Below are 72,089 nucleotides of genomic sequence, written 5' to 3'. Positions count from 1 at the left end.
TTGACCCAAGTAGTGAAACCAGAAAGCCATCTACTCATGGCAGCCACTCTGTCTGTGCATATACCAACACAAAATGACCAATTCAGTTTTCCTGATATGTAATCATTCAAAGACTTGAATAATTCTGCAGCTGTGGTATTGAGTGGCAACAAAAGTTTACATAACATATCCTCATGCACATCCTCCTGAAAAAATATATCAGCCAAAACCAAGCATTGTTGCCTTGTTGTCAACATAGGTAAATTCATCAACCTGGATTGCATACCATGTAATTTATTCATCTTCTTTAACAATTGTGCCTCAACATCCTCTGCTATTTCATCAATCCATCTAGTTATGGTGCTAGCCAAAAGAGGAACACATGCCACCTTTTGAACTGCCGCCTCTCCTAAAAGTTCACTCCAGATGTCCTTAGCAGCAGGCAGGATCAATTCCTCACCAATAGTAAAGGGCTTCTTACCCTTTAGCAATGTGGTTAGCCACTAAGAATTATGCTCGCAGTCCAGATACATTTGATGAAATGGTGGCCTTCAATAATTGCTTCCATTCTTTGGGTATTTTGTTTCCATGTGGTGAAGAAGTTTTGAAGGCTTCATGGCTTCATTGGATAGCTGGTCACCACATGTTATACAAAACATGCTTGGAGAATGTGAATCACCTGTTACAATGAACCCATAATTTAAGTAGGAGTCTTGGTGTTTTCCTTTAAATGCAGCTTTCTTTTTGTTGACAGTCTTAGAGTCTTCTGCTGTCTCATCATTGAATCTTTCCCCCTTTTCAAAAAAGCTCTCCAGTGACATTTGTTTTTTATTCATTTTGGCTAGGCTTAGCTTGTGGGCTTACCAAAACTGTGACTGAGACAAGTGTGCAGTGCAGGAAATAGGTTCCAATAGAAGTGGTAAATAAAAGAATGGGTGGGCCATGTGAAGACTAAAATAAGTGCTGGATTCTGACTTAAAGCCTGCCACCAGATGCAGCTGTGCAATTGAAGTACATCAACTCACTTGGCACTATAAAGCTTGCCACCAGATGCAGTTTGTCACTTGCCACTCACTGATAGGGTTGTGATATGAATCTTCAAGCAATTGATTTATTATGATCTTTGTTCAGTCAAACCTCTCTGCTAATGATAATCTGCATTTGCAACTGCTCCCCAGCGCTAGCATCACTGCCTCTGTTCCACTGCAGATCATCATGCATTAGGTTCTCATAAGGAGCACACAGCCTAGATCCTCACATGTGCAGTTCACAGTAGGGTTTGTGCTCCTATGAGAATCTAATGCTGCCACTAATCTGACAGGAGGTGGAGCTCAGGCAGTAATGTGAGTGATAGAGAGAAGCTGTAAATACAGATGAAGCTTTGCTTGCTCACCCACTGCTCACCTCCTGCTGTGTGAACAGTTCCTTACATGCTGCAGACTGGTACCAGTCTGTGGCCTGGAGATTGGGGTATCCCAGTACGACCTATTGCTACTAGGCTGCACACGTGTACAGTCTGTTAGTGTACTGACTACTGTAGGCAATTGTAATATAGTGGTTAGTATTTATGCATCTAAACATATCTAAACAGAGAAAAGGTACAGTAGAAATATGATATAAAAGGTAAAAAATGATACACCTGTATAGGGCACTTACCATGAATGGAGCTTATAGAAGTGGAAGTTGCTCTGGGTAAGTCAGTGAGTGAGTGATGAGTAAATGTGAAGGCTTGGGACATTACGGTTCACTACTGTAGTCTTTATAAACATAGTTCTACAAGTCTTCCCCCTCGTTCCTTTCAACAAGGTCAGAAATAGAACATCAAAGCAGTCAATGCTTCTCCATGTACAGGGATGCAGGCTGGATTAACTGGAAATATTCAGGAGAAACTGGCTGGGTAGAGTGTAGATCACCATAACAATAACTGTCAAGAGGGAGTGAAAAGTAGTGTGAGGATCAGTAGGAATAAGAAATCAGGGTGAAGTGTCTGTTTCAGTCCTTTGCCCATAAGAGAGGTGCAAATTACAACCACAGTGAGATACCACTTCACACCAGTCAGAATAGCCATCATAAACAAATTGACAGACAAGTGTTGGAGAGGTTGTGGGGAGAAGGGAACCCTAGTGCACTGTTGGTAGGAATGGAAAATGGTGCAGCCACTGTGGAAAACAGTATGGAATTTCATCAGAAAACTAAGAATGAAACTGCCTTTTGACCCAGCAATATCATTGCTGGGATTATTCCTTAAGAATCCTAAAACACCAATTCAAAAAACCTATGCACCCCAATTTCATAGCAGCACAATGTACAATAGCCAAGTGCTAGAAGCAACCTAAATGTCAATGTGTAAATAAGTGGATTTAAAAAAAATGTATGGTACATTTACACCATGGAGCACTACGCAGCAGAAAGAAGGAGCCCCTACCCTTTGAGACATCATGGATGGAACTGGAGAGCGTTATGCTAAGTGAAATAAGCCAGGCAGTGAAATACAAATACCATTTGATCTCACCTATAAGTGGAACCTAATCAACAAAAGAAACAAGCAAGCAAAATAGAACTAGATAGTAAAATTAAGAACAAACTGACAGTAACCAGAGGGGAGGTGGGAGGGGTTAATGGGGAGGGGGAAGGGTGTTCAGGAACATCTATAAAGGACACATGGACAAAACTGAAGGGGGTAAGATTAAGGGTGGGGGGTGGGGATGGGTGGGGTGGGGTGGAGTGGTAGTGGGAAATGGAGACAACTGTACTTGAACAATAAAAAAATAAATAATAAAAAACAAAAAAGTTAAATATCAAAAAAAGGGTAAATTTGGAGTTAAGGGTTTATAAATTAGTAACCAGTACAGCCTTCTTGCTAAAGTCTCTCCTTCTATTATAGCCCACCTGAAATCCATTTACCTTGTGGCAGTCAGAGTTATCTTTTTAAAATGAGAAACTGATCACCTCACTTTTCCTTGGAATAAAATTCAAACTCTTTCCCATGGCCAAAAAATCCTGCTTGCCCCAGCCCTTGCCTCTTGTTACCACTGTTTTCCTTTGCTTTTATTTTATGCAGGGCTTTTTCACAGTTCATTTCTCTGCCTAGAACTCCTTCCCTACCCTGCCCCTTCCTGCCCTTATCCTACTCCTTGGCCAATTTAAGTCCTACACATCTTCAGATTCCAGCTGAGATTACCTCTTCTTGGGAAGGCTTTGCCTGACCCCAGGCTGAATCAGGTCCCCCAAAAGCCCTACAGTTTCCCTTTTGAAATATCCATCACACTTGGAATTACTTGTTTCATGTCTGGATTTGCCACTGGACTGTTCAGTTTATGGAGAGAGAACTGTGAAATTCATGGTCATAGCCATATCCCCAGGACCAAGAACAGCATCTGAAACAAAGTAAGTGCTCAGTAATAGTGTTAAATAAAATCTAAGTGATTACATACACTTCATTGTAAATGCATTGAATCTGTTAGGGAGCACTGTATTTCATGAGCTGAGCCAAGATATCTATAAGGTGAATTTAATCAAGAAAAACTCCAAAAGTAAATTACATTTTATACCAGATAAGGAGGGAGTGGTGGACCTAGATTTCCATAAAAACATTGAATCAGTGCATGGAATAAATGCCTGAGAATACTGGCTTCACTAAAACAGAAAAATTGGACTAGAGAATAGGGAAACTGAGGGTAGAGAGGCGAGGGGTGGGGAGCAACAGCAGAAGGGACACACTTATTTAGGTGACCCAGGAGCCCACAAGGATGATTAAAGACAGATATTTCTGGAAGATGAATCCAGCCTCTGTGCATCTGAATGGACTGTAGAGTGGAGAGAGCGGGATAGGCAAGGGAGAAGTCTGGTGACTAGTGGCTAAACTTAAACTATTGGCCAACATAGGTAGGAAAGAAAAGGGTATATAGTAGTACCTACAGAGGTAGAAAAAATGGCAATCATACTTCATACCAGATTCTGTGTTGGGTTCAAGGGGTAAAAGAGTTGTGGTCTCTTTGAGGAACTTCTTAGCTGGAGAGACAAATATTAACCAAACAGTCACAGAAACGAATTATCATTGCCAGCAATGTGTTAAGAAGGAAAATTGAAAGCTGCTCTGAGAGTGAATAACAAGATGGCTTGACCTAGCCCTGGTGGACAGTGGAGGCCTCCCCAAGGTATTGATGGAAACTGAAATATGAGTTAACTATGTACCTGTGGTGATTGGGTAGTGAGGCTGGGGAGAGAGCATTCAAGGGAGAGAGAACCTCATGTCCACACACTGGTATGTGTATGTATGCACGGCTTGCACCCACTCTTCCAACTGTGGAGGCCCTAAGGGACCTGTATAAGATATAAAACAGGCCTCCAGAAACATCTTGGGACCAGCAAGGCTTCCTTACTCTGGCACATTTGTCCTCAGCCTCCACTAGACCCTTGGGTATTCTCAGAAAATCAGCACACTCGCTCACAAGAAAAAAATTGCCTTAACAATTGCACAGGTTGAAGTGATTGCGTGAAAACCACATAGAGTGAAACCATGTGGTCTACTGAAGGTGATATTTTGGAACAGATTAAAATTGGGAGTCAAGAAATCAGTCAGGTCAGCAAACAGTCAGTTGGTCTCAGGCATTAAGACACCACATTGATTGTATTGTTATTGACACAGCCAGAGTAACTTAGAGACAAACTGAGGAGTAAGGCCATAACTATACTAGTCAATAAAGCACTTTTGGTACTGAGAAAGCAAGCAATTGGAACTAGCTGTATTTCATTTTTTCACCTCCTAGCCAAAATGGCCCACTAGCTACATCTATCAAAGCAGTAAGACAGGGCTGAGTGTTGATGTTTAAGTCATTATGGAAGAGATAAGAAAAAGAAGAGCATAGTTCAATAAATTCCACATGAGTTATTTTTCAAAACTTCTAGATCTCAGAAACATGAGAAAATCAGAAGCAACCCGAAAGAGAGCCTCTGCCGTGCACCTCCCCTTCACATTGCAAAACATTTCTGTCACTAACTCAGTCTGAGCAGAAAAGAATCAAAGGACCACTACAGGTTGGGAGAGAGAAGGGTGGAGTGTCCATGTCTTCATGGGGAAGGCTTGGGGATCTCACTAACTCTTCCCAATTTCTACTCTTTCTTTGCTCCCACCTCCATGTACACAGGTCCACTAAGGATACAATACCTTTCCAGTCTAGACAAGAAGTTGCTTGAAGGAAGGAACAGGGCAAGAGTTACCTCTGTGTCATTTGTTTCTCCAGTGCCTGGCACTGAGTAGGTACTCTGTTAATATTGCTTTCATTGACTCCCTCCTTTAATTCAGAATAACAGCTGTTTTCCTAGGAATCCCACGGCCCTAATTTAGCAGCCTCTGAATTCTGCCCACATATGTAACCTGCAATACATTCTACCTTCCCTGGCATACCTCTGGGCAAAGGAGCCTCTTCCACCCTAATGTTATGCCGTCACTGCCTTTTTATTCTTTCTGACCTAGAAGAGTTATTTTATTAAGAGACTCCTGGTCAGTTAAGCCAAGTTATCCATCTGCCTTCAGGGAAAGTTCTGGGCCCAAATTTCTCCCAATCTCATAGCTCCCACAAAAGTACCTTGCAAAATCAAGTCCATTTCCATTTGGTTTCTTCAGCCTCATCTCTTAAGTCAGGTACTGAGTTTGACTTGGGTTATGGGAAGACTATATTTTTGGAAAAAGTCCCAGAACCCAGTATTATTCACCCATAAAAGTGGTTCCAAGGCTTTTGACATCTGGAAACTGAAACTAACAGTCTTGCCAGCAGCTGAAGGGCAGTGTGGTGGCCTTGAGTAATCCAGAGGTGTCAGTGGTCTCCTTCTAACCCCCAAACTGAGAAGGAGCTTCTCTGGGCTAAAGAGGCCTCTGCTAAGAGAAGGCAGCTCAGTAGTCCTATGTCCCAGCCAAGGCACCAAACAGAGAATGTCTGTCTTTCCTCAGATGGCCCAGGGGATTTACATCCCCAGCATGAGTAATTGACCTGGTGGCATCCAAGATTCCCAGTGCCCCCTGAAATAGAGCACTGAAGTACAGCCTTGAAATAGGGGATCAATTTGGAGAGAAGGCAAACAAGGGAGGGGATTTCATATTGAGAAGGGGATTCCAAGTTGAGGTAATAGCACAAGCAAAGGTTGGAAAATCAATGATTAAAAATGGTAGCAAGTTGTTTTGTTTTCTTGAGTTCTGGGACTCTGGAAAAGGAGTGTGGGAATGAAGGCTGAGGAGGTCTGCAGGAGCTGAATCCCCCAAGATCTCTGTCATAAGCTGCTGTGAAGGGCTTGGACTTTGTGCTGAAGGTGGCACCAAGCCTCTGAAATGTTTTGAGAAGGATGACACAAGCAAATTTATGTTTTAAAATATTCCATCTGGCTACTTTGTGGTGTTTGGAAAACCATGCAGGAGGCTAGGATGGTTGGACATTGAGACGATGGCCTAAATGTCCTAGGGTTGAAGAGAAGTAGACTTGATCCAGAGATCATTGAGAAAATAAAGGAACAGGACATAGTAATTGACTGAATTGGAGACATAAAAGCCAGGAAACAAATTGAGGATTTATGAATACATATTATACATTAAGATTTATAGATCCATAAAATATTTTAACTAGCTTTTACTGAACATCAATTGTATACAGAGAGAACTCTGTGTTTTGAAATAGGGGCCAGAGGTATATAATATTTGCTGCCTGCACTTAAGTAGCTCCAGATCTCATGGAAAAAAACAGGCAAGAAAGTGACAATGGAGTATTTCTAGCTGCTGACAGGCACAAAGGAGGAGTTCCACATCTAATCTCAAGAAGATTGGAAAGCTAAAGGGAAAATTGTCACAAGTTAATCACAGAGCTGTGTCTTGATGGGGACCAGATGAAAGGAAAAGGGTACAGGTACTGCAAGCAAGTGCACAGCATATGTAAAGGCAGTGAGGTGTGAAACAGCATGGTGATATGTATGAGCCAGTGATGAGGAGGATGGCAGCACCATTAATTGTGATCTAGGACACAGAAAGCAGAACAGCTTGTGGTGGTGATGGTGGTGGATAGAGGGAGGCAGACTTGGGTTCTGTCTTAGACATATTGTGTTTGAGGTGCTGGAGGAATAGTTAAGAAATCTCTGCAAAGTGTTCCCTGTGGAAACAGAGCTGGGCTTATGAGGGATGGTGATGGTGGCCTACATGAAGCACTTTGCCCTTCACCTCCATTACTGAACAGTACTTGGGGGCCTGCTGCCTGCCACTGCCCTCTAGGAAAAAAATCCAGTGGTGCTGGTTTGGTGATAAAGGAAAGGAGTCTTTATTCGAAAGTGGTTACTTAAGCCTATCAATTAAGGCTAAACTTTAACACCTAAGTTCCATCTTTTCCCTGTTAGTTTTCAGTTATCTTGATTCTATAGGGCTAGTTTACAAACTAAAACAACCTAAGATACAAAATCTATACAATTTTGAAAGAATAGCAGGCTTCTGCCTCAGACCCTGTTCCCTCTAGAACACCCAGAGAAGATTAACCCTGCCATCCTCTGCCAGGCCAGCCTGATCCTAGGCTGTGCCCAGAGATCCTTCCCATACAAAATATTGTCCATTGGGAAATGCGGAAAGCTGCAAGCACCATCACCCAAGCATCCTGGAGGAATAAGAGCCCGAAAGCCCTAGAGCCCGAGAGCCCGAGCGCCGGAGCCCACTCAGGAGCCAGAGAGCTATCCCTAAGCCAGCCAGCCAGCTCTCTTTTTATTTCCATTGGATCTGAAGGCATTCAACTTCTCAGTCAATCCCATCCTAGACTGCCCACAATTGCCTCTGCAAACTCCTCCTATTGCCCCCCTACTTCTCCCCAGTGAGCTGATTTATCTTAATCAGATCTCTTCATATCACCTTCACAGTAGCAGAAGACCAGTGGAGGTTAACAGGACTGAGAAAAGGTGAGTGGAGGCTATCCAAGGCAGTGCTCTTTGGTTGCAGAGCTCCATGTCCCTGCAGCAGACCCATGTTTGGGGTGGGGACTGTTGGGCTATCTGGGATTTCAATGGTTGAAGACCATTTGGTGCCTGGAAGCATATACTCCTCCTGCCTCCTGTGTTTGGTCTGGGAAGGAAGGTGGGTCACCAACCTCATGTACACACCAGAGGAGCAACTGGTAGCAAGGACCACCTTAGCCACCTGGGTTCTCAAATCGTTCCTTCCTGAGCCACTTTTTCTGCCTCCTGTCCAGAGCCAGGACTTAACCTATTCCCAGTTCCAAGTCCTGCTCCTCCCTTAGAAGGCTGCTGCACTTGAAGGGAGAGTTGACTTCTTGGCTATCAATGACTGGCTATGAGGCCAGAACTATGTTTGAGAAACAGATTTACCAATCCACAGAGATATCTAATTTTTCTCAGTGTTTGCTTTATTCATCAGGGTAGACATGCTTTCAAAAGGTAGTATCAAGAAGGGGAAGGGCAAAGTATGTACAAGGAATGGTGGGTCTGAAAGAGAGTCAAGGGCTGGAGGTCAGGACAGCAGAGAGAGGGGAGAGTGGCCTTCAGTGAAGAGACAGGTGAATAGAGGTCAATCACCAAGGGCCTCATACACCAGGTTAAGGAGTTTGAACTTTGTTCTAGCAACAAAGAGGAGCCATTGGAAGTTTTTTCTTTTCCCTGAATAATTACTTTATTGGTTTTTTGTAAAATTTATGTGTTCTCCTAATTATAAAATAAATCAATACAGAAAAGGTCAAAGAAGAAATTTTTTTAAAAAACATCAACCTACACATAATAATCGTTGGTAGGGCAAACCTCATTCTAACCTTGTCTTTATGTTCATATGTGGAGATGAATGGGTATAGAGATGGGGGGAGTAGCAATGAGGGAAGAGAGGTGAACAATTTCCAATGGTATCCTTGTATAAATACCTCTTTTTAATTTTTTTAAATTCTTTTTTTTAGATTTTATTTATTTATTTTTAGAGAGGGAAGGGAGGGAGAAAGAGAGAGAGAGAGAGAGAGAGAGAGAGAGAGAGAGAGAGAGAGAGAAACATCAATGTGCGGTTGCTGGGGGTCATGGCCTGCAACCCAGGCATGTACCCTGGCTGGGAATCGAACCTGCGACACTTTGGTTCGCAGCCCGTGCTCAATCCACTGAGCTACGCCAGCCAGGGCCCCTCTTTTTAAATTTAATTTTAATTTTTTAATTACTTTATTGTTGTTCAACTACAGTTGTCTGCATTTCCCCCACCACCACTCCCCACCATCCCAGCCAAACTCACCTCCCTCCCTCGCTTTTACCCTCCCCCTTGGTTTTGTCCATGTGTCCTTTATAGTACTTCCTGAAAACCCTTCTCCCCACTGCCCCCTCCCCCTTCCCCTCTGGCTATTGTTAGATTGTTCTTAATTTCAATGTCTCTGGTTATATTTTGTTTGCTTTTTTCTTTTGTTGATTATGTACCAGTTAAAGGTGAGATCAAAATATCTTAAACAAAAATATAAAATTTAATTTCCTTCCAATTTAAGAGAAGGTGTCATCTCTTTAAAAAGAAGTGGCACCTCAATAGAAAAAAAAGAATTGTATCAATGTTCTAAGAAGATCCTGCTGGCTGCTATAATGGGGGAAAGAGTGAGAGGAATAAGGTTGGATGTCAGGGAACCAGTTAAGAGCCTCCACAGTCATCCAGGTGAAAATAGTTAAAGATTGAATGAAGCAAGGTTAGTGGGCTTGGAGAGGAGGGGTGGGTGGAAGTTCCAGTGCAGGAGCATATTTCCTAGGACTTGGTTTACAATGGGGAAAAATACAAAGGAGGTTCTCCTAGATGACTCATAGGTCACAAACCTTGGTGATTAAGAAGTGTTAATGCCATGATCAGAAGTAGGCTAAGCAAGCAGAACAGGTTTAACGGAGGAGACAGTGTTGCTTCAGATGTGTGAAAATTCTGTGGCCGTTGGGGCACCTAACAGGCAATTGGAGATAGGAATCTGGGACTCAGATGGAACAGCACTGAAGATAGGGGCCTGGGAACCATTGACAAATAAGTGAGCATAAAAGCTGTGGGAGTGTGAGAGATCTCCAAGGGAGAAAGTGTCAAGCTAGAGAAATGGGCCAAGGACAGAAACTTAAGGAATATTTACGTTAGAAGATGGGATGAGGGAGAGGAGCCAAGGAGGTCAACAGTGTTGGGAAAAGGCCGGCAATCCTGTCTCAGTTTCAGAAACCTTCTGGGAGACTAAAATGGAAGATGTGTTTGGTGAGAGAAAAGGCCAAACCTACAATGTAAGAGATGGCAGCTGGGAAGTAAAGAGCTTCATCTCAGGAAAGTAGGGCTAGTAGCTCTGTACTTGAGGGCTTGAGGATGCAGCAGGTAAGATGGGACCACTGGATTTTGTAGTTAGGAGGTCTTGAGTGCCCATTGTGAGATCAGGTTCTGTGAAGTATTGGGAGACAGAATCAGATGGCTGGGAGCTGGGAAGGAAGCCAGGTGAGGATGGGATGGCCTGAAGGCAATCTCTACTCTCCACATGTTTGGGATAAACACAAAATAAAAAGGAGCAGCAGCTCCGGCTGGTATAGCTCAGTGGATTGAGCACGGGCTGTGAACCAAAGGGTTGCCAGTTCGATTTCCTGTCAGGGCACATGCCTGGGATACAGGCCAGGTCCCCAGTGGGGTCCACATGAGAGGCAACCACACATTGATGTTTCTCTCCCTCTCATTCTCCCTCCCTTTTCCCATAAATAAATAAATAAATAAATAAAATCTTTTTACAAAAAGTAGTTCAGGGGAATAGGATAGGCCTAGACATTTTCTAGACTGCAGGGATAAAGCCAATAAAGCCAACAAGGCTGGAAAGTAAGCATGGATAGTGGTGATTCACAAAGCTGTGACCTCAGGAAATTGGATGGGGAAAGCAGTGAGAGTGCCAGTAGAGAGGTGAGCCCCAGGATTAGAGGAAAGGAGAAATATTGAGGTGGAAAAATGCAACATTTTATGCTTCAGGGAAGAAATGTTGCCATCAGCAACCACCATTCCTTAAGCATATACATGGTGCCAGGCATCAGGCTGAGTACTCCTCAGACATTATTTCATGTCATGAAGTAGGTATAATTATCACTAATATTCTACAGCAGAATAAAATAAAAATCACACAGGTCAAATATCCCACTGCTGGTAAGTGAAAGAGTCAGGAGTCCAGCCCAGGTCTATGGGACAAGATCCAAGTCCTTGCTCATTCATGTTGAATGGCCATACAGAGCTCAAAGTAGGAGGTAAGTTTACTACAGGTGAGGGGGGTGAGAGTGTGATTGGGGGTGAGACAAGTATGGAAAGGCCTCAGAAGAACTGATTTAGACACAGAATGGAGTTTGGCTTAAACCAGATGGCACCAGCAAACAAAATATGACCACCAGCCTTTCCCTGAGTCAGAGTGCACCCTGTTGCTCTAGACTCTCCAGTACTTCTTCAATTCCCAGATCTATAGAAATATCATATTTCTTTTACAAATGAAAATCTGAGGCCCAAAAACAGTCAGTGATTTCCCCAGCAAAGATGGCCAATCCAGGACTGGTGCACAAAGCTTCTGACTCCTAGTGTTACAGGGTGCAGCCAAGAGGGTTGACCCCAAATGGGCATTTGAAATGGGGTCCAGAACTTAAGGTGTCCAGGAGATTTTAAGATGTCTCCATCCCCCCACCCAGGGTGTAGGTTGGGGGAAGGGACAAATGGAGCAGGGCCATTGAGAGCTGTTTTGCATAGCAACAGCCTTGCAGCTACCCTCTGGTGTGGTCATTTAACATATCTATAGCCTTTGGCTGGTCGCTTAGATATGTTAAATAGCTGTGGCCATGCCCTGAGCCAGGGGAATGGAAGTAACTTCCCCACCAAGACATGACTGGGGGGCAGATCCCCCAAGCCACAGCGCCTGCGTGGGAGCTCAGAGAAGATTGGCTCCAGGACATGGGACCACACCTGCCCAGACTCGTGATGGCAGCCCAGTAAAGCTGGAAGGATATGAATTCTGGCATGTGAAGCCGAGTGTGGGAGGAGTCGGAAATGAGGCTGCAGAGGAAGATTGGCCACGGGGATTTAAAACCAAGACTTGGCGGCCATTAGAAGAGAGAACCATGCGGCTTTAGCAGAATGGGGAGGACCTCAGCCATTGAGGGAGAACCGTGCTGCTTTAGGAAGGAGAACCATGCGCAGCCCTGAGAAGGAGAGCCAGGCGCAGCTCTGAGGAGGTGAACCATGCACATCCCTGAGAGGGAGAGAACCATGTGGCTGTGGAGGTGCAGAGAGGATCACGGCCATTGTAGAGAGAGCCACACAGCTTTAGCAGAGTGAAGACTCCCGCATCCCTGAGAGAGGGAGAACCACGCGGCCTGGACAGAGTGGGGACCCCCACAGCTTTAGAAGGGGAACCACCACCTGGTTTTAGCAGAGATCCCGGCAACTCAGAGTAGGGTGCCAGGAACCCAGGGAGGTCTCCCAGTCGAGATGGAGGACTAACTGGGAAGAACCAGAGGACTGCCTGAGCCATGGACTTCTATTTCCTTTCCTGAGATACGGTACTCTGGACTGGGAAAAGGGGGAAGGAAGGAAGGAAGGACTGTGTCTGTTTGTGGGTGTTTTAAGGGACTTTAGGATTTTTGATGAAGACATTAGGTCACTACTTGAAGTCTGTATAGCATCAAATAAACATTTCCTTTCCTTTTCACGAATCTCTGGCATTGAGAGATGTCTTTCCTAGGGCGGCGGACATGACGGACCTGGGGGCCTTTTAAATAATAGTATATCGTCCCAGGCCCCCCTTGTTTGTTCTGTAACACTAGGACACTACTGGCTCTTCTAATCTAGTGGATATACACAGGTGGCTAGGAATGCCAAAGCACCAGCCCTTCCGAGTATACAGGTATATTCATAAACTGCAGTTCCAACCAACCAGGCTCTGTGGAGCCTGCCAGATAGGGATTTAAGTACCAACTCCACCACTCCCTGGCCGTGTGTTCTTCAGTTGGTTGCCAATCTCTTATAAACATTCAAATCCTGTGAATACTAGAAATAATATCACCTGCCTCACAACATTGTGGTTGGAATAAAACATTATTACCCATGAAAGGTGTCTAGCACTGTTTCTGGCACTGAGTGAGCATAAATGTTTGCATCTATTATTCCTGTGGTTGTGGTTGCTGTTAGTGGGGAGCATATGATTTAGAGGCAGATAGTCCAGACTCTTGTCCCTGGTTGACCACTTCATTGTTCTGACCTGGACAAGTTGCTTCACACTGGAGCTAGTTTTTGTAGCTCTAAGTTGCAGATAATTCACAGGTGGCTGTGGGGATCAATTAGGTCATAGCTGGGGAAGTGCTTTAAAAACTACAAAGTGCCCCACCTAATCAACAAAACAAACAAGTGAGCAAAATAGAACCAGAGACATGGAAATAAAGAACAAACTGACAGTTACCAGAGGGGAGGGGGCAGAGGGATAACAGGAAAGAAGGGAAAGGGCCGAGTCAAGGAACATGTATAAAGGACCCATGGACAAAGACAATGGGAGGGGGGAGGATTGACTGTGGGAAGTGTGGGGTGGGCAAGGCAGGGGAGAGTAATGGGAGAAAATGGGGACAACTATAATTGAACCACAATAAAAGATAAATATAAATTTTAAATAAATAAATAACCAGCCTTCTAGAGAACTAGGTACTAATAATGAGAAAAGAGGACATAACCAAGGTAATAAACTCCATATATAAAACCTGAGAAAGTTTGGAAGAAGGGAAAAAACTTTCTACTTCTCTGAGGGGGAAGAAATGAATTTCATTCTAGCAGGCATGTGTTTGGAACCTGCTTCAAACCAGGATTTGGACAAACCCTGTTGCAGGGACAGGGCTGAGTCAGCTTCAGTCCCTGTTTGCCATCAGCTCCCCCAGGTCAAACAGGAAACTCTGCAACCAGACAGAGGAAAAGTAGAGCAGAGGGTGTAGGTATGAGGATGGGCTTCTTGAAAGAAGTAGAATTTGGACTGGGCTTTGAAGTATGAGTAGGTGAGCAATGTGTGAAGGGTGTTAGAGTTGTCAGAGGGATAAAAGAAAACACTTGAGCAAAAGCACAGTAGCAGGGAGGTGTGTGAGTTTGGGGAATGGCAAGTCAATCCATGTGACTGAAGAGAAGGGTCTGTGAGTGAGGGACAGAGGTGGCAGATGGGCCTAGAGAAGAAGATAGAGAGCCACTCACAGAGCCTCTCAAAGTAGCTGAAGAGCTTGGATTTTGCCTGCAGATAGCAGGAAGGAACTGGTGACCCAGTAACTTCCAACTCTCCTGGCCTGACCTGGCCTCACAGTGTTCTAAGCAGTGTACATATTAGAAAAAACGTTGTTGATTGATGAGACATGTGCCATGATTGGAATGTCAGTCCAGTTTGTTCCCACCAAAACAGAATTTACTGTAGCCAAAATAAATGGCTGGCCACACCCCCCAGAGCTCAAGAAAGCAACTCTCTATGCAAGTCACTCCAGAGCCCTAGGAAGACCAATCTCCACCTCAGCCAAAGAGATCTCTGCTAGAAAATGGGAGGCCATGAGCCCTCTGGAAAAAGCCTACAGATTCTTATGCTCCTTACCTTCCTTAAATGTTTTTCTCTTCACTGTCTGGCCCAGCCTGCCTCCTGGTCATTTCTGAAATCTGATACTCTATGTTAATTTTGATACCTTTATGACCTAGCTAGCCCTTGATCTTTGTCAATTTGCCAACCACTGCTGCCCTGTATGCTAGTCTTCCCCTTCACCCAAAACACAGACAAGCAGGCAAATCCCTGACAATATGTATAGATAGATTTAGTAGTATTTTTGAGCACACATTCTTCCATCTCGATAGTATAGGGGAGCTATTCTGTCTGGGTAGGTCTGCCCTTTACAAACCTCACAATGAGCAACCTGTGAAGTGGCTGCTTCACTGTCAAAAGATTCATAGCTTTGTTCAGAAAAAGGTCATGTTCATTGGTTCTTGTCAGTTAGAGAATACTTTATTGTTTCTTTTCATTGTGACCTCCAAGACAATATGTGGGTTATCAGCAAGAGACTAGTCTCCAAGGCAAATTCAGGTACACTAATAATCCTCCAAAAAGCAGAAATGAGGCAAATGAACTATTAAAGGTTCTCTGGATTAAAATTCTCAGCTGGGTTTTGTTCCCTACAGATCCTCATCACAAGAAAATTATAGTAGGCTCCAGGTTCATCAAATATACTGGGAATAGTCACTATTTTAGAAATGTGAGATTATGTGGGCAGACTTTAAGGAGGCTATATTTTCTCTCTAGAACTATCCTACAATTAGAACAGTACTAGATATTAGAATCTTGGTTATATACTTCTGGTAAAATCACCTAGACTCTTTTTGAGAATGGCTAAGTGAATAAAATTAATAAGATTTACTACTTATTTGTAACCTAACAAGGAGACCACTTCATTAATACAGCTGTACATTAAAATAAACTAGAATGACTTAATGGGATGCACAATTAGAGCAAGTTCCTAAGAACTTTAAAGCAACTTCCTTGCTAAACCTAAAATAACCAACCACTACTTTTCTTCTCTTTTCCTTGCATTAATCTCCTAGTTTCTATATCAAGTCCCTACTGAACTTCATTCAAATTTTTGACTGCCTGCCATCTCAAGCAAGGGATCTAAGGAAGAAGAATAACTTGTCCACCTCTCTTTTGAATAACACCCTCCCTCATCATGAGCTGTGATGTTGAAAGAGTAATTTTTGTGACTATTCCCAACAGCCCTCTAAGGAAATCATTAATTAGAGATGCCATTTTCTTCTCATTGTTGTGCTTCTGCCTTTATTTCAAAGGAAACTGGGAGAATTCAAAAGAGAAAGAAAGATGGCCATGTATGGGCTGTTTCCCAGCATGAAACTGTGATTTTCTTTTTCCCAATCAGGAAGGATTAAATGTTCCTTTTCCCAACATAAGTTTCTTGCCCTGTAATGTGTATGGAATTGATAATATAAGTTGGATGGTCCCTTAGCAATCACCATCCCTCAAACTGTTTTCTATTAGGATTTGGACTTGAGAAACTGAATTATGCCAGAATTAAATTATTAAGAAAATATTCCAAAAGCATGAGCAGATTTCTAAACAAGTGTATGTAAATGTTTTTTTTTTCCCAAATGTGCTATGAAATCAGACCCCACATAAGAGTTCTCCACTGTAACTCTGGTCTAGGGTCCTCATAGGAAATGTCCAATTGTGATTTTTTTTTTCTGTGAGGTGAGGATAGGAACTCAGGGACTTGGAAGTTGCTTGGTCTGCATCTCATGAGATGTAAAAAATTCATTTAAGTCTAATTGGAAAATAGGTTTCCAGTTTTTTGTTTAGGTCAAAGCCTAGAAGGAAAGTTTTAGAAGCAGGAACCTGAAAATGCAGAGAATGAAGAAATGTTGAAAAACAGAAAAAAAACATGATGAGCCTTTCCCTCCAAAATTGTAGAGAAATCCCAAGGCATAGGATTCTGGGCATTATCACAGAGATGTTGTGGAAGAGGAAAGAGATGAAGACCAGAGACAAAGGGTGATACAAGAGATCTTTGGATTCCAGAACATTTTCCAGAAGTCCCCAATACAAAAGGCCTATGACTTCTTTAGGGATAGATAAATAAAAGTGGAATTCAGGGGAATTTTGTCAAGTCATTTCCCAAATAAAGGAGAGGGACACAAAGGAGCAAGAGGAGGAGAGTGGAAACAGATAGTGGCCTTAGAGCAGCAGGAAGGAAGTGAGTGGAGGGCTAGGAACAATACCGGGTTCTTGGATACATCTTGAGGTTTCACAGCACCCAGAGATCCCTATAGCCCTTTGTAATACCCAAACCGTTGGTAGACTGATCTGAGACCCCATGAGTCCTTACAATCTCACTTGGCATTTTTACCATGACCAGCATGGGACTCTTGGCTTCAATCAGGGCCTCTACCCACTTTGGACTGGCATAGATTCTTCAACAAGGCCTATCTGTGTACCACTCTTCCCCCTAAAACAGCCTTAGTTTGGCCAGAAGTCTTTACCAAGAAATTTCCAGTTCAAACTCAGAGAAGCCTCTATTCCACATCAGTGGTCTGTCTCCTCCTAACTTTGCTGTTTATAGTTCCCCTCCTTGCTCAGTTACTCATCTGGCTTCTAGCCTCAGATGACCTGCTTCAAAATGTCTTGAAAGTGAGCCCTACTCCAGAAAAAAAATGACCAACTTTCTTTAGAGTCACTCTGGATGCCCATAAGATTAGTATCTGCCAGCATCTCTTTATTCCCTTACTGCTTTGTGTTTCTAGCTTTCTCTGCTACTCCTCCTGGCCAAGTCTATGCAAGGACTGCCTGATCTCAGAACTTCAATGTCTCATCCCTGGCCTGTGACTTAGCTTGACTTTGTTTGCTCTGTGACTCATGGCATTTACCGCTGGTTGGACACCATCACTGACTACTTGCAGCAGTTGGAGTGAGTCTCAAGTCCCTGGATAACTCCCCCAATCCAGGCCTCAGCCAAGGTTTTGGTGTGTGGACCTCACTTTCAATATTCATGTTCTTCTGACTTTCTAGTCAGCCTATGTAGCAGTGACAGGGAAAAGGCCTAGAGAGACCTGTGTTCCATTCCATGTGGGGTTATATCAAAGCAAATTATCCAAGTCCTTGACTCAGAGCACCAAGCCCTGATGAGATAAAATTAGTGAAACTAAGGAGGATGGAGAACTTTGTCTGCTATGAGTCACCAGAGAGTTCTCTGACTGAGCTGGATTGGCCCAGGCACACTCAGATAGTCGGAGATTTACAGCCATCAAGAGAGGTCAAGAGAAGCTTTCCCATAAACAGAATTAGTACATGGGGACATTGGGGCTAAAGACAACTAAGAACCTGCTGGTGCTGTATTTTTGGTGGTCAAAGTATTCATAGGAATAATAAGAATATCCACGCCCCCTTCCAAATCTCAGGCTTACCTAGAAACCAGTTTCCCAGATCAGCACTGTCCAATAGTGGCTACCATAATAAACAACGCACATGTACAGTATTATCTTTTTTCCCCAAATAGAATTTCCAGAATAAGGATGAAGAACAAATGTACAAATGGCTCGTGAACAGCTCACTAGCCAATGGGGTCAGACCAGAAGGGAGAAGTTGGTACCACACGAGGAGAGTGATAGAGATTATTATGTTTTGTTATTATAAAGCTAGCTCTCTGCTTAGTGAGGCACTTTGAACTGGTGGCCCTACCTTGCTTTGCTAATATCCTTGCCTCATTGGCCTTTTCAGTTTTCAACTATATGACAAAAATATAAAATTATACTGTCATTTGAGAGAATGATTGAACAAATGAATAAAGGAGCTTATTTCTATATGGGAAACCTCATTTTCAAAAAAAGAAAAAGTAAACTCTTCCCAAATCAATCTACAGATCTAAGCCTGGATCCTGGAAGCCTGGATCTAAATCCGAACAACAGTGACACTTTTGTGCCTAGATTATTTCATTCAGCATGATACTTTTGGGATACATCCATGTAGTTTTGTGTGCATCAGTGATTTTCTTTTATTGCAAAGCAATGTCTATTGAATAAATATATGTCACAATTTTTGTATCTAATTTGTGTATACAGGTCTGTCCTGTTTGCTTTTCATTGTCCTGTTGATGGATACCCAAGTTATTTCCAGTTTTAGGCTATTATTAACAAAGCTGCTATGAACATTCTCATATGATTATTTTTATAGACATGTGTATTCGTTACTCTTTGGTAAAAACCCAGGGGTTGAATGGTTGGGTCATAAGGTACATAGATGTTGATTTTATAAGAAACTACTAGATCTTTCCCCAAAGTGATTATACTATTACTAACAATGTATAACAGTTCTTTCTCGATACCCTCATCAATATTCAGTATTTTCAGTCTTTTTGTTTGCAACCATTCTGATGTGTGTAGTGGTGTATCAGTGTGATTTTAATTTTAATTTCCAAGATGACTGATTACATAAGCAATTTTTCATGTACTTATTGGCCATTAGTATATCTTTTGGGAAGTGTTTATTGATTATTTTGCCCATTTTTAGACAAGATCAGTCACATTGAGGGTGCTTTGACCATAGACTTGCCCATTTTTAAATATTTTATTGTTTATGCTATTCAAGTTGCCCTCATGTTTTCCCCCTTTGCCCATCTCTACCCAGTGCCACCACAGGCAATTCCAACACCATTGTTTGTGTTCCTGGGTCAGGCATATATTTTCTCTGGCTAATCCCTTCATCTTGTTTCATCCAGTCCCCCTACCTCCATCCCCTCTGACAGCTGTTCACTATATCTATGCCTCTGTTTCATTTCAGTCATTAGTTTATTTTGTTCATGAGATTCCACATATAAGTGAGATCATATGGTATTTGTTTTCAACTGACTGGCTTATTTCACTTAGCATAATAGTCTCCAGGTCCATCTATGCTGTCTCAAAAGGGACGAGATTCTTCTTTCTTCTGCTGCATAGTATTCCATTGGGTAAACCTACAACTATTTTATCCACTCATCTACTGATGGGCACTTGGGCTGTTTCCAGATCTTGTTTATTGTAAATAACTCTGCTATGAACATTGGGGTTCATATGTTCTTTTGAATTGGTGTTTTGACATTATTAGGATATAAATACCAGAAGTGGAATCACTGGATCAAAAGGCAGTTCCATTTTTAATTTTTTGAGGAAACTGCATGATGTTTTCCACTGTCTCTGTATAATTCTGTATTCCCACCAAAAGTGCACTGGGGTTCCCTTTTCTCCTCATCCTCACCAACACTTGTTTGTTGATTTATTGATGATAGCCATTCTGACAGATGTGAAGTGATATCTCACTGTGGTTTTAATTTGCACCTCTCTGATGACTAGTGATGCTGAGCATCTTTTCATGCCTCTGAGCCCTCTGTATGTCCTCCTTGGAGAAGTGTCTGTTTGGATCTTTTGCCTATTTTTAAATCAAATTGTTTATCTTTCTGGTGTTGAGTTTTATAAGTTCTTTATATGTTTTGGAAATTACACTCTTATCACATGTATCCATGGAAAATATATTCTCCCATACAGCAGGTTTCCTTTTCATTTTGATGATTGTTTCTTTAGCTGTGCAGAAACTTTTAATTTGATGTAGTCCCATATGTTTATTATTTCCTTTATATCCTTTGCCCTAGAGGATATTTTTGGTGAAAATATTGCTGTATGGGATATCTGAAACTTTATTGGCTATGTTTCCTTTAAGGATTTTTATGGTTTGACAAATAATTCAAGAGCATACAATACTCTCTTCAATAAATGGTGTTGGGAAAACTACACTGGTACATGAAAAGAAAAAAGAAAAAGAAAAAAGAAACTAGAACACCAACTTACATCATACACAAGGGTTGACTCAAAATGCATAAAAGACTTATACTGTAAGTTACAAAGCCATAAAAATCTTAGAAGAAAATATAGGGAATAAAAATTTTTGCCCATTTTTTATTGTTTTCTGTTATTGACTTGTAGATATTCTTTATATATCTTGAATGCCAGTCCCTTGTCAAATGTCTTGCTTACCTATTCATCTTGTTAACAGTATTATTTGATTATCAGAAGTTTTTAATTTTTATGAAGTCTCATTTATCATTTTTTTCTCATTGTTTCCATTAACTGTGTTGGTAAATAAATGTTTGCCTACCTCCAAATGACAAATCTATTCTTCTATAATCTCCTTTAAAAAGGTTTATGGTATTTTGCTTTATTTTCTTGATCAATGCTAAATTAAATTTTGTGTATGGTGTGAGGTTAGGTTCAGTGTTCATTTATGTATATAAATGTACTGTCATTCCAATGCCATTTATCTAAAAGAATGTCTCTTTGTGGATGGTTTTGGCACCTTGTCAAAAATAAAATGACTCTATAAATGTAGATCCATTTCTGGGACCTTCATTCTGTCCCATTGATATATTGGTCAATATTTATGACAATAAAGCACTGTCTTGATTAATATAGCTTCAGAGAAAGTCTTGAAGTCTGATAAGTTTACTCCTCCAACTTTGCTCATCTTTTTCAATATTATATTAGGTTTCCTATGTCCTTTGTGTTTCCATATAAATTTTAGAACCAGCTTGTCCATTTCTACCAAGAAAACTGCCATGATTATCACATGATTGTGTTAAATCTGTAAATCTATAATCTACAAATCAATTTTTGAAATTAACATGTCACAAATAATGTAATTGTGTCTTTTTCCATTCCTATAATGGGTTTTTAATTAGAGAAGTTTCTCTGTCAGAACTGTACTTTAGGAAGATTCATTTTTTAGCAATATGAAGTGTAGATTGGACTAGATGCATGGATGACATCTGGGATGGTATTCTCATTGTCCATAGGTAAGAAATATGTGTCTGAATCATTGCAGTGATAGAGTTGAACTTATGAAATACATTCTAAAAAATCATGACTGGATGTAAAGAGAGAAAAATGGTAGAGACTTAGATTACTTTGATATTTTTTGTCCTGGATGGCCAAGAAGATGACATTTTCATGAAACATAAACCCTCTCTTATCTATAAAGAATTTATTAGCCCTGGCTGGTGTGGCTCTGTGGATTGAACACTGGCCTGCAAACCAAAAGGTCACAGGTTCAATTCCCAGTCAGGTTACATGCCTGGGTTGCAGGCTGATGTTTCCCCACCCCTCTCTTTCTCCCTCTCTTCCTCCCTCTCTTCCACTCTCTTTAAAAATAAATGAAAAAAATATTTTAAAAAATTAAAAAAGAATTGATTAAATGAATACTATGTAAAAACACTTGGCACTGGGGACATAATAGGAAAAAAAACATACACAGTTCCCACCTTACTGGAACACTCTGTGGATGAGAAAGACATTTATTAAATAATCACACAAACATATATAAAATTGCAACCAATAAAAATACTCTATAGCAAACAAACTTACCACATAGATCTTGTTTCTAATACCTAACTCCAATAAAAGGAACCTGAGCTCATTGGAGAAATGGCTGATTCATGGCATGGGGCAGGAAATGTGTAAGATAAGCCAAGTATATTGTAGCACCAGAATAAAAAAGTTCTAAAATCAAAACAAAACCAAATCTCACTGTGGGAATTCTAGTCAAGATGGCTGAGTAGGTAAATTCTACACTTGTCTCCTCCCACAACCATATCAAAACTATAAGTAAACTACAGAACAACCATTATTTAGAATTGCCTGAAATCTAGCTGAACCAGAAGTCCTACAACTAATGATATACAGAACAAGCTACATCAAGACTGGTGGAGGGAAAGGAGACTCAGATGGGTTGGTCCCATACCCAAGTGTGGAGGTTAGAAATTGGTAGGAATATATCAGCTGTGGAGGCCCCCTATGAGGGACAAGGGGTCCTAACCCATGAACCAGTCACACAAGCCCAGGGTTCCAGTGTGGGGGAAAAAGTTCCCATAGCTTCTGGCTGTGAAAACCAGTGGAGATTGTGACTGAGTGAATCAAAGGGCTTCTGGAGTCCCAGAAGTTCCTCTTAAAGGCCCCACATGAACTTACTTGCTCTAACCTCCAACACTGGAACCACAGCTCAAAAGGTATGGGGCATATAGAGAAGAACTGAATTGTCTGACTTCGGGGCAAGGGCTGGAAAGGCAGTTTTCTCCCAGATAAAACTGCTGGGAAAAACCATTGTTCTTTTGCTAAGTCTCCACCCTGCAGGCACAGGTAGGTACCATGAGTCTCCATCAACCTATCTAACACTGTTTACCTCATACTGCTGATTTCCAATTTTTGGACCCACCCACACTGCCTCCGGTGGCTTGGCTCATGCTATGAAATTTTCTAAATTCTCTCACAGGTTCACAAACCCCAAACAAGCAACATTTGGTCTCAGTGTGTCTTGTACCTTTTGCAAAGCAACCCCAAGTCTAGTACTAGTAGCAGCCAGCCCCAGTTTGCAGCTTAACTTCTCCCAGGGATCTCCAAGCCCAGCACAAGTAACACCAATCTGCAGATTACTTAGTGTAGGTCATACCACCTGGCCCCAGACCAGGCACAGGCAGTGGCTAACCTTGGTCTGCTCTTCCCAACTAGGCCCAGAACCAACACACCCAGTGGCCAGCTTTAGACAATACCAGAGTGCCATCCAGCCACCTCCACAAATAATATACAAAAGGGAAGACTCAGAGGCACCAGAGCCCAACTAAATGGAAATCCCATTCCATGGGGTCAGCTCCTGAACAACAGCTGCTCGGTTGTAGTTGTGGAAAGTGCTCACAACTAATCAGCTTGAGGGCCAACCCTTCCATTGATGTGTCAACAACAATCAAGGGTCAACTACAACAGGAGGGCACACACAAGTCACACAAGGGACACACCTGGAGCACCTGGCTCAGGTGGCCAGGGAGAGTGTACTACTGCATCCCACAAAGCAACTACTACATAAGGTCACTCTACCAAGAGCAGACTACATACTAGCTCTACCTGATACATAGAAACAAACACAGGGAAGTAGCCAAAATGAGGAGATAAATAAACATGTCCCAAATAAAAGAACAGGACAAAACTCAAGAAAAAGAACTAAACAAAATAGAGTCATCCATCCACAAGTTACATAGTTCAAAACACTGGATATAGGGATGTTCAATGATCTTAGAATTTCAACAAAGAGATAGAAAACAAAAAAGAACCAATCAGATATGAAGAATACAGTAACTGAAATTAAAAATACATTGCAGGGAATAAACAGTAGATTAGATAAAGCAAAGGATAAAATCAGTGGTTTGGAAGATAAGGTAGCAGAAAACACCCAATCACAACAGCAAAAATAAGTAAGTAAGTAAGTAAGTAAATAAATAAATAAATAAATACAGATACTTTAAAGGGCCTCTGAAACAACATCAAGTATACCAATATTTACATCAGGCAGTGCCAGTAGAAGAAGATAAAGAGAAAGGAATTGAAAACTTATTTGAAGAAATGACAGAAAACTTTTCTAAACTGGTGAAGGACATAGACATACAAGCCTAGGAAGTGCAGAGAGTCCCAAACAAGATAAACCCAAAGAGTCCCAAACCAAGACACACCATAATTAAAATGCAAACAGTTAAAGAGAGAATCTTAAAAGTAGCCAGAGAAAAGCAGTTCATCACCTACAAGGGGGCTTTCATAAGACTGTCAGCTGATTACTCAACAGAAACTTTTCAGATCAGAAGAGATTGGAATGAAATATTCAAAGGGATGAAGAACAAAGACCTGAAATGAAGATTACTGTACGCAACAGAGCTGTCATTTAGAATTGGACAGATAAAGATCTTCCCAACAAGAAAAAGCTAAATAAGTTTATCACCACCAAACCCATGTGGTATGAAATGTCTCAAGGTCTTTTTGGAGAAGGAGAAGGAGAAGGAGGAGAAGGAGAAGATAAAGGAGGAGGAGAGGAAGAAGAAGAAGAGGGTGAAGAAAAATATTAATAATATAATGGCAATAAATACATAACTGTCAGCAATTAATTTAAATGGAAATGGATTAAATGCTTAAATCAACAGCTCTGACAAGGGGTTAATATTCAAAATATATAAAGAACCCATACAATTCAACACCAAACAAATGATCCAATTTAAAAATGGGCAGAGGACCTTAATAGACAACTCTCCCAAAAGGACATACAAACAGCCAACAAATATATGAAGATATTAAATTTCACTAGCTATTAGGGAAATACAAATCAAAACTACAATAAGATACTGACTGACACCTATTAGAATGGCTATTATCAATAAGACATGTAATAGTAAGTGATGGAGAGGTTGTTGAGAAAAAAGAATCCTCAACTCACTGCTGGTGGGAATGTAGACTGGTTCAAACACTATAGAAAACAGTATGGTGGTTCCCCAAAAAACTAGAAATAGAGTTAGTATATGATCCAGTAATCTTTCTTCCGGGTATCTACTCAAAAACATTTATTTTCAGAGATTTATTCCTACATATGTTCATTGTAGTATTATTCACAGTGGCCAAAACATGGAGGAAACCAAAGTGTCCTTTGATGGAGGATTGGATAAAGAAGACATGACACATATACTATGGAATACTACTCAGCCACAAGAAAAGATGAAATACTGCCATTTGCAACAACATGGATGAACCTTAAGAATAGATGCTAATACAATGGAGCAAAGATACGTTCTTCAATAAATGGTGTTGAGAAAAATGGACTGGTACATGCAAAAACATGAAACTAAACCACCAACATACACCATACAGAAGAACGAACTGAAAATGAATAAAACACTTGAATAAAAGTTGTGAAACCATAAAAATCCTAGAAGAAAACATAAGCAGTAAAATGTCATGTATCTCGTGTAGCAATATTTTTGCTGGTATATGTCCTAGGGCAGTGGAAATAAAGGAGAAAATAAACAAATGGGGCAACATCAAATTTAAAAGCTGCACAGCTAAAGAAACCATGAGCAAGATGTAAAGAAAACCAACTGTAAGGGAGAATATTTTTGCCAATGATACATCTGATAAGGGTTTAATCTCCAAAATGTACAAATAACTAACATAACTCAACATCACGAAGACAAACAATCCAATTACAAAATGGACTAAGGACTTGAATACACACATCTCCAATGACATACAGATGGCCCATAGACATAAAAAAAACTATTAAACATCACTAATCATCAGAGACATGAAAATTAAAACCACAATAAGACATCACCTCACATCTGTCAGAATGGCTACTATCAATAAATCAACAAAGAAGTGTTGGCGAGGATGTGGAGAAAAGGGAACACTAGTGCACTGTTGATGGGAATACAGTTTGGTACAGCCACTGTGGAAAACAGTATGGAGCATTCTCAGAACATTACAAATGGAACTTCCTTTTGACCCAGTGATTTCACTTATGAGACTATATCCTAAAAATCCTGAAACATCAATTCAAAAAAAATGTATGCACTCCTATGGTCATAGCAGCACTGTTTACAATAGCCAAGATCTGGAAACAGCTTAAATTTCCATCAGTAGATGAGTGGGTAAAATAGCTGTGGTACATTTACACAATGGAACCCTATGCAGTAGTAAAAAGAAGGAACTCTTACCTTTTGCAACAGTGTGGATGGACCAGGAGACTATTTTGGTAAGTGAAATAAGGCAGTCAGTGAAAGACAAATGCCACACGGTCTCACTTATATGTGGAATCTAATGAACACAATAAACTAAAAATCAAAATAGAAACAGAAGTATAGATATACAGAACAGACTGACAGCTGCTGGAGGGGAGGGAGGACTAGATAAAAGGTGGTGAGATGATGAAGGGATTAACCAAAGAACATATGTGTGTGACCCATGAACACAGACAATATGGTGACTGACTGAGGGAAGGGAGAAGGTGGGACTGGGTGGAGGTGGGAACAGAGAGAAAAAGCAGGAACAACTGTAATTTCATAAATGATATAAAAGAAATAAAAGTAAAGTGGTTTAAAAGAAGACCCTTATTTCATAAAACATAATAAACAAATTTTATTAGAACTCTATCTTGAAAAAAGGTTATGCTCAGCAAAATAAGTTAGAAAAAGCTAAGAGCCATATGATTTCACTCATATGTGGGATATAAAACTGAAACTCAGACAGATAACAGTAGGGTAGTTCCAGAGGGAAAAGGGGAGGTAGTAAAGAATAAAGGAGGCCAAATATATGGTGATGGAAGATCATTTGACTTTGATTGGTAGCATTCAATATACAGATCATGTATCACAGAAATGTACACTTGAAACCTATATGACCCTATTAACCAGTGTCACCCCAGTAAATTTTATAAAAACACATAGGGTGGCTGAAAGGGAAAGAAAATACAGCCCTTACATATGTTGTCTGTTAGAGGCTCACTTCAGATCAAAAGACACACACAGAATGAAAGTAAAAGGATGGGAAAAGGTATTTCATGAAAATGAAAACAAAAAAGAAAAAGCTTGGGTAGCAATACTTATATGAGACAAAATAGACTTTAAAACAAAAGCTGTAACAATAGACACAGAAGAACCCAGCAATTCCACTTCTGGATGTTTATCTGAAAAAAAAAACAACAACACTCATTTGAAAAGACTCATGGATCTATATGTTCATTGCAGCATTATTTACAATATTCAATATATGGAGTCAACCTAAGTGTCCATCAATAGATGTATGGATAAAGAAGAAGTGATGTACTTATATAATGGAACATGACTCATCCATGAAAAAGAATTCAACCTTGCCATCTGCAACAACATAGATGAACCTAGGGTACTGTACTAAGTGAAATAACAGACAGAGAAAGACAAATGCTATATTATTTCATTTATATGTGGAGTCAAAAAACAAGATAACAAATAATCAAAACTGTAACAAGCTCATAAACACAGGACATCTTGAGACTCACCATATGGGAGTGAGATTGTGGGGATGGGTAAAAAAGGTGAAGAAGTCAAGAAGTACAAATCAGTAGTTACAAAATAGTCAAGGGAACACAGAGTATAGCATAGGGAATATAGTCAATAATTTTAATATCTATGGTATCAGATAAGTAATAGATTTATCAGGTTCATCACTTTTTAAGTTATATAAATGTTTAATCGCTATCTGGTATACTTGAAATTAGTATAATATTAGATATCAACTGTAATTTTAAAAACTATTTTTAAAATATCTCACTGTAATGGGAATATGTCAAAGGGACAACTGAACGACCTCTCAATAGCCAAAACTGAAATAATTTGAACAAAAATAAATAAAGTAGTATTTAAATATAACCGAAAGTATAAATATCATGAGTCCATAGTGATATAAATAAATGTTTGAATAAGTTAATAAATGGGGAAAAGAGACACCTTCTAGTGCAGGAGAATTCCAAGTAAATTATATAAACACCCCACCCTAAAGAAAAGGAAGCATAACACTTACCCCTTAAGTGTGGACTGATATAGTGACATCTTTACAAGGAGGACAGTATGGAAAGGGAAAAGGGAGCAATTTCATGGTGGAGAAACCTGGCAAACACTACTTCAGCCAGGTAATCAAAGTCAACATCAACCATTATAAAATCATATAGGTAATATGTTGCCCTGATATGATGTGATGAAAATGTAGATTTACTTCTGGAACTTTGCTCCCCCAAAAAAGTATAACTCCAACATAATCATTAGAAAGGCATCAGACAGCTCTCCTCATTTTTTAAATTCCTTTTTCTTTTTGCTGCTCTGCCTGGGTGCTTTTTTCTACCTTGTCTTCCAAATCACTGCTATGATCCTCTGCTTCATATAACCTACTGTTTATTCCTTCCAATTTATTATTAATTTCAGATATTGCATTCTTTATTTCTGACTGATCACTTTTATGGTTTCTATGTCCCTTTTCATGTTATTAAGTATCCTTATAATCATTATTCTAAACTCTTTATCTAATAAATTGCCAGACTCATAGATGGAGAGCAGATGACAGCTAAAGGTGGAGAGGAGTAAGGGGGTGGAGGGGTTGAACAAACAGGAAAAAGGACCCATGCACATGGAAAACAGTGTAGTGATTGCTGGGGAGGTATAAGGGGACTAAACTGTAATGGAAAAAAACACACAATAAAGGTTGAATTTTTAAAAAAAGCATTACCCCTGGCTTGTGTGGCTCAGTGGACTGAGTACTGGCCTGCACACCAAAGAGTCTCTGGTTCAATTCCCAGTCTAAGGCACATGCCTGAGTTGAGGGCCAGGTTCCCAGTGTGGAGCACATGAGAGGCAACCACACATTGATGTTCCTCTCCCTCTCTTTGTTTCTCCCTTCCCCTCTCTAAAAATAAATCAGCACAATCTTTAAAAAAAAACTATCTGAAAAATTGCAATAGAGGTACACCCTGCAAAATGCCTCACCAGTCCTTCTCAAAACTGTCAAAATCATCAAAAACATTGAAAGGCTAAGAAATTGTCACAGACAGGAGACATACTTAGACATAAAATGCATCATCCTGAAACACAAAAAGGATAACAGGTAAAAACTAATGAAATCTGAATATGCTACAAACTTTAGTTAATAATTTATCAATATTGTTTATGAATATAATAAATGTTCCACCCTAATGTAAGATGTTAGCAAGAGAGGAAACTGCATACAGGGTGGAGGGGGTTATGGAAACTCTCTGTACCATCTCCTCAATGTTTCTATAAATTTAAAACTGTTCTGAAAAAATAAAGTGTATTAATTTTTTGAAAAATTACTAAAGGAGACATGTATGGTCTAAAGGGTACTTTAGAACATAAGCACCTGAAGAAGGGGTTCCTGAAGAAGTTACACTTTATCTGTGGTCTAAAGAATAAAAGCGATTAAGTAAATGTAGATATGGGAGAAACAATAGTAAGTATAAAAGTCAGGATAGGGGCCAGAAAATGCAAGGCTTTTCAGGCCATAGTAATTATTTTTGTCTTTATTTTAAGAGCAATGATGTTACATAACTAGGGGTGAAAGGTGGCATGAGGCAAAGGGAGAGATAAAGGATGACACCTCCATTTTAGTCTGGCCAGATGAGTGCCTGATGCATGATTCACTGAAACTGGGACAGTGCAAGAGTCCAGATTAGTTTTACATTGGGATTTTAGGTGCTTGTGGGATATCCCAGTGAAGGTGTGTAGTAGACATTCAAATATAGAGGTCTGAATTCAGGCATAAGATTTGTGTGTTGGAGATAAGTTTGTGAGTCTTCTGTGTATAGATGATAAATTAAGCCACAGACATGAGTGAGGAAGCCTAGCATCTCACATTGAAGTACCTAAAGATAAAGGTGGGAAATCATTGATATATAGATAGCCATGCACCCTCCAAGAGATGCTATGTGGAACGAGAAGAGAAAGGGACCTAGGGAAGAGCTCTGGAGAAAGCCAACATCTAACAGGAAGGGAAATCAGTGAAGAAAGTAGAGAGCAAAGACAGTTTAGGATGCATAGTGCAATGCCATTGACACTAGGAGTACAGAAAGCATCAAGAAGTGACCAGGTGACCAAGAATTAGAGATCACTAAAGACTAAAGAAACCTTTGGACTTGGGCACTTTAATATTTATGAAACAACTATTATTTATGGTGGTTGTGGTGGTGGTGATTACTTTATACTTGTGGCTTCATGAGATAATGAAGACAGACTACTTTTATCAAAAGTTTGGTGGTGAAGGGAAGAAGTTGGGATGGTCATTGGGAAGGAATAAAAATTCAAGAGAGGATGAAGCAGAAGATTGAATCAGCTAGCTGGAGGACAAGGTAGAAAAAAATTTCCAGACAGAGCAACAAAATGAAAAAAAAAGACTCAAAAAGAATGAAGAGGTTTTAAGGGAGATGCGGGACAACCTGAAATGTAACAATATCCATATCATAGGATACCAGAAGAAGAAGAAGAGAAGCAAGGCATAGAAAACCTATTTGACAAAGTTACGACAGAAAAGTTCCTTAACTTGATGAGAGAAAAAGTCATGCAAGTCCAGGAAACACAAAGGGTCCCAGTCAAGATGAACCCAAATAGGTCCACTTTAAGACACATCATAATTTAAATGACTAAATGTAAAGAAAAAGAATCTTAAAGGCAGCAAGGGACAAAAAGATAGTAACATACAAGGGAGCTCTGGTATGGCTATCACCTGACTTCTCAACAGAAACATTACAAGCCCAAAGGCAATTGCAAGTAACTTGGAAGTACTCCAAGTAATGAAAAGAAAAGGACTGCAAACCAAGACTACTCTACCCAGCAGGGCTCTCATTTAAAACGGAAGGCAAAATAAGGAATTTCCCAGACCAAAAAAAAAAAAGAAAAGAAAAAAAACCCTGAAAGAATACATCTCCACCAAACCAGAATTGCAAGATATGCTAAAGGGATTGCTAGATGGAGGAGGAGGAGGAAGGAGAATGAAAGAGGAGGAGGAAGGAGAAGAAGGAAGGAGGAGGAAGAAGGAGAAGGAAGAAGAAGGAGGAGGAGAAAGAGAGAAAGAACACAAATTCAAAGGGAAAAATTGCAATGAATAAGTACCTATCAATAACAACCATAAATGTAAATGGATTAAATGCTCCAATCCAAAGACAATGGATAAGAAAACACAAACTGCATATATACTGTCTTCAAGAGACCCTTCTCAGAGGAAAAGCCCTACAAGGATGAGAGTAAACAGATGGAAAAAATATTCCAAGCAAACAGACATGAAAAAAGCTTGGGTAGCAATAGTTAGAAAAAGTAGATTTCAAAACAAAGGCCATATCTGAGATTTTCCTGCTCATGTTCTGTTCTAGGACTTTTATGGTGCTTCAACTTATATTTAAGTCTTTTATCCTCCTTGAATTTATTTTTGTGTATGGTGTAAGTCAGTGATCAAGTTTCAATTTTTTGCATGTAGCTGTCCAGATCTACCAAAACCATTTGTTGAAGAGGCTATTTTTACTCCACTTTATGCTTCATTCCCCTTTGTCAAATATTAATTGGCCTTAGAGACTTCAGTTTATTTCTGGGCTCTCTATTCCATTCCACTGATCTGTGGGTCTGTTCTTATGCCTGTACCAGACTGTTTTGATTACAGTGGCCTTGTAATATAGTTTCAGAGAGATGCAAATTAAAACCACAATGAGATACCAGTTCACACCGTTCAGAATGGCCATTATAAATAAATCAACAAACAAGTGCTGGAGAAGTTGTGTAAATAAGGGAACCCTAGTGCTCTGTCAGTGGGAATACAGACTGGTGCAGTCACTGTGGAAAACAGTATGGAATTTCCTCAGAAAACTAAAAATGGAACTGCCTTTTTAAAAAGATTTTATGTATTTATTTTTTAGAGAGAGGGGAAAGGAGGGAGGTAGAGAGGGAGAGAAATGTTAATATGTGGCTGCCTCTCACATGGCCCCCAATGGGGACTTGGCCTGCAACCCAGTCATGTGCCCTGACTAGGAATCAAACCAGTGACCCTTTGGTTCACAGCCCATACTCAGTCCACTGAGCTACACCAGCCAGGGCTGGACTGCCTTTTGGCCCGGAATTTCCACTACTCTGATTATACTCTAAGAATCTTGAAACACCAATTCAAAAGAACCTATGCACCCCAATATTCACAGCAGCACAATTTACAATAGCAAACAGCTGGAAGCAACCTAAATACCCACCAGGAAAAGAGTGGATAAAATAACTATGGTACATTTACACAATGGAATACCACACAGTAGAAAGAAAGAAGGAGCTCCTACCATTCATGACAGGAAGTAACTGGAGAGCATTATGCTATGTGAAATAAGCCAGGCAGTGAAAGACAAATACCATATGATCTCACCTATAAGTGAAACCTAATCAACAAAACAATCAAGCAAGCAAAATATAATAGAGACATTGAAATAAAGAATAAACCAACAGGAACCAAAGAGGAGTGGGGAAAAGGATAATGAGGGAAAATAAGGGAAGGTCTATCAAGGAACATGTATAAAGGACACGTGGATTAAGCCAAAAGGAATAGGTTCGAGGGTGGGTAGCAGGGATAGGTTGGGCAGAGCGCCTTGATGGGGTGAAAATGGAGACAACTGTACTTGAACAACAATAAAAAACTGTACATTGCAGAAAATAAAATAAAATATCAAAAAAAGAGAAAGGCCATAAAAAGACAAAGAAGGACATTTCATAATACTTAAGGGAATAATCAATCCACAAAGAAGATATAAACCTTGTAAACATATATGCACCCAACATAGGAGCACTCAAGTATATAAGGGAAAACTTGAAGGACTTCAGGAAAGATATCAACAGCAACACACTCATGGCGGGGATTTTAATACCACATTGTCAACACTGGACAGAACTTTCAAGCAAAGAATCTAGGATATTGTGGCATTGAACAACACTCTATACCAAATGGACTCAATTTATATATGCAGAGCCTTTCACCCCAAAGAAACAAAATATACAGTCCTTTCAAATGCACATGGAACATTTTGAAAGACAGACTACATGATAGGACACAAAACAAGCCTTAACAAATTCAAGAAAATTGAAATATCAAGCATCTTCTCAGATCAAAATGGCTTGAAACTGGAAACCAACTTCAAGGAAAATAACTCAAGGGCATTTAAATTCATTGAGACTGAATAACATGCTATTAAATAATGAATGGATTAAAATGAGATAAAAGAATAAATAAAGAAGTTTCTGGGGGAAAAATGAAAATAAACACACTACAGCCCAGAACCTGTGGGACACAGTGAAGACAGTCCTGAGTCCATACACAGTCCTGAGATGGAAGTTCATAGTAATACAGGCATATCTAAGAAAGACAGAAAATTTTCAAATAAGCAACCTAATCAAACATCTAAAAGAACAAGAAAAACAACAAAATACAAAGCCCAGAGAGAGTAGAAGGAAGGAAATAATCACGACCAGAACAGAATTATATGACATAGAGATTAAAAGAACAATCCAACAGATCAATAAGTCCAGGAGCTGGTTCTGTGGAAAAAAAAAACAAAACAAAATTGACAAGCCTTTAGGCGACTCATGAAGAAAAAAGAGAGAGTACCTAAATAAATAAAATCAGAAGTGAAAGAGAAATTACAACTGATACCACAGATATACAAAGGATTGTAAGAAATTACTATGAACAACCAAATGCAAAGAAATTTGACAACTGGGTGAAATGGCCAAATTTTTAAAAACATATAATCTTCCAATACTGAATCAAGAAGCAGAAAGTATGAATAGACAAATAACAGCTTGTGGAATTGAAGCAGTAATCAAAAAACTCTCAGCACATAAAAGCCCTGGACCAGACAGCTTCACAGGGGAATTTTACCAAACAATTTAGTAAAAGCTAACTCCAATACTTTTCAAACTATTTCCACAAAACTCAAGAAGAGGGAAGACTACCAAACTCCCTTCATGAGGCCAGCATCATCCTACTTCCAAAACTAGATAAAGACACAGCAAAGAAAGAAAACTACAAGCCAGTATCACTGGTGAACTTAAATGCTAAAATCCTCATCAAAAGATTGGTGAACTGCTCTATCCGGTATAGCTCAGTGGATTGAGCACGGACTGTGAACTAAAGGGTCACCAGTTCGATTCCCAGTCAAGGCACATGCCTAGATTGTGGGCCAGGTCCCCGGTAGGGGACACATGAGAGGCAACCATACATTGATATTTCTCTTCCTTTCTCCTTCCCTTCCCCTCTCCCTAAAAAATAAAAAAAAAAACATTGGCAAACTGGATCCAGCAACACATATAAAAGATCACACATCATGATCAAGTGGGATTCATTCCAGGGATGCAAGGATGGTATAATATTCACAAATCAGTAAACATAATACAGCACATAAACAAAATTAAAGACAAAAACCACATGATCATCTCAGTAGATGCTGAAAAATCATTTGTTAAAATCTAGCACTGATTTATGATAAAACCCCTCAGCTAAGTGGGAATAGAGGGAGCACACCTCAACATAACAAAATCCATACACAGTAAATCCACAGGCCAATATCATACTTAATGGGCAAAAACTAAAAGCTTTCCCCCTAAGACCAGGAACAAGACAAATGTGTCCATTTTCACCTCTTTTATTCAACAAAGTATTGGAAATTCTAGCCACAACAATCAGGCAAGAAATATAAATAAAAGGCATCCATTTAGAAAAGAGGAAGTAAAACTGTCATTATTTTCAGATGACATGATAGTGTACATAGGCTCCACCAAAAAACTACTTGACCTAATAAGTGAATTTGTCAAAACAGTAGAATAAAAGTCAATATTCAGAAATTGAAAGCATTTTTGTACACCAACCATGAACTATCAGAAAGAGAGACTTGGGGGGATCCCATGTACTATAGCAACAAGAAAAATAAAGTACCTAGGAATATATTTCACCAAGGTGGTAAAAGACCTGTACTCAGAAAACTACAAAATGCTGAAAAAAGTAATTAAGGAAGATATAAATAATTGAAACAGTATACCATGTTCATGGATTGGAAGAATTAACATCATCAAAATGTCCATGCTACCAAAAGCAATCTATAGATTCAACACAATCCCTATTAAAATACCAATAACATACATCACAGATTTAGAACAAATATTTGAAAAATTTATATGAAACAAACAAAGACCCTGAATAGCCTCTCAGCAATCTTAAGAAAGAAGAACAAAGTAGGAGGTATCACAATACCTGACATCAAACTGTATTACAAGACCACTGTAATCAAAATAGTCTGGTACTGGCATAAGAACAGACACATAGATAAATGGAACAGAATAGAGAGCCCAGAAATAAACCCATGTCTCTATGGTCAATTAATATTTGACAAAGGGGGCAGGAACCTAAAATAATGTAAAAACAGCCTTTTCAGCAAATGGTGTTGGGAGAACTGGAATGGTACATGTAAAAAATAAAACTCAACCACCAACTTACACCATACAAAACAATAAACTCAAAATGAATAAAGACTTAAACATGAGCCATGAAACCATAAGTCCCTAAGGAAAACACAGGAAGTAAAAACTTCAGATATCCCATGCAGCAATATTTTCACCAAAATATTCTCTAAGGCAAGGGAAATAATGGAAAGAGTACACAAACAGAAGTACATCAAATTAAAAAGCTTCTGCATGACTAAAGAAACCATCATCAAAATGAAAAGAGAACCAACCATATGGGAAAACATATTTGCCAATGATACCTCATACATAGGTTTGATCTCCACAATTCAAAAAGAACTCACACAACACAGCACCACAAAGATAAGCAATCTAATTTAAAAAATGGACAAAGGACATGAACAGATACTTCTCCAAGGTGGACATACAGAGCACCCATAGGCATATGAAAAAATGCTCAATGTCACTAGCCATCAGAGAGATGTAAATTAAAACCACAATGAGATACTGCCTCGCACCAGTCAGGATGACCATCATTAAGAAATCAACAAAGAGAAGAGGAGGGAAGATGGCGGCGTGGTAGGAGGGAGCAGATTCCACTTCTCCCTACACACAGGAGAAAAACCTAGCCAAACTACAGAGGAACAGAGCAAACAGCCAACAATACCACAGCATGTATGAAAATAGGAGATCAAAAATTGCAGCAGACATTGAAAAACCAGATGGTAAGGAGAATGCTTCAGGACAATAAGAGCCCAGGGACCAGGAAGGCTGCAGCCCCCAGCACAGCACTCACCAGATATGACACAGAGCTATTGTGAGAGAGCTGGGTCAACCGCTCCCTCCATGGCCAAACAAATATTGAGCAGCACTGAAGGGGCCTGGTTGCTTGAAGGTGCAGAGAAGGGAGTGAGGACTGAGTGGCAAACACACAGGGCCTGTGAGCACCCACTCATAGCCCTGGGAAGAATGCTCGCCCAAGATCATGTGACAAAGGGCGGCCTGGCCATGTACCTGTGCTCCAAACCCAGGGACAGTGTGCTCTGTGGAAGACCCGGAGCCCACACCTGTAAACCTAAGGAAAGCACGGGCTCAGCAGGAGCCCAGGAGCTCAGGAGTTCATACCCGTGGACCCAGGAAGTGCACACACTCAGCAGGAGACCCAGAGCTCTCACCCATTAACCCAGGGAGAGAGTACTTGGAAGGGCCCAGATCCCACATGCAGGGCCCTGCCAAGAGGCAAGCGCTGGGATGGCTCTGGGGAGAGTATGCTTGAGGCTGACTGAGTGCTGAACATAAAGGGAAAAAAGCGAAACCAATCTCCCCTCAGCCTGCTGCAGCCAACAAGACCAGAAAAACCTGTTTGGCCAGTTTGAAACCAACAAAAGGGTTTTTGTTTGTTTGTTTGTTTGTTTGTTTGTTTGTTTTTTCTTTAATTTTCTTCTTTAAATTTTTTATTTCCTAATTTTTATTCTTTTTATATCTCACAATTCCTTTTGATTCTCTTTCCTTCTTTCTAGTTTTATTCCTTCTTCCTTCCCTTCCAATTTTATCTCTTCTTCCTTCCTCCTTCTGCTTTTTCTTTTCTTTTTTTCCTTTTTCTTTTTTCTTTTTAAATACCCACAAGTGACACACACACACACACACACACACACACACACACACACACACACACAAACTGTGAAAAGACCAGAGTTAGACCCAAACAGGGGGCATGCCAACAGCTGAGACAGTAGGAAAAATTTCACTTTACTATTACAGAGAACCTGCAAGTTATTGCATATTTGTATTATTATTTTTTCATTATTCTTACATCTTTTATTTTAATAGTATTTTTGTATTCCTCTTCTTTCTGTATAGCCTGCTTTGCTTAGCTGGTTATATTGTATCATGTGACAGGTTTCCCCTGTTTTCTCATTCATAGTGTCTTGCTGATTTACTGTCCTTCACTTCACTTGTATTCCCTTAGTACACTGCTAAAGGTTCTATCCTCCTTATTCTTGTTATCTAAATCTCATATATTCTCTCAAATGATTGTTGCTCTAATATTACTGTAAATAATAGCTATTCCATAAAATTGTAAATACTACACAACACCCGCCCAGACCTTACCCCACTTCATAGTTTACTGAAATCTATTCCTGTAGTGGTTAACTCTGTTCTCTCACACACTACACCTATTTACTATCCTTTACTCTCACCTTACCTCAGAATCTGACCTCCCACAACCTCACCGCTTTCTAGATCCAACTCACAATTCTTCCCTCCCCAACAAGAGTCTTATCTTCTTTCCATCCTTTCTAAAAAGTGGCTAGTTGGGTGGTAGATCACTGTTAATACTATTCATAGCCAAAGGATCTCCTATCTCTTCTCAACAGGCTGTTACTGTAAATATCATAGAATACTCTCTTGCTGTCTTAAGCAATTTTGCCGTACCACTCCAACTGATCACAAAAAAAAGTAGGTGGAAGCTGTGAACATCAGGATACCTGGAAGAGACTACACCAGTGAACCTCACAGGTATTCTACCACAGAAGTTCACACTGTAAACCAAGGGAGCCAGAACAGATCAATTTAAGAAGCAGAGGCTAACAAGAAGAGTCTCACAAACAATGGGAAGACAAAGAAATAATCCCTAAATGAAGGGAAAGGAGGAAGGCTCAGAAATAATGCTGAATGAAATAGAGGAAACTTAACTATCAGATATTGAGTTCAAAACAATGATTATCACAAAGCTCAATGAGCTCACAATGAGCTACCAGAAACTGCAATGAACTGACTGCAAACTATATCAACATGAAAAAGGAAATAGAAATTATCAACAAGGGACAAGAGGAGATGAAGAATACTTTCTGAACTGAAGAGCACAGTAGAAGGAATCAAAAGTGGGATTCATGAAGGAGAAGATTGGATCAGCGAGCTAGGGGACAAAGTAGGGGAAAAAAACACCCAGAAAGAGAAAGAAAAGGAAAAGACGCTCAGAAAGAATGAAGAGGGATTAAGAGAAATGAAAGATGATATGAAACACAATAATATCCATATAATAGGGATACCAGAAGAAGAAGAAGAGCAAGGAATAGAAAGCCTATTTGAAAAAGTAATGATGGAAAACTTCCCTAATTTGATGAGAGAAAAAAGTCACACAAATCCAGGAAACACAGAGAGTCCCAATCAATAGGAACCCAAAGAGGCCCACTTCAAGACATATCATAATTAAAATGGCAAAAGACCAAGACAAAGAGAGAATCTTAAAGGCAGCAAGGGAGAAACAGGAAGTAACATACAAGGGAGCCCCAATAAGGTTAGCAGCTGACTTCTCAATGGAAACACTCTAAGCCAGAAGAGAATGCCAAGAAATATTCCAAGTAATGAGAACCAGAGGTCTGCAACCAAGGCTACTTTACCCAGCAAGGCTCTCAATCAAGATAGAAGGCCAAATAAGGAGCTTCCCAGACAAAAGAAGTCTAAATGAATACACCTCCACCAAACCAGTTCTGCAAGAGATGCTAAAGGGACTGCTCTAAGGAAAGGAAGGAAAAGAGAGAGACAGAGAGGAAGACAAGTACGAAAGTGGCTATGAATAAGTACCTATCAATAATAACCTTAAATGTAAATGGATTAAATGCTCCAATCAAAAGACACAGAATAGCTGAATGGATAAGAAAGCATGACCCAAAAATATGCTGCCTACAAGAGACCCACCTCAGGATAAAAGACCTACACAGACTGAAAGTGAAGGGCTGGAAACAAATTTTCCAAGCAAACAAACGGGGGAAAAAAGCTGGGGTAGCAATCCTCATATCAGTGAAAATAGACATCAAAAAAAGGGCCATAAAGAGAGACCCAGAAGGTCACTACATAATACTCAAGGGAAGAATCCACCAATAAGACATAAACATTGTAAATATATATGCACCCATAATAGGAGCACCCAAATAGATAAAGAAAATCTTAGAGGACTTCAAGAAAGATATTAACAGCAGCACAATTATAGTGGGGGATTTTAACACCCCACTGTCAAAAATGGACAGACCTTACAAACAAAATATCAACAATGATATTGTGGTATTGAACAATGCCCTAGATGAAATGGACTTAACTGATATATATAGAACCCTTCATTCCAAAGAAGCTAAATACACATTCTTTTCAAATGCACATGGAACATTTTCAAAGATAGACCACATGAGAGGACACAAGACAAGCCTCAACAAATTCAAAAATATTGAAATCATACCAAGCATATTCTTGGATCATAAGGGACTGAAACTAGAAACCAACCCCAAGGAAAAAAACTCAAAACACTCAAAATCATGGAGATTAAATAGCATGCTATTAAACAATGGATGGGTCAAGAATGAAATTAGGGAAGAAATCAAAAAGTTTCAGGAAACAAATGAAAATGAACTCCCAACAAATCAAAACTTATAGGACACAGTGAAGGCAGTCCTGAGAGGGAAGTTCATACCAATACAGGCCTACCTAAAAAAGATAGAAACATTTCAAACAAACAACCTAACCCTATGCCTACAAGAACTCGAGGAACAATAACAAAGATAGCCCAGAGCAAGTAGAAGGAAGAAAATAACCAAGATCAGAGCAGAATTAAATGGCATAGAAACTAAGAGCACAATTCTAAGGATCAATAAATCCAGGAGCTGGTTCTTTGAAAAGATAAACACAATCAACAAGCCTTTAAGTAGGCTCATGGAGAGAAAGAGAGAGAGAGAAGACCCAAATAAATGCAATCAAACATGAAAGAGGAGAGATTACAACTGATACCACAGAAATGTAAAGGATTGTAAGAAATTACTACCAAGAACTGTATGCCAAGAAATTTGAAAACCTAAGTGAAATGGACAAATTTCTAGAAAAATATAATCTTCCAAAACTCAGTGAAGATGAAGCAGAAAGCCTGAACACACTAATAACAGCTGACGAAATTGAAGCAGTAATCAAAAAAACTCCCCACACACAAAAGCCCTGGACAAGATGATTTCACAGGAGACTTCTACAAAGCATTTAAGGAAGAGCTAACCCCTATCCTTCACAGACCATTTAAAAAAAAAATCCAAAGTGATGGAAGACTCCCAAACTCTTTTTATGAAGCCAGCATCATCCTAATCCCAAAACCTGATAAAGACACAACAAAGAAAAATTCAAGCCAATATCACTGATGAACATAGACGCTAAAATCCTCAACACAATATTGTCAAACGACATCCAACAATACATTAAAAAGATCATACACCATGACCAAGTGGGATTCATCTAAGGAATGCAAGGATGGTACGATATTCGCAAATCAGTAAATGTAATACCTCTCATAAGCAAAAGCAAAGACAAAAACCACATGATCATATCAATAGATGCAGAAAAAACATTTGATAAGTTGCAGCACCCATTTAATATCAAAATATTCAGCAAAGTGGGAATAGAGGCAGCATTCCTTAAAATAATAAAGGCCATACATGAGAGACCTACAGCCAACTTCATACTCAATGGGCAAAAACTAAAAGCTTTTCCACTAAGATCAGGAACAAGGCAAGGTTGTCCACTTTCCCACTTTTATTCAATATAGTATTGGAAATTTCAGCCACAGTGATCAGGCAAGAAAAGGAAATAAAAGGCATCCAAATTGGAAAAGAGGAACCAAAATTGTCACTGTTTGCAGATTACATGATAGTGTACATAGAAAATCCTATAGACTCAACCAAAAAACTGCTTGACCTAATAAATGAATTTTGCAAAACAGCGGGGTACAAAGTAAATATCCAGAAATCAAAGGCATTTTTGTACACCAACAATGAAACAGCCGAAGCAGAAATCAAGAATAAAATCCCATAATCCCATTCAATATAGCAAAAAGAAAAATAAAATACCTAGGAATATATCTATCCAAAGAGGTAAAAGACCTCTATTCAGAAAACTGAACAATATTGAAGAAAGAAATCAAAGAAGACACAAACAAATGGAAACATATACCATGTTCATGGATCTGAATTAACATCATCAAAATGTCCATACTACCCAAAGCAATTTACAGATTCAATGAAATACCTATTAAAGTACCAATGAAATATTTCACAGACATAGAACAAACACTTCAAAGATTTATTTGGAACCATAAATGACCCCGAATAGCTGCTGCAATTTTGAGAAAGAACAATAAAGTAGGAAGGATCACAATACCTGTTACTAAACTGAAATACAAGGCCACTGTAATCAAAACAGCCTGGTACTGGCATAAAAACAGGCACCTGGATCACTGGAACAGAACAGAGAGCCCAGAAATAAACCCAAGTATCTACGGTTAATTAATATTTTACAAAGGGGGCAGCAACATAAAATGGAGTAAAAATAGCCTCTTCAACAAATGGTGTTGGGAGAACTAGACAGCTACATGCAAAAAATGAAACTCAACCACCAACTTACACCATACATAAAATAAATTCCAGATGGATATAAGACTTAAATATAAGTTGTGACACCATTAAAGTGCTAGAGGAGAACATACGCAGGAAAATCTCAGATATTTCATGCAGCAACTTTTTTACTGATATGTCCCCTAGAGCAAAGGACATAAAGGAAAGAATAAACAAATGGGATCTCATCAAAATAAAAAGCTTCTGCATGGCTAAAGAAAACAGTATTAAAATAAAAAGAGAACCAATCATATGGGAAAACATATTTGCCAATGATACCTCAGACAAAGTTTTAATCTCCAAAATATATAAAGAACATATATGAGCCCACTCTAAGAAGACAAGCTACCCATTAAAAAATGGGCAAAGGACTTGAACAGACATTTCTCCAAGGAGGACACACAGAGCATCCAGAGACACATGAAAAGATGCTCAATGTCACTAGCTATCAGAGAGATGCAAATTAAAACCACAATGAAATATCACTTCACAGTGGTCAGAATGACCATCATAAACCAAGCCCCAAACAAGAAGTGTTGGAGATGTTGTGGAGAAAAAGGAACCTTATTGCACTGTTGGTGGCATTGCAGACTGGTACAATCACTATGGAAAGCAGTATGGAACTTTCTAAGAAAACTAAAATTTTGGATCTGCCTTTTGACCCAGCAATTCCACTGCTTGGATTATATCCTAAGAACCCTGAAACACCAATCCAAAAGAACCTATGCACCCCAATGTTCATAGCAGCACAATTTGCAATAGCCAAGTGCTGGAAGCAGCCTAGGTGCCCATCAGTAAATGAATGGATCAAAAAAAAATACGGTACATTTACACAATGGAATTCTATACAGCAGAAAGAAAGAAGGAGCTCCTACCCTTTGAAATATTGTGGATGGAACTGGAAAGCATTATGCTAAGTGAAATAAGCCAGGCAGTGAAAGACAAATACCATATGATCTCACCTTTAACAGGAACCTAAACAACAAAACAAAGAAACAAGCAAAATATAACCAAAGACACTGAAATAGAGAACAGGCTGACAGTGACCAGAGGGGGGAGGGGAGGGAATTTCAGGGGAAAAGGGGAAGTGTTTACAGGAACAAATATAAAGGACACATGGACAAAAACTAGGGGAGGGGTGGAAATGGGAGGGAGGCAGGAAGGGATGGGAGGGTGGGCTGGGATGGGAGTAAAGGACAGAGAACTGTACTTGAACAACGATTAAAATAAATTAAAAAAAAATCAACAAACAAGAAGTCCTGGTTAGGTTGTGGAGAAAAGGGAACCCTTGTACATTGCTGACAGGAATGCAGAATGGTGCAGCCACTGTGGAAAACAGTATGGAATTTCCTCAAAAAGGTAAAAATAGAACTTCCTTTTTGTCCACTGATTCCACTGCCAAGATTATACTCTAAGAATCCTGAAACACCAATTCAAAAGAACCTATGCACCTCTATGTTCATAGTAGCATTGTTTACAATAGTCAAGTACTGGAAACAGCCTAAATGCCCATCAATAAATGAGTGGATCAAAAAACTGCAGTCCATGTATACAATGGAATACTACACAGCAGAAAGAAAGCATGGATGGAACTAGAGAGTTTACAGTAAGTGAAGTAAGCCAGTGGTGAAGGACAAATACCATACGATCTCACCTATACCAGTAACCTGATGAATAAAACAAATGCACAAAGTAGAACCAGGGGCATGGAAACAAGGAACAGACTGACAGTGACCATAAGGGAGGTGTGAGGAATATAAGGCGGGAAAGAAGGGCAAGGGTCCAGTCAAGAAACGTGTATAAATGACCCGGGACATGGACAACAGGGCGGAGATTGACTGTGTGGGCAGGTGGGTGGGTCAGAGTAAAGCAACTGGAGGAAATGGGACAAATGTAATAGAAAAACAATTTCAAAAAAGAAAATTCAAGAGAGATTGATGACACAAGAGAGAAGACATAAGCAATAGAGTAAAGTTTTGCCAGGAAACAAATTTAAATTCATTCACTAGGCATTACCATATTTGAGGACTATCTTCTCCCCAACTTAATGGGTGTTAATGAATTACTTACTCTGCTTCATCACAGGCATGGCTGTGGACTGACCGGGGTTTGTGCTAGATGGGAAGACTGCACAAATCTGAGCACTGGTTTGGGATTTACCTGAGATCAGTATTTACTATGTACATAAGCAATATAGCTGCCCAGAGTGATGCTTTCACTGAAATAAGTGTCTTCTCCAATGCCAATCCTGCTTCCACTTCAGGCAGTACAGAAGCAACTTTTGAATCTATTATAGTCGTACTTTTTGAGTGATTGTGAGTTGGCTGGGTGGTAATTTGTAACTCAGGCTGTGGCCAAGGAGCAGGCTTTGCTTCTGGATCCCTCCTAATCAGGTTCCTTAATCCAACAGTGTCCTATACCAACCCTTATCTCAACTTGCTCTACCTCAATCTTGTCTCTTCATTTGCCTGTGCTACAGATCACCTAGCCAAGGACTCCTTTCCAGCAGCTAAGAACATAGGGGTTATGGCTTCTTCTGGTCCAGCCTCACTCCCATTAAATTGGTAGGTAATGGAATAGGTCCTCAGAACTAACTTGAGGGGAGTGTTAAGTAACTTCATATGCCACCCACCTGTGAATCTATTCTGGGAAGCATTGTGGGTCCTGCATTGTTGTTGCCTTCATATACTGTAACTACCTTGGGGCAAACTTCATTATCACAAATCATCCTGCCTGCACAGGACATGGGCCTGCCTGTCCCTTGGAGTTAGGCATAATAACCACCACTTCCTTCAACTGCACACTCATAAAGACTCAAGTGTGCCAGACTTGGGAACAGCTCTTCCTATTCTCTTTGAGTATTAGATCCAGACAGGGTAGCAAACAGCACTAGCACCCACTCTGTGCCCAGCTCTATACAGGGTACAAATGAGATGCCCAGAAAAATTAGTAACAGTTCTATCCTCAAAGATCATAAGCAATCACTCAAGTACAAACTGGGAAAATGCTTAAAGATCCAAGAAGAGCATGAACACAGAGCTACACAATTTACCAAGTACATAGTTTCACCAGATTTTCACAATGCCCTTTATAATAGATCTTAATATTATTATCCCCAAAGATGGGGATAGTGGCCTTACAGATGAGGCCACTAAGGTTCAGAGACATGATTTACTTGACTGTGGTTGTTTTGTAAATACAGAATACAGCATTAAAGTCTAGATCTGTTTTTTAACTCTAAAGCCTGTCTTCTTAAGATCTTCTTAAGAAACTCCACAAGGCTGCCTTAGAAAATACCAACTTTGTCAGTTACCTCCACCATCAGAAACTGGTGGTGACACCTTCTAAAGAATTGGGGCATCTGACTGGGGTTTCTGGGAGGGGGAGATACTTGCAGAGTTGAAAGCTAGCCTGGATTCTATTATTATGGACAGGTGCATAAATAGGCTCAACATAGCTGCTCTGTTTCCAGGCTAATCCTGTCCTGAATAAGATGGTATTTCATTGAGGGACACTTTGCCTCTGTAATGAGATTCCCTGCATCTCCAAGCAAAAATAATGGATCAGTCTCTGTTTGCTTAGTTTCCCAGTTTTGAAAAGCCATCTCAACAGAGCCAACTTTTGAATCATTTGCAGGATGAGTCCTACGGCTAAGATGTGCATTTTGACCTGCCTTGGGTATGACAGTGAACAACTCTTTCTGGACCTTAGTTTTACCACTTGTAAAATATAGATTTGTTAGGTTTCATTCCTTCATGTTCTATCAATCAAGGAGGATATATTCAATCATTCATTCAAACAACAAAAAATTATTGAAAACCTCCTGTCTGCTAGACACACTAAGATACAAAGCATATGGTGGTGAATAAGACAGAAATGATCCTGGTGTACATGATATTTATCATCTGTTGGGAGAGGTGGCCATGTAACAAGTACATTATCACACATTTCGATCACAGCATGAGGCCTAAGAAACCAGGGTATTCAACTGTGCCTGGAGGATTACATAAGGTTCCCGCCCCCCCCCCCCGCACCATTACCTTTCCCTGGAAAACTTCTACACATCATTCACTTATTCACTCATTCTTGAAACATTCCTTGAATGCCTCCTTAGTGTTGGGCACTGAAAATACAATGAAGATCAAGGGAGACAAAGTTGTGGCCCTGTGGAGCTTACATTAAGGTAGAAACGATGCACAAAAATCAAGTAAGCAAATAAACATGTAGAGATAATTCAGAGAGTGACAAGTGCCATAAGGAAGAAAGGTCAGGGTAGTATGCTTATAGCTCTGTAACTACTTTAGTTTGGAGAAGGCCTCTCAGTGAAAATGACATTTGAGTTGAGAGTGATTGACAAGAAGAAGGCAGTCACAGTCACACAATGATCCAAGAGACAGAGCTTTTCAAGCAAGTGGAAAAGGAAGAACTAGGCCCCTAAAGAGGGACTGAGTTTGGTCTGTTTAAGGAAGTGGAGTAAAGAAAGCCCATGGATTTAATATGGGGAATGAGAGGAGAGTGGCACCAGTTGAAACTGAAGTGATAGGTGAGGCCAGGTAACTTGGAGTCTTGGAGGTCAGGATAAAACAAGTGAACTTTACTCTCCATACACAGCTATGGGAGGTTTGGAGCAGGATATTGAAGTGATTTATGTTTTTAAATCTCTCTATATCAGATATGTGGGTTGCAAATATTTTCCCCCATGCTATAGGTAGCCTTTTTATTTTGTTGATTATTTGTTTTGTGGTACAGAAGTGTTATAGTTCGATATAGTCCTACTTGATTATTTTCATTTTTATTGTTTATGCTTTTGGTGTCATATCCAAGAAATCATTGCCAAGGTCAAGAAGCTTTTTACCTGTTTTCTTCAAATAGTTTCACAGTATAAGGTCTTTAACTTAATGTGAATTGATTTCTGTGTATGATATAAATAAGGGTCCAATTTCATTCTTTTGCATGTAGATATCCAGTTTTTCCCAATAGCATTTATTGAAGAGACTTCCTTTCCCTATTGTGTATTATTTTTTAACTTTATTTTTAGAGAGAGAGGAAATCAGGGAGAGAGAGGGGGAGAGAAACATGATGTGTGGTTGCCTTTCATGTGCCCCCTAGTCAAACCTGGCCCACAACCTAGGCATGTGCCCTGACTTAGAATTGAACTGGAGACCCTGTGGTTTGCAGGCCAGCACTCAATGCACTGAGCCACACCAGCCAGGGTGCCCCATTATATATTCTTGACACTCTTATCAAAATACAGTTGACCATTTTGTCAGGTTTATTTCTGGGGTTTCTATTTTATTCCATTGGTCTATACAGGGGTAGGCAAAAGCAGGTTAATAATAATAAATAATTCAATAATTAATAAATAAATAATGATGCAAGAATAAGCTCTGTGTTTCATATGCTCACAACTGTAAACTTCTTTTGCCCACCCCTGTCTGTCTTCATGCCAGTGTACACTATTTTGATTATGGTAGCTTTATAACATATTTTGATATCAGGAAGTGTGGTGCCTTCAGTTTTGCTCTTGTTCAAAATTGTTTTGGCTCTTTTAGATCTTTTATGGTTTTATATGAATTTTGGGATTTTTTAGTATTTTTATAAAAGCACCATTGAGAATTTGATAGAGATTTCATTGAATTTACAGATGGCTATGGATAGTATGGATATTTTAACAACATTAATTTTCCAATCTATAAACATGGGGTATACTTCCATATATTTTTGCTTTTTTAAATTCCTTCGCTATTGTTTTATCATTTTAGTGTACAAGTCTTTCACTTCCATGGTTAAGTTTATTCCTAATTATTTTACTCTTTTTAATGCTAATATAAATAAGATGGTTTTGATTTACTTTTTAGATATTTCACTGTTAGTGTGTAGAAACATAACTGATATTTGCAATTTGATTTTATATCCTGTAATTTTACTGATTTCATTTATTCACTGGAGTAGACATAAAAATGACCAACAGCTTCATGAGAATGTGCCTGACATCACTTCTCATCAGGGGAATGCAAATGAAAATCACAATGAGATATCACCTTAAATCTATTAGGATGTCTATTATAAAAAATAATGTGTTGTTGAAGATGTAGAAAAACAAATGTTAGTGAGGATGTACACTATTGGTAGGAATGTAAATTGGTTCAGCCACTGTGGAAAAAACATGAAAATCCCTCAAAAATAAAAACAGAACTACCATGTGATCAAGCAATCCCACTTAGAGGTGTATATCCAAATTAACTGAAATCAGTATAGTGAAAAGATATCTGCACTCCCATATTCATTGCAGCATTGTTCACAATAGCCAAGACATGGACGCAACCTCAATGTCCACTGACAGTTGGATGGATAAATGAAATGTCACACACACACACACACACACACACACACACACACACACACACTGGAATACTATTCAGCCTTTACAAAGAAGGAAATCCTGCCATCTGAAACAACATGGATAAACCTGAGGACATTCTGCTAAATAATATAAGCCATACACAGGACAAATACTACATGATACCACTTATATGAGGTACAAAACAGTCAAACTCATTAAAGCACAGATTAGAATGGGGGTTTTCAGGGGCTGGAGAGGGGAAAACAGGCAGCTTTTAAAGAGTACTAAGTTTTGGTCATACAAGATGAGTAAGTCCTGGAGATCTACTGTACAGCATAGCACCTATATCTAACAATACTATAGTGTATATTTAGTAATTTTCCCAGAGGGTAGAACTTATGTTAAGTGTTCTTAACAAAATAAATAAACAAACTAGAAACCGGGTAAGAGTAAATGTTTGGAGTGGTGGATATGTTTATGGTATAGATTGCAGTGAGGATTTTACAGTGTGTATTTAATTCCAAAATCATTAATTCATATACATTAAACATGTACATTTTTATGTAAAGTATACCTTAAAAAGTGGTTTAAAAATCACTCTTGCTGCTGATAAAAGAATAGATTGGGAAGCAAGGCAAGAGTATCTTGGTCTGCTTGAGTTGCTGTAATGAAATACCGTAGACTGAGTAGCTTAAATAACAGACATTTATTCCTCTGTTCTGGAGGGTGGAAAACCCTAGATCAGGGTGTTGGCACAGTTGAGTTCTTGGCGAAGCCCTCTTAATGGTTTGTGTATGGTCATCTTATTGCTGCATCCACATACGGGAGAGAGCAGAAGGTGAGGAAGCAAACTCTCCCTCATGTCTCTTCTTATAAGAGCACTAATCCCATCAAGATGGCTCTACCCTCATGACCAAATAACTTCCTAAAGGCCCCACCTTCAAATACTATCACATTTAGTGTTAGAGCTTCAACATATGAATTTGTGGAGGACAAAAATATGCAGTCTACAGCACAGGGAGATCAGTTACAGAGAGGAAGCTGACAATGGCTTCCACAAGGATGCTCTGTGATGGCTCAGTCAAGAGCTGCAAATCCTCTCACAGGCCTCCTGAAAAGCTTGGTGCTATATCTCTGTACATGTAGAGAGTGAATTGCTTGCTGTGGCATTCCTCCTTCTCCCCCAAGAACTAAATAGATACATCTAGAAGCAAAAAGATAAATGAAATGGGCAGCCAAGAGACAGAGATGCCTTCTCCCATTGTCACTCTAACCTTAGCTCCTGGACCCCCTGAAGATCTTTAGGATTTCTGCCATAGCAGTGCCATTTTAATGTCATTGTCCTAAAAATGCACCAACTAAGCAACCTCTTTCCAAGATCCTTTCCAGGCAGAAAAGCTTGAGGCCTCCCTTAACTTGTCTCCTAACCACAGTCTTGAAAGACCTGGCCTGGCAGATTTTCAGCCAATGTCAACACAGGCAGAACCTTTGCATGCAAGGCACAGGACTAACAGCTGCATCTGCCACCTCTTATTGCTTGCCACTCCCAGTGTGTACAGGGGCTCTGTCTGATTCTCCCCACCAGGAAGACAAGAAAGAAGCCCAGGTATGGGCTGGTCCATGTCCAGGGCCACATTCAGAGGTGAAAGCCAAGCCAGGACCTGAATCTAGCTTTCCAGACTTCTAACCCCATACTTTTTTCCACTCCACAGTGCTTCCAGACCTTTCTAAGAGCAAATGAAAAGTATGAGAATGGTTTTAGAGCAGGAAACCACAATTCTTTGCCAAGCCTATGTTCTCAGCAAAACAAACCCCTTTCATTCTCCTGCCACCTCATCAATAGAAACCTCCCTTCCATGTCCATCTTCCACTGCTTTCAGGTCCAAGTTTCACCTCTCCTCACAGCATTTCATGAAAAGACAGCCAGAAGTGGGCATAGGGAAGGAGTGAGACAAATTGGGAGAATACCATAGATGGTGTGAATGGACACATAGCGTGCAAAGGTAGTGAGGGGAGGTGGGATTTGAGAGAGAGAGACTAGAATGAATGCTCATTATCCAAGATCTTTGACACCAAAGATCTGATTACATACTAGAAGATTTAGGTCTGCTTCCAGAGTATGCTCTATACATACCAGCTCCCAGTCCCATGGGTTAGAAGCTGGGTATGAGGGGAGATTAACTGCTCCTTCCCAGCACTGTTGGGCCTCTGAGCTGACTATGAAAGCTCAAATTGTATTGGCTACCACCTTCACAGTGATCTTCTGTTTACCTTATTGAGGAACCTTGTCTGTGTTTCTTTCTATTCCTGGGCACAAATTCTCACCATCTATAAAATGAAAAGTTGGCTTAAAACACCCTTGACTGAAAACCTTCTGATAATGAAGTTTGTGAGATGAAAGGATGCTGGACTGGGTGAATAGTCAAGATATAGCAAAAGTTGGAGCTGGAAAAGAGCTAGCTTGAGACAGTGAGCTAGCATGCTATATCCTGAGGCATGGAAACAGTCTCCACTATGAAAAAGACTATACAGGAGGGTTCTTCCCTCACACACCACACCTAGGGCCAGTTAGGTCTGTGAGTAGGAGGTAGGAAGTATAGCCCATGAAGCAGGACTGGCAGAGAGGGACCTTAGATTTTCCCAGGCATGCAGTACTAATCTCTGACTGAGAACTTACTCTATGCCCAGCCTTCGGCTGGATCTTGCCTTGAGAGGCTAGAAAGGCTGAAAAGATTAGCGTTGGGGGAGACACAGGAAGAATCACGCAGCCACCACGGAAGATGGATTTTCATAAAAGAGCCATGATGTTTATAGAAGCTAATTAATAATTGTTGCTTTGTCATATATAATATCTCCTTTGCCTCTCCTTGAAGCTTTCAGTGAAATACCACATTAACTGTCAATGCATTTGCTGTTGGATTCCCCCATTTTAAATCTATTTTCTTGATTATGCTATTACAGTTGTCCTAATTTTCCCCTTTGCCCCTCTCCACCCAGTAACCCCCTTCCCTTCAGTGATCTGCCCCCTTAGTTCATGTCCATGGGTCATGCATATACGTTCTTTGGCTTCTCCATTTCCTATACTATTCTTAACATCCCCCTGTCTATTTTGTACCTGCCAATTAGGATTTGTCCTTTTTGAAATCTGAGCAATATACTGAGAATCCTCTCCACAAAGTATGGTGCCAGAGCAGGGGTGACCCAAGAAGGCCCCAGAACCTTTGACTTACATATAGAAAAGTTTTACTAGCCTGACCTGTCCATAGTAGAAAGGCCTGATGGTCCCTCAGCTACCAACTATACCTTTTTCTATAACCCCCATCCTATGACCATCAGGCCACAAATGCCCCTCTGCTCAGAAAAGGTGAGCAATGTCAAAAAAGAGTCAAAGAAGGAGCAAGGCCTCAATGTTTATTTCACAGTACAGTTCCTTGAAATGCAAGCCTTGAGTCTCAGAGATCTGAGGAATTACATACAGGGTCTAAGATGGACTTGCAAGCTCATTGCTACCATTGTTGCCTGATAAACACTGAATTGTGTCCCCCACAAAATTTATATGTGAGAGTTCTAATCCTCCAATGTGATGGCATTTGGTGATAGGGTCTTTGGGTGATCATTGGGTTCGGATTATGTCATGAGAGTGGGACCTTCATGGTGGGATTCATGCCCTTGTATAAAGAGACATGAGAGGTCTTGTTGTCTCTCTCTCGTGTGAGGACACAGTGAAAAGGTGGCTATCTACAAGCCAGGAAAAGAGTCCTCACAAGATGCCGACCACACTGGCACCTTGATCTTGAATTTCTAGCCTCCATGACTGCAAGAAAATAAACACTTATTGTTTAAGCCACCCAGTCTATGGTATAGTGTTACAGCAGCCAGACCTAAGATACCACTCTGATAAGAAACCAGAACTTTGCCCTTTACATACATGCTCATTAGTATTTCTGCGGGCTAGGCATGAAAGGAAGTGATATCCCCATTCTACAGGGGAGAGAACTGAGTCCCAGAAAGCAATATCACTTGGCCAAGGTTGCAGTAACTAAGTTTTGGAGCTGTGGTTCAAACCCAGTACTTTTGAGTCCAAGTGCAATATCTTAGTCCCAGTTTCTCAGAGACCACATATTTCAGAGTCTCTCACAAAGCTTCTTGAGCAACTAGTGAGCCCCATCCTAGGCTTATTAAACCATAGCATCAGAGGGTAAGCTCATGAATTTGCAGTTGAGCTAGCTGACCTATGATTTCTAGGCATCCTAACAATTAGAGAATATGTATGAGTTTCCTGGAGCTGCTATTACAAAGTGCCACAGGATGGTTGGATTCAACAATAGAAATTTATTGTATCCCAGTTCTGGGTGCTAGAAACCCAAGGTGAAGTTATAAGCACATTTTGTTCCTTCTGAGGATTTTGTGGGAAGGACCTGTTCAGGCCTCTCTCCTTGGCTTATAGATGACTGTCTTCTCATGTGTTCTCACCTGGTCGTCTCTCTGTGTATATGTGTTTTAACCTCCTCTTCTTATAAGGATACCAGTCATATTGCATTAGAGCCCACTCTAAAGACCCCATTTTAATTTTTATAAATTATTTTATTGTTGTTCAATTACATTTGTCTGCATTTACCCCACCACTCCCCCTGTAGAACTCCCCCAGCCATCCCCACCTCCCTCCCCTTATTCCACACCCAATCGTTTTGTCCATGTGTCTTTTATAGTTGTTTCTGAAAACCCTTTCCCCCTTTCCCCCATTATCCCCTCCCACCTTCCCTCTGGTAATTGTCAGATTGTTCTTAATTTCAGTTCCTCTGGTTATATTTTGCTTGTTTTATTGATTAGGTTCCAGTTAAAGGTAAGATCATATGGTATTTGCCCTGACTGCCTGGCTTATTTCACTTAGCATAATGCTCTCCAGTTCCATCCATGCTGTCACAAGTCATGACACCATATAAGTCCTAGAGGAAAGCATAAGCAGGAAAATCTCAGACATTCCATGCAGCACTATTTTCACCGATATGTCCCGTAGAGCAAGAGATATAAAGGAAAGAATAAACAAATGGGATCTCATCAAATTAAAAATCTTCTGCATGGCTAAAGATAACAGCATTAAAATTAAAAGAGAACCAACTATATGAGAAAACATATTTGCCAATGATACCTCAGACAAGGGTTTGGTCTCCAAAATATATGAAGAACTCACACAACTCCACTCCAGGAAGACAAACAACCCAATTAAAAAATGGGCAAAAGTCTTGAATAGACACTTCTCTAAGATTAACATACAGAGGGCCCAGAGACATATGAAAAGACGCTTAGCATCACTAGCCATCAGAGAGATGCAAATTAAAACCCATTTTAATTTAATTACCTCTGTTCTAAATACAGTCACATTGTGAGCTCCTGGACATAAGGATTTCTACACATGAATATTAAGGGGACACAGTTCAGCTCATAACAGAAGAATTGATTGAAAATATGAGTTCTCAGCCTCATCGCTAGTGAAAAACAAGTCATTTCTCTCTCTCTTCCTTCTTCCCATTTCCCACACTTCTAAATATAGCAGTATGTTGTTTTAGAGTACTGGCTGAAGAAGTCCCTGCTTCCTATTTCTGTATCTCTTATCCTAACTGAAGGCTTCAGGACCTTCAGGAAGCTGAGGCCCACCCTCCCTTCCATGAAGGTGAATGTCTGCTTAGGTGATGCATGGCAAGTGGTATGCAGCTTGTGACAAAAGGCTTGTTCCCTCAGGTGTGCAAGTTGGCTTTGTCTGAATGTGTTGGGGGTTGTAATTACCCCCAATCCAAGTGGAAGGTATACTTCCAGGGGCAGAAAATACACCCACCACTGTGGCTCAGCATCTACACAGTAATATGGTTCTTTATGCCCTGCAGCTGACAAGATCATTGTGATATGTGAAATAATCAGAGCTCATTGTAGTTCACAACACCAAGCATGCCAGCCAAAAATACTAAAGAGCAGGGAACAAAGATGATGCCTGGGAGAAATGCATAAGAACATCTCCTCTTCCTCCATATCCCAGGTCCTTTGACCACAGTTACTGGAGGAAGAGTGCCATGTGTAACACCCCAGCTTTGCCCACAAGGCCTAGCACAGGGGATGCAAATTTTGACCTAATGGAACCTAAGTTACCCTAGGCCCTTTCAGTGCTCCTACTACACTATACCTGGCATGCCAGATCCACTAGTGATCTTGTCCTCAGAGACCTTTATTCAAACAGCTTTTTCACCCTCTTTGGAAAGCCCAAGCACTTTCTAAGGCCTAGCTCCAGTCCTTGCTCCCCCAGGAAACTTAGGGCAAAATCCAGTGCCATGTCCTCTGAACTCCACAGCCCCTGGAATAGAGATTCCTGTTTTCCATACTCCCATTGATCACTCACCACAGAGTTCAATCACACTGAGAAACAGTTTGCTCTGAAAGAGAGGCCCCTGATCTGGGGCGATTCTAACTGCATGTGAAATCAGACTGCAGCCACTCTTCCTACAGTTCCACTTCCTGATTGCCTAGAGCTGCTGTCCTGGAAGTCCTACTTTCCAACACTCTTATTCAGGAAACTATGTGTGTACACCTCCCCCCCCACCCAGCCCAGAAACACGAGCAGGGAAGGGCAGTTTTGAGGATTTTCTATGCCCTGGCTTTCAGAAGCAGAATATGGGCCTTTACACACTGCTAGAAGGTGAGGAGGGAGATGACAGGGCTATAAGGGCTTCTCTGGCACCAAGAGGAGAGAGGAAGGGAGGAAATGCACAGTATGAATCTAATTTTTGTGATACTCATATGAGCAGGGAACTGGAGGTGGAATGGGCCCACTGGGAAAGAAAACCAAGAGCTAAAGCAAGGCAATGGCCCACTGTGCCAGGATCCATCATGCTGCTGAAGTCCAGCCATCTTGTTTCACTGTTTTTTTTTTTTAACATGGAGACTGTTCACAGAACCCCTGCCTGATCCAGACACAGGCCCTCTTGTCCCCACTGATGCAGATAGAATACTGGGGAGATAAGGCCTCAGTCCCAGAGTGTGGGCCTCTTTGGGAAAGGGGTTACATACGCTTATAATGGCCAACCCTAACCCCACCAAGTTTAGCAAGTGAGAGCTGAGTCAATTGTAGAAGCCATGAAAGCAGCTGCTGTGATGATATCCCATGAACACAGCTGTGTTTCAAAGGTGGGTTTGACATCATTCCCCCAGGCATCTGAGGTAGAACCAGAAAGCTCCTGCTATTCTGCCTTTGCATTATTTGTATGCACACCTGTCTCCTTCCCTGAACTGACAGCCTTGGAGCTAGCAATGGCATCTGATTCCTGTTTCTATTACACTTCCTCCACAACCCACACCCTAGAACCTGGCACTGAATAGATGATGGTTCAGTGTTTGCGAGGGAGCCCAGTAACACAAGAAACATTTGAATATGAAATGAGGAGTCATCACTGAAGATGTGGGTCAGGAGGTCAGTAACTCTGGGACATGAAGCCTCTCTCCAAGATACAGCTGGGGCTGGGGTTGATGTGAGAACTGCATGCTTCATAGACTAAAGGATAGCTGGCTTTTTTCTCTACCCATGAAGTATGTACAGGACTTGATAAGGAAACACTGGGCACCCCAAAATGCTCCTACATCCACACTGGCATTGAAAGCCATTTTCCCTCTTTTCTCTTCCTCCTCTTTCTTCTCCTCCCTCTCCTACTCCTCCATCTTTGTATATACAGGGTCCGGCAGAAGTAATGCCTGCTTGAATGTGGTTGGTAGGGTAATAATAAGGGTGTAATAATTCACAGTTTTATTTTGAACATTTCACCTAAAATATCATATGGTGAACTTGAGTGTGATGTTGTTATGTTACAGAATCACACACTTTTGACCTTGTAATAAAAAGGGGGTGTAATTTGTGCTGGCCCTTGTATATTTACTTTCTCCATTTTCCCAGAAATATATGTATGTTCATGAAAGAACATTTGAAACATTTCAAATAAAAGAAGCAGAAAACGTTATCCACATTCCACCCACTCAAGTTTATCAAAATTAATATTTTGAAGGGTTTTCTTGCAATATTTACTGTAGTTCTTCTGAACAGTGAAGGGTTATCTGTGTTTGTTTTATTTCCACTGCTTCATGACAACTGACAACCAGGTGAGGAGGATATTGCTGAATGAGGAAATGTAAATGTCAAGAGAGTGGCATTTGAGTCCCCACTGTGTTATTGATGTGCTCTGTGGTGTTGGGCATGCCCTGACCCTGCTTGGGCTTCAGTTTTCCCATCTGTATAATGAGGTATTGAATTAGATGAGTTCAGAAGTTTCTTTCTAGTCAAGGATTGTTTGAATTCATTAAGGAATAGGGAAGGATTCAGGAACAGACCTTATTTGAAAATGGAAACTCTGTTAATAGATTAGAAGAGGTTGGTCTTGGTGGAAGAAAAGGTAGTTACAAAGTCAAAATGGTTGGAAGACACAAGCTGCCCTTGGAGGACAGCCCCTGTAGGATTGAGTGTGTAGGAAGTATCAGTGGGAGAAGCAGCTGGGGCTGACATCACATACTTGGAATTCCTTCAGTTGAAGGCCCTCTGGGTCCAAGATTGGTCCCAAGTACAGGATGTCTCTGAGTCTGTAGAATAGAAACTTGTTGAGAGATGAGCAGAAGACAAAGCCAGTTGTAACCCATGCAACTATAATATCTCAGAGTGGGTCTTGCCTTGTTAGCTGTGGTGAGATAAAGGCTTATGGAATCAAAAAGGGCTGGAGACAGAAGCCTAAGGGCTCTGTCAATTGCAAACACAGCACAAATATGAGGGTAAAAGACTCAAAGAAGCTGGAATGAGAAAGGAGAAGCATAAGCCCCACTAAGAAAACAATTCAAAAAAAGGAAAAAAAACAACAGAGTAAATTCACAACCTACACACAGAGATTATCCTGCTATCTCTACCAGTCTTATTTTTGTGTGAGTCCTACACTAATGTGGACAAGCTGGCAGTTGGGAATAAAAATGTTGAGAGAAATAGTCAAACTTTCTCGGAAAGAAGATAGTTTCAGATAAGGGTGTGAGCATTCATTCACCTATTTATTTAACAAGAATCTACAAGGGTCTTCTGAGTGGCTTGCCTTGAAAGAGAAGGTGTCTTCCAAGCTCTTGACCCTCCCTGTCAAGACTTAAATTTACAAGGTAGGCATATTAGAAACAGTTGAACATTGTCCAGTACTTTTCCCAATTTAAATAAACTTTGAGAGAATCATTGTGTTTAGGGTAGTGCCTCACAGTTGAAACAGCTTGATTTCTCACAAACATCATTAACCAGATCAAAGAAAATGTAGCCTGTTTCCATTTATCCAAAGTGCATTATTATAACAAAATATAATAAGACTATTTCAGGGATGAACTGGAATTGGAAAGTTACTTAGTGCACAACAATTATTATGATTTAAATAAGTAAGTATAAATATTTTAACTCAATATTTCTAAAAAGGCACATAAGTTGCTAAATGCAAAGTGGCAACGAAAGCTAGGTCACCACACACCAACTTCCCACTATTATCCCTCAAGCAAATGATATAGCCAGGATTCAGGAGAACATTCCATGGGGTTGCTACTGGTAAGCTCCAAGACTTGCAGACGTTTTTACATCAATTTCTATTTCCAGGCAATTGGCCAACATTTGGACATACTTTTGTCATCTGGATAGATAACTTGGGGGATATCTATGTTCGGCATCTCTGAGAGGCCTTTTCAGCTAGGAGGTATTGCCATGGCTTCTTGCTCCCATGCCTTTCCTCTTATCTAATGATAGTGCAGGAGGAAAAAGAAGAAATGTTGGAGCTTATCGTAAATGTCCTGGGGTGGTCCTTTTCTAAAGCTAGTCACCACTCTCAGCCAGCTTCCTAATTTTAAAATTGTGTTCAATGTAAGGAGAATGCTGCTGTTTCAGAAGCAGCTGTGTGTCTATTTCCCACACAACTGCTGTGAAAGGCAGAACCTGATTGGCCCCAGGACTCAGCCCCTGCTCAGTTTGTTCTGACTCAACTAATCCCAAGAAAAAACAATTATATCCTCTGAATCCTTATCTTCTTTCCTCAATAGGAAATTTGGAGTGTGTGGAGAAGACCCTGCAAACCATGACATGTGTCAGTGGACATAAGGAGCCCAGAGAAGGCTCTAGTGGTGGTGGTGGACCAATGACAGTAGTAAGAATGGAGAGCTGGATGTGCCCATACTTATTGCATTCAGTATAGGAAACTCTGCTTGTCTCAGAAGGTCTTTACCCTGTCCCTTGCCTGATGCCCGGCCCAGCCCCTTTACCTGGCCATGTGCCTCCTCTTTCAATGCACACAGTATGTTGCAGAACCATAGAGCAGCATGAACATTTCATGGTGATCATAAAGTCACTTTTTTATTACTTTCCTTCACAATTTATTTGACACTGGTAAAGGCAGCCCCATCAGTGTGAAACTGAGTCTCCCCTTGCCTGTATCTACAGCTATCACTGTGCTTGAAGCTGGGGCTACAGGTTGTGTACTATCATGCTGATATATGGCTTCTACATCAGGGACAGAAATGCAAAGTCATCTTAAAGCAGCTAGTGGCAGTTAATCTAACCATGACAACCTAATGCAGGGAGCCCCGCTCCTGGAGCAATCAGTTTTGCATCTGTGACATTGTGCCCAATTTCACCTGTGGCTCATTATTACCACAGGTCAGCTCATATGGATAGATGCCAGGAAAACATTCTCAGTTCCTCTCTTGCTATACTCAGGAAAATTTGGAGCCCCCAACCAAAACAGATACAAGACTGGGCTTGCTGCCTGGTTTTGCAAGCTAGTGCATTATGGTTGCAAAGTCAGAGGTAAGAGGCTATGGCTGCCTCTACCCCAAACCAGTGGATGAAAGCATCAGGAGCCCTGTGGGGAGGGGCACTGACAACCAGGTTTCACATTTACTCATTACTACAGCATACCTAGTAACCAAAAACAACTCCAAGCCAAAGTAGATAAATTTGCCAGTTAAATTCTGAGGAGTACAGAAGCTCACACTATGGTTCAACAGCTCTGTCCCTAGGGGTGCACTATGACTCATCTGCTTCATGAAGGGTTCCAGGCTGCCTCCAAAACGGTTGCTGCTCTGAAAGGGAAAAGACAGATTCAGAACTCTGAAGCCTCTGGGACCTCATTCTTTTCCATACTAATTGGCATGTTCATCTCCAAGGCTTTTGTGTCATTGTAATCTGTCCATTCTCACCCTTGATGAGTCACACCTTGAGGGAGGATTCCCTGGTGTCTCTTCTGCCTATAGTACCACCAAATGCTACTGTGTTTCTGATAAAAAAAAGAGGGGGATGTTGTAAACACCATGTTGCCAATAATGCTAAGGTTGTGACTGAGTCCCAAGCATAGTATTGAGCATGACTCATGTGTTTCTCCATGCCCTATCCCAGGCTGGACCAGCTCTCATGCTGACACATGACCTCAGAGGGCTGACAGAAGGACAGCACTCTGTGCAAAGTTTTCTCTGCTCCCAGCACAGATCTCACTGATGGATGACTGAATGACCATCTTGCTGCCACACAAAGTCTTCTGGCCCAGAAGCTCCTTGTTGACAGGGTAAGTCTTCTTTGGTTCTTAAGAAAGGGTTATTTAATAAATGAATAATGAACAAATGAATAACCAAGAGTGGAATAAAAATACTCCTCAGTCTCTAAGGGCTACTGCTGAAATATTTAGCCTCCCACATTGGCCAGTGGACCTACTACAGGATACATGACACCTAGTCCTACAGTCACCAGTAAATCTTCCTCAGATTTACAGCTATAATGTCCTCATGAAGCCAGCCCAATCTGTTATCAGGATCAGGGATCACAGAACACACTTGTAATTTTATGTTGACAAAACATAGCCTTCCAGTAGCCAGCTACTTCCTTGATCTCATCGCTTAATAGATCTTTGGATTTCCTTCTGGGGTTCGCAAGCAGGCAAGTCTGCTCTCTCTTCCCCAGAACAGAGTTTTAGATACCCCTAGAGGGTGGCCACATTCCCCAAGGAATCTTCTCTTCTTTATTCTTAACAGTCCTTTCCCTTATGTCTTTTCTTCACCCATCCTGGTAGTTTTCTTTTTTACACATCAGGTTGTACCCAACCTTATTCAAGTGTGAGGCCCAGAACTAAGCTGAAGATGCTGGGCAAAGTCTGATTAACAGGGAGTCCCTATTTCTCCCTTCCTAGACAGAGCAGCCAACTACTATGGAAGCTCTTTCTCTAGCACATTACATTGTGGACCCCTTTTGAGTTTATAGTCAACCAAACTGGATGTTTCTCTTCTGAGTTTATTCAGAGACAGAGATCTTTAATCAGGGTAGTAAAATTTAGTTTAAAAAAAACATGATGGGTTTTTATGTAACCCTTTAAAAATCATCTTGTTCTGTTTGGCCAGGGTCCTATATCCTTTTATCCAGGTCTTGCATCATTGGTAAATTTGGCAAATCTTTCTGTCTTCAAATCTGTGGTCAATCCAGATCAAGAACAAAGTTCTAACACATGTCACATTAGTCCTCTACTCAATGTGGAACCCCAGCTCTTAATATATACCTTTTTGTTGTAGTTGCTCAGGTAGTTGTGAGTTCATCCAGGGGTATGAACATTCAACTAATATTCTGAGAAAGTCATGAGAATTTTGATTGGGTGGCTTAACTCTGAGATACCTAGAATGTCACTAATGGAAGGCCACTTTTTGATCACCTGTTCCTTTTTCTTTGTTGGACAGGTAAGACAGAAACCAAGAGAAAGTCAGATGTTTGCCCCAAAGTCACCACTGTGGTAAAACAGAATGAAGCTTTATCACAGTGCAGTTTAGACCTTGTCCTCTTTACATTGCTGCAGGGTCTCTTCACACAGGGACAATGTACAGTCACATTGTTTCCATCAAAGAATATGTGAAGCTTTCTTCTGACATTGAAAATAAAAGTAGAAACATGCTGAACCACAGTTTTTTTCTCCAGTACAGCAGTAAAAAACTATAAAGCATCATTCTTTCTTTTCATTTGATACTGAATGTCACCCAGCTGTAACATAACTAGTGCCAAGGCAAGTCTCTGGGTATTGCAGCCATGACTCTTCCCTCCTGTTGAGGTGGGGTACACAATGACCAGGGCTAAGTGGAGTATACAAGTAGCCCCAGATTACAAGACATGAGGCAGGTTGGGGACAAAACCCTCAGTGGGGTGTTCAGACAGCTATTAGTTATTACAAGCTCCTTTCTTAGAGTAAGAAGTCTGTATACCTACATTCATGTATACTTTTCACAGATTTAGCTTGAATGGAAGCAAAGCAGTAGACATAAAATTTTTGCCAGTAAACTTCTCAACCAATTGATAAGCTTATTTTTCACTTGGCTTATTGTGGTATTTTGGGCTTTTAATTTCCACTTAACTTTCAGCTCCAGAGCTCATACATCCACTTTCACTGGAAGGAAGTCATTTATCAGGAGCTGATCAAGTCAACCCACTAGTTACACACATTTGTGCTTCTAACTAGGCTTCTGGTCAATTCTTACTGATATCATCTCTCTCTCTGGCTCCTCAGCCTTCATGTTCATTTACTGTGTCTCTATAGCTCTCTGTCTCTGTCTTTTCTCATTGTCTTTGTTGTCTCTTTTTCTCTGTGGCTTGTTCTCAGATTCATACTCTTATTCTCTCTCTCTCTCTCTCTCTCTCTCTCTCTCTCTCTCTCTCTCTCTCTCTCTCTCTCTCTCTCTCTCTGTCTCTCTTTCTCTCTCTCTCTCTCTCTCTCTCTCTCCCTCATCTTGTCTCCCTTTACTCTGCCCTTAGGCCCATCTCCTAAGCCCTGAAATCTAAAACTTACAGTGACTTTAACCCCTCCAAGAAACACCAATAGTTTCCCTCCAAACTTATAGCTGTGGTCTTTACCTCTAGTTGCCTAACTTTGAGCAATGACTTAGTAAATGGAAGAGTTGATATTGAGGATTTAGTACATACTTTTCTCAAAGAAAAAAAAATAAGAACACTCTTAGGCTTTGGGAAACTTAGAGTAAGAAAGAAGGGAACCATTGGGACTCCCTGGGGCTTAGCTTGGCTTGCAAAAACTTACCCTGATCACTTGGAAGTGACTTATAATGAAAGGTGCCTGGGGCCAAATGAAGGAGGCAGAGTACTTATTTGAGGCCACTCTTCCTCTAAGCACACCCTTTCCATGGCTCCCCATTGCCCACTAGATGAAAATGAAGCTCTTTAGCCTAGAGCATAAGATCTGGTGTGTCATGCCCCTGCTATCATCTCCATCTTTACCTCCCAACATGCCTCACATATACCTTCTTCTTCAGTCATTCCAAGATTTCCACTTTTCTTTAATCTCACCCTTTATTTCCATGGCTTTGTGCCTTTGTTAATGTTGTTTTCTCACCTAAAGTCCCTTTTCCTCCTTCAACACTACCCTATCGACAGTGTCCTGTAAATTTTTTAAAAATTTTATTTATTTATTTTTAGAGAGAGGGGAAGGGTAAAAGAGAGGGAAAAATCAATCGGTTGTCTCTCCCATGTCCCAAACTGGGGACTTGGCTCACAACCCCGGCATGTGCCCTGACTGGGAATTGAACTGGCAACCTTTTGCTTTGTGAAGAAATGCCCAACCCACTGAGCCACACCAGGCAGGGCTCCTGTATTTTTTTAAAGTCCTGTTCATTTCCACACCAAATCAAAATTTGCCTCAATGATTCAGCCTTTAACAACTATTCATTGAACATCTACTATGAGCCAAACACTCTTGGTACAGAAAGCATAATTTTGAATGAGACATATAAAGTCTCTGCCCTTATGAAACTTTTACCTTTAGTAAAAGAGACAGATATTTATCATATAAGCACATCAGTAAAGATACAACATCTGGGCCAGCAGCTATGAAGAAGGGGCCCAAGATGCAATGAGAACTGTGTAATGCAGAACTAATATAGAAGGTTGGGGAAGTTTTCCTTGCAGAGGTAGTGTATTAACTGAAGCATAAATAGGAGGAATTAACTAGATTTTAGCCAAAGAGATCTATATATGCAAAGGCTACAAGCAGAATGCTTACCTGTGTTTGAGAAAGAGCCAGAGTGTCAGTGTAGCCAGAACACAATGGAGGATGGGGAGATGAGGTCAGAGAGGTGAGCATAGGCCAGATTAAGCAGGGTTTGTAGGCTAGGAGGACGAGTTTGGATTTTTATTTTAGAGAGTTTATTTATTTATTTTTAGACAGAGGTGGAGGAAGGGGGACAAAGAGGGAGAGAAACAGCAATGTGTGTTTGCCTCTCGTGCCCGCCCCCCCACCCCCACCACTGGGCACCTAGCCCACAACCTAGGGATGTGCCCTAGACTGGGAATCGAACCTGTGACCCTTTGGTGGAGATCCTTTGGTCTGCAGGCAGGCCAGTGCTCAATCCACTGAGCCACACCATCCAGGGCTAGATTTTATTCTTTATGATATGGAAAACCACTGGAAGATTCTGAACAGGATTTATTAGCTTTGTAATTATCCTCCTGGCTGCTGTGAAGAGACTAGACTTTGCAAAAGTAAGCAAGAACAGAGTCAGGAAGACCATTTAGGAGGCTATTGCAGTCATCCAGGCAAGAGATGGTGGTGGCTAGGACCAAGGTGATAGAAGTAAGGGTGAAAAAAAGAAAGTGCTAAGAATTAGAGTTGACATAATGTAAAATATATTGGAAAGTAGAAGGGGCATGAGCAGTAGAGACATTTATTGAGTGGAGAATACAGGAGAGGAGAAACTACTTGTAAAAGATCTTGAGTCTTCCTTTAGACCAGTTGGAATGGAACATGGTAATATTAGCTAATATTTCTTCAGTGTAGTAGAGGGTACTCTGTTCCAGGACCCTTTCCCTACATTTTAAGTGTATTACCTCACTCTTCCTCAAACCCTATGAGGTATATGATGATGATGATTATGATGAGGATGATTTTCATTTTTAAATGAAATAACAGAGTCTCAGAAATTAAATAATCTCTCAACTAGTCACTGAAGGAGCCAAGATTTAAGCCAGGCAGTTGGGCCCATGAGCCTGGACCACTACTTACTAGGCTCAGCTGCTGCTCATATTGAGTTTGCAGCCTTACAACACCCAACAGGTGATTGAAGCTATGGGTTTGGTGCTCACAGTGCAGTCTGGGCTGCAGCTAGAGGTTTAGCAATCACAGGCATAGAGGTCATCACTAAAGTCACCGAGGTCATCACCAAAGTCGCTGACCTCTTCCTAGGCCACTCACTGAGCTGGCCTAGGGAGAGGTCACCTTGACAGCTTGCCCTCAGCTTCCCAGCATCTGTACATCCATTAATTTAAAAATCATTCAAGAGGATCTCTAAGGGCAAATTTCTGGCAAGGCACTGGGTTTTTGGACACAAAGGCAACGGGGCCACTACCTTAATTAAGCTCACAGACTTCTGGGGAAGGCAACAAAACCCAGAGCCAGCCTGAGAATCTATATGGGTAAAAACCCTAGGGGCTTGAATGGAGTTGAGATGTGGTCCAAGAGGATGAATATTTTATTTCTGATTCCGTTTTCCTGGTAGAATCCTTTAGATAGAGATAGAGATTAGATGATGATGTTGATGATGATGATGATGATGATGATGATGATAATGATGAATAGATGATAGATGATAGAGATGAAGATAGATGTATTGCAAGGAATTGGCTTATTCAATTTATTGCAGTCAATCGATGACTCATTTGTGCAGCTGGTGAAGCAATTCTGAAATCCACAGGACAAGCCATCATGAAAAGCAGGATGGAAACTCTCAATCAGGAGCTGATAATATCACCCACAGCTAGAACTTCTTTCTCCAAACAACAGGAAAATAGAGGCTGAGTAGGTGGAAGCTGAGCCCATTTGCTTGTGGCCCAAAATGGATTTTTGGCTGATCTTCCAACAAGTGACCTGAACAATCAACGAAATCCCAGCTGATATGAATTTTTGAAGCCAAGGAGTACAGAAGATGCTTTGCCCTGTCCAGTAAAAGATTTTATAAGTTAAGGGAAAATTCCCTGTGTGAGGAAACTACAGAAGAAGGTATAACAGACAGAAAATGAAGCTTAGTGACTCCTTCCCTTCCTGAAGCAGGACCCTAGTCCCAAACAGGGAAACCACCAACCCTAACTGGGAAAGATGTGGAAGGATATACAAAGTCTGGGAGACTTAGACTACATACACACAGCTAGCTGCCTGTCCATAGCTGCAGTGCTAACCAGGAGAATTGCAGAGAGAAACTCTATCTCCTAAAACTATTGGAGTCACTAGCAGGACATGGACAGCCCTGGCCAGAGACACTTTGTGCTTTTTGGGAATACAGAGTGTGTGGAGAACTGGCCCAGGGCTTGGTGCTGCAGCCTGGGGGCCACATAGGGACTCTTATTTTTTTTAAGATTTTATTTATTTATTTTTACAGAGGGGAAGGGAGGGAGGAAGAGAAAGAGAAACATCAATGTGTGGTTGCCTCTTATGAGCCCCCTACTGGGGACCTGGCCTGCAACCCAGGCATGTGCCCTGACTGGGAATCTAACTGGCGACCCTTTGGTTTGCAGGCCCACACTCAGTCCACCCAGCCACACCAGCCAGGGCTAGAGACTCTTTTAAAAGAGGATCTGAGGTGAGACTTGGCAGGGACTCTGTGCTCACACACATCTGCACAGCAGTTCTACCAACAAAGAAACCAGAGTGAAAGCACAGTTTGATCCCACTGAGTCCAAATGCACAGGAAGAACAAAAAGTGTCACACTGAAGGGACTGTGACACCCAACCCAGCATGGTTGGTGAGCAGGGAGCTGTGCAGAGTGGAAGTTTCAGGCCTGAGTCTCCTGTAAGAGCAGCAGCTTGGGGGCTGGACAACCAGGAGCTGGATGCCTGAGATTCATTGCAGCCAGGCAGGTCCCCTCACAGGCAGGCATGCCCAACCCCTACCTGCAGGATTGCAGGCTCTGCAGATCAGTGAGGCCAGGCTCGAAAGCTCTCTGCTCTGTGCATATCCACAGGGGAAATAAGGAGAAGCTCTGAAAGGGACCTTTCTGAACTTCTGTCACAGTACAAGCCACACTGATTCCTCAGACCCTGATTAGCTGAAACCAGCAGAGCAGAGACATTAGAGACAGGTGCCACAGGGGGTATTCAGGACCCCGCCAAGCCTCTACTTTCAGATAGAGCTTCCATCAGTGCCAAACAGGAATGAGCTGCCCCTTTTACACAGACTGGCCCCTCCCAGGAAACAGACAGCTCATACACCAGAAACTATACATTATTGGAAATAATCCGGGGCAGACCAAGACTTGTGGCTGGGAGGGGGGCGGGAAAACACTCCCACCATCTTTCCTGAATACAGTATCCACTTGGGGTGACCAAAAGATTGCACCCTCTTGATCGCACCAGAGGCCCTCTCTGCAGGCAGGTGGAGGTGGTACTGGCAGTGCTCTCAAACATTAGATGAATCACTCCTGGGTCTTGTGCTGATGGAAAGCTGGAAGTGAAGAACAGTGGAGACCAGCCAAGCCTGAAGGAGACAGCCACAGACTGTGGATCACTTGTATTCTCAAGCAGGCTGCTTCAGGGTTGACTAGGACACCATCTGACATTAGCAAGGGCAGACCCAGAAAGAGAAGACAGTGGCAAACACTGGATTCTGTTAAGATGAACTCCACCACGCTCTCCTTTATTATTTGTGTTATTTTTTTCACATGCATAGATTTTAACAGTTTTCTTTTTCTACATTTGTTCCTATTATTTCACTACTTTTTATTTTAGTGTATTTCAAACCCCATGTTTTAATCCTCCTTCCTCTTATTCTGACACAGCCACTGACTTGCAGTGAGCACAGAACACTGCGGATGGCTCGTCAAAACATGAGAAAAACATACACAGAGACAACCAGGTCCTGTGGGGAAATAGGGATAGAACGGCCACTCTCTCTAGTGTGGAGTGTCATGGCCACCCTCCCTAGGGGAAAGCGCCCCTAAGGGAGAGCGCCTCATTCTCCCACCTGAGCAGGCTTTTTATTGGGTTTGTTTGCATAAGAATTCAGGTAAAGCTCATTACTCGTTGCCAGGAGTAAGGATCAAACAATAGATAACAAGGAACTCTGAGGGCCTATTTTGAGTCAGGGTCAAAGAGCTGTAAGAAACTTTAAGGAACAAACTTACTTCTTCCTTGGACCCTTATCAGTTAATTGAGAGCATTCTAAACAAAGCAGGTTTCACAGGATTTTACATGTTCTTTCTTAGAGGTGATCACCTGGGGAACCCGCCCTTTCCAGCACAGGGCTGCACCACCCTCTGTCATTGTTTCAGGCTTAGGTGGAGCAAGGGAAGTAAGGCAGCCAAGAGATTAGGAGATTTTCTCACAGACAATGAGGACTCAGGCTATGTCAAAGCCGAGGGGCAAGGGTCCATCACCCCCTTTTGCTGTAGCCCCCAAAGCCCTTCCTTGGGTGCCTCCCACGTGATCGTGCCTGTCTTAGGTCATTACCCCCTTGGGGAATCTTACCCGTCATTGGCTAACTGACCAAGCATTGGAGTCCAGGCAGGGTGAGGTATGAAGGAGCAGAAGCAGTGCTCCTATCAGGGAGATAAGCTTGTCTCCTTGCTGGCTTACAGTTCCAAGGTCATTCCCTCAGCCTTAACCTAGGTGGGGGTTACAGCTTCTGATACCAGGCAGGATGGTTCCCAACATTATTCCACCTTGCTTTCTTCCTTCCTCTTTTTGTTTTTGTTTTAAATTTTATTTTTTCCCTTTCTATGACTTGTTACTATTCCACACTCTTACTATTTCTCCCCCCTTCAGCCCTTCGAAACCATTTTTCTTGCCATTAGTCATCTCACATTCTTTTTCCCATTTCTTACAATATCCTTATTCTCTCTCCACCTTGATTAATCTTTGCTCATTTATTGATGATATGGAGGTTATTATAGCACTTCTTCAAATTTATTCCTACATGTTCACTTCTTTTTATATTTCAAATCTTGAATTTTACTATTTCCATCTCCTATTCTATTTTGCCCTATTCCTGCCCTTTCTTTTTTTCACTATAATTTTCATTTTTTTCCTCTCTTAGCCTAGTTTTCATGCCTCACTCTTATTATTTCTTCTTCCTCTATCCTCTCAAAATAACTTTTCCTTCCTTTAAGCATCTCAAAACCTTTTTTCTTTCTTTTTTTCTTCTTAATTACTTTCCACCTGCATTTATCTATTCTCATTTGTCATTGATATTGCTGTGGTGGATGTTCTTCTTCAATTTTATTCTTATTTTTTCACTATTTTTTATTTCTTTTTTAAATTACTTTATTGTTGTTCAATTACAGTTGTCTGCATTTCCCCCCCCCACCAGTCCCCACCAGCCAAACCCACCTCCCTTCCTTGCTTTCACCCTCCCCCTTGGTTTTATCCATGTGTCCTTTATAGTAGTTCCTGAAAACCCTTTCCCCCCACTGTCCCCTACCCCCTCCCCTCTGGCTATTGTTAGATTGTTCTTAATTTCAATGCCCCTGGGTATATTTTGTTTGCTTTTTTGTTGTTGTTGATTATGTTCCAGTTAAATGTGAGATTATATGGTATTTGTCCCTCACCATCTGGCTTATTTCACTTAGCATAATGCTCTCTAATTCCATCTATGCTGTTGCAAAGGGCAGGAGCTCCTTCTTTCTCTCTGCTGCATAGAATTCCATTGTGTAAATGTACCATAGTTTTTTGATCCACCCATTTGCTGATGGGAACTCCCTACTCTTATTATTTCTCCCCATCTAGCCTCTCAAGATAATTTTTCTTTCATTAGCCATCTTATATCTATTTTTCATTGCTTTTAATAGTCTTAATCTCTTTCCATTTTATAAATATTTGCTCATTTGTTGTTGATAGTGAGGTCACCAGTGGAGGTTATTTTTGCAAATGTAGGTTTTGTTTTCTGGGTTGTTTTGTTTTGCTCTAGAAGCACCTATACAACAGCATACAAGACATGGTGGGCAGTGTGACTCTCAGTCAGCCAGCTGGAGGGAAGAATCCAGCAAAGAATGATTCAACAACAACTAAAACCTAGTTATAATAAGAGAGTGCACATAAAGAGCATAAAGAGCATCCCAAGAGTATACAGCTCAGGAGATCAAGAAGACTGCAAAACTGAGACCCACAGATGTCCTACCACAGAATGCCACCCCTTGAAGACAGGTAGTCAAAGCAGATCTATCTAACATGCCAAAACAAACAAGAAGAGCCACCTAAAATAGGGAGACAAGGAAACAACCCCCTATCAATAGGAAAGGAGGAATCTCCAGAAAGAGTGTTAAATGAAATTAAGGCAAGCAATCTGTTACCCATAGAGTTCAAAATAATGTTTATAATTATGCTCAAGGAGCTTGATGAGAGCTACAAAGAACTCAGTGAAAGGTACAAAGAACTTGCTGGAAACTACATCAGCATGAAAAAGGACATAGAAAATCTGAATAAGAGCCAGGAGAAAATTAAGAATACAATATATGGAATAAAGAATACACTAGAAAGAATTAAAAGAAGGATGGATGAAGCAGAAGATTGAATCAGCAAGTAGGAAAAAAGGTAGGAAAAAAACACCCGACAGGACAACAAGTGAAAAGAGACTGAAAAAGAATGAATAGTTTAAGGGAGCTGTAGCACAACATGAAACATGATAATATTAATATCATAGGGATATCTGAAGGAGAAGGGAAGTAACAAGGGATAGAAATCATGCTTGAAAAACTAATGGCCAAAAACTTCCCAAACTTGGTGAGGGAAAAAGTAAAGCAAGTCCAGGAAGTACAGAGGGACCCAATCAAGATGAACCCAAAGAGACTCAGCCCAAGACACATCATAATTAAAATGACAAAATATAAAGACAAAGAGAAAATCTTAAAAGCAGCAAGAGAAAAACAGCTAATAACATCCACAGGAGCTCTGATATGGCTATCAGCTGATTCTGCAATAGAAACACTACAAGACAGAAGGGAATGACATTAAATAGTCCCAGTAATGGCAAACAAAGGCCCACAACCAGACTGCACTGTACAGCAAGGTTCTCAGTTGAATAGAAGATGAAATAAGGAGCTTCCCAGACCAAAAAAGATTAAAAGAGTACATCTGAACCAAGCCAACATAGGAAGAGATGCTAAACGGACTGATTTAAGAAGATGGAGAGAGAGAGAGAGAGGAGAGAGAGAGAGATAAAGAGAGAGAGAGAGAGAGATAAAGGGAAAAATGCAATGAATAAGTACCTATGAATAATAACCTTAAGTGCAAATGTATTAAATGCCCCAATCAAAAGACATAGAATAGCTGAAATGGATAAGAAAACACAACACACATATATGCTGTCTATAAAAGACCCACCTCAGAAGAAAAGATTTATGCTGGCTGAAAGTGAAGGGATGAAAAAATATTTCAAGTAAACAGACATGAAAAGAAAAGCTGGGGTAGCAACATTTCTATCAGAAAAAATAGACTTCAAACAAAGGGCATAACAAAAGACAAATAAGATTACTATATAATATTTAAGGGAGTAGTCCAACAAGAGAATATAACACTTGTAAACATATATGAACCCAACATAGAAGCACCTAAATATATAAGGAAAATCTTGGAGGACTGTCAAGAAAGATATTGACAGCAACACACTCATGGTAGGGGATTTTAACACTCTGCTGTCAAAAATGGATAGATCTTCCAAACAAAGAATCAACAAGGATATTGTGGCATCGAACAACACTCTAGATCAAATGGACTTAATTGATATATACAGAACCTTTCACCCCAAAGAAGCAAAATATACAGTCTTTTCCAATGCACATGGAACATGTTTGTGTCCCACATGGCAGGACAGAAAATAAGCCTCAAAAAGCTAAAGAAAATTGAAATCATATCAAGCATCTTCTCAGATCAAAATGGATTGAAACTGGAAGCCAGCCTCAAGGAAAAAAACTCAAAAACATTCAAATATATGAAGACTGAATAACGTATTATTAAATAATGAATGCATTGACAATAAGATCAAAGAAGAAACCAAAAGTTGCCTGGAAACAAAGGAAAATTAACACACAACAGCGCAAAACCTATAGGACACACTGAAGGCAGTCCTGAGAAGGAATTTCATAGCAATAGACGCCTACCTAAAAAAAAAAAAATAGAAACATTTAAAATAAACAACCTAGCGCTATATCTACAAGAACTAGAGGAACAACAACAAACAAATCACAGAGTGAGTAAAAGGAAGGAAATAATCATGATCAGAACATAATTAAAAGACATAGAGACTAAAAAAATTCAATGGATTAATGAATACAGGAGATGGTTCTTTGAAAATACAAATACAATTGACAACTTTTAACCACACTCCTCAAGAAAAAGAGAGACCCCCAAGTAAATAAAACCAGAAATGAAAGAGAAATTACAACTGATACCACAGAAATACAAGGGATTGTAAGAAATTACTATGAATTACAAGAAATTGGACAACCAGGGAAAATGGACATATATCTTGAGAGCTGGAATCTGCCAAAACTGAATCAAGAAGCAGCAGAAAGCCTTAGCAGACTGATAACAACCACTGAAATTGGAGCAATAAACAAAAAAATCCAGGCCCACAAAAGCCCTAAATTGGATGGCTTCACAGGCAAATGTTATCTAACATTTAAAAAATAACTAACTCCTATCCTTTTCAAACTCTTCCAAAATTTTCAAGAAGAGGAAAAACTCCCAAATCCCTTTTTTTATGAGGCAAATAGTATCCTAATTCCAAAAGCAGGTAGAAACACAACGAAAAAGGAGTGTAAAAGCCAATATCTCTGATGAACATAGATGCTAAAATCCTTAACACAATAGTGGCAAACCACATCCAGCAATACATTAAAAGATCTTGCACCATGATCAAGTGGAATTCATCCCAGGGAAGCAAGGATGGTACAATATTCACACATCAATAAACATAAT

Source organism: Phyllostomus hastatus, unplaced genomic scaffold (genome assembly GCF_019186645.2).
Source record: "Phyllostomus hastatus isolate PE091 unplaced genomic scaffold, TTU_PhHast_1.1 phas_scaffold_397, whole genome shotgun sequence".
Lineage (NCBI taxonomy): Eukaryota > Metazoa > Chordata > Mammalia > Chiroptera > Phyllostomidae > Phyllostomus > Phyllostomus hastatus.
The sequence above is the reverse complement of the archived record's forward strand: the minus strand, read 5'-3'. Positions refer to the sequence as shown.